The 62,000-nt window shown below is 50.8% G+C and overlaps 1 protein-coding gene, 1 long non-coding RNA gene and 1 pseudogene across 2 annotated transcripts; 1 reads left to right on the top strand and 2 right to left on the bottom strand.

The window, feature by feature from the left end:
- Positions 1-9,212: 9,212 nt before the first annotated feature.
- Positions 9,213-12,320, bottom strand: LOC135978666 (butyrophilin-like protein 9). The gene is made up of 6 exons (XM_065579528.1): positions 12,185-12,320; positions 11,395-11,427; positions 11,260-11,292; positions 10,461-10,481; positions 10,327-10,353; positions 9,213-9,381 (listed from the first exon to the last, which is right to left on the bottom strand). Exons 1-6 carry the CDS (start codon positions 12,318-12,320, stop codon positions 9,281-9,283), a joined length of 351 nt encoding a protein of 116 aa, XP_065435600.1. The 3' UTR covers positions 9,213-9,280.
- Positions 12,321-27,256: 14,936 nt separating this feature from the next.
- Positions 27,257-61,158, bottom strand: LOC135978665 (class I histocompatibility antigen, F10 alpha chain-like; annotated as a pseudogene).
- Positions 46,007-59,995, top strand: LOC135978667 (uncharacterized). Its single transcript, XR_010596045.1, has 2 exons — positions 46,007-47,189; positions 59,501-59,995. It is a non-coding gene; the product is annotated as an uncharacterized LOC135978667 (long non-coding RNA).
- Positions 61,159-62,000: the final 842 nt, after the last annotated feature.

Genomic DNA, 62,000 nt, shown 5'->3' with positions numbered 1-62,000 from the left:
ACGTGGCTGGCACTTCTCGCTCCTGCCGTACGAGGGGCAGGTGCTGCTACCGACTGCTCCCCCTAACCCCGCCCTGCTGCGCTCTGGGGATGCTGCCCTGCTGTGGAGCTCTCAGGTGTCTTGAACTGGAATTTGTTTGGAGAGAAACTGCTAAGGAGCCTTATCAGCCCCGAGCAGAGAGTACCTGGGAGCCTGCCTGGGTCGGGCGGGTCTGGTACAGCCTCCCCCCAGATAAGGCTCTTCCCTGGACCTGCCACCCATTGGAATCTGGAACGATTCCCTCCGAGGTAACACCCGGGCAGCCAGGGCAGGGCAGGGCACGGCCTGCTCCCCGGGAGCGTTAGGGCTTTCAGGAGTCAGAGGTGTCAGCGGAGCAGGTTGTACGTTAAAGCAGTGAAGGCAGTTGGGGGGCAGAGGAATTGGGTGCTTTGCCATTGCACTTGATCAGCTCAATTTGAAAATTCTTTCAAAGGAAATCCAGATGTATACATCTGACTGGGGTATATGTACACACATACACACGCACACTCATGTGCACATACACGTACACACATGTACCATGTACACATACACATATATACAGACGTACACATACACGCACATACGCTGTCCCTGGAGCGCCCCAGGATGCGACTGACGGGGTGGCTGGCTATTATGGAGGCAGAAGGGGGTTGGGAGAAAATAATCAAGAAGAACTTTTGCTGAAAATGCAAACCTAAGCTGGAAATCTGTGCAGGGCTGGGCTCAGCGAAAATGATCTTTTGAGCTGCTCTTATTAACCGTGGTCCTGTACTTCCCGGTTTGCGTCGGACCCAGGCAGGAGACTGGGCTGCTCTCAGCTGTTGAAGCCATTGGAATGAGCCAGGCCCTCAGAGCCTTCTGCCACCAATCGCCCCAGCAGTCACTGATCCACACCAAACCACGTCCTTCCAGCCAGGCAGTTTCATATGCATACGTCAAACCCTTGGTTTGCCACTCAGACACCACGGTGATGGGCACAGTAAGGACCGAGAGACGCTAAACAGGCAGACAGACAAGGAAATAGTGGCCCTGCCTACAGGTGTGTGTATGGTGCCAACGGATGAACACCAGTTGCTGGCTGAAGGCACAACCTTAATTCCCGCATCTCCTGTCTGTCAGCTATCGTTCGCTTGGCAGCCTGAGCTCCGATTTCTAACGCAGCGTTTTGCTCTGGCCTATTGTGGTTCTCATGTCCGGGGGCGCCTTGGCCCCTGGTATCAGGAGCGGTGCTAAGGAGGCTGCTTTTCAAAGGTCCTTAGGTAGGGTTGTCAACTTTCTACTTGCACAAAACCAAATGCCTTTGACCCAACCCCTTTCATGCCCTTCCCCAAGGCCCCACTCCCACTCACTCCAGCCCAGCCCACCTCCCTCAGTCGCTCGCTCTCACACCCTCACTCACTTTCACTGGGCTGGGGCTGGGGGTTGGAGTGCAGGGAGGGGTGAGGGCTCCGGTGGGGATGCGGGCTCTGGGATTGGGCTGGAGATTAGGGGTTTAGGGTGCCAGAGGGGGATCCAGGCTGGGGCAGAGGGTTGGGGTGCGGACTCTGGGAGGGAGTTTGGGTGCGGGAGGGGGCTCAGGGCTGGGGTAGGGGATTGGGGTGCGGGTGTGGGGTCTGGGAGGGATTAGGGTACAGGAGGGGGTTCAGACCTGGGGCAGGGGATTGGGGTGCCGGGTGTGAGGTCTGGGAGGGAATTTGGGTGTGGGAGGGGGTTCCGACCTGGGGCAGGGTTTCTGGGTGCGAGCTCCGGCCAGGCGGCGCTTACCTCAGCCGGCTCCTGGTCAACGGCACACCGGTGCTAATAGAGGCTCCTGACCCCTGGTCTCCCTCCGCTGGCAGGCTCTGAGCAAGGCCTGCCCAGAGAACATGGATGACGAGCTCTCGATCCTGCTGACAGCACCCCCCAGCACAGACAAACTCCAGCACATCTTGGAGGTGAGCAGAATGGGGAGGGGCCGCAGGGGTTTTACCTTAGCCCTGGGGACTTCTAGAAAGAAGAGACTGGAAAATCCATGTTTCTATTGGATCCTTCCGACTATGTATTTGTGATATAAACTCACTGGGTGACCTTGGGGTAACTCACTTCCCCCTTACGGCATCAGTCTTCTCCACTATCAAATCTACACTGGGGAAGAAGGACAGAAGTCCCGACAATCACCTTCACCTCTGGGTGTCTGGTCCTGGGAGCCGAAACCAACTGGACTATCTGCCCCATCTCCTAAACTGCCCTGTCTTTCCCTCCTAGGGCCTGGTCCTTAGTGCTCAGCCTGGCCCCTTCCCAGCTTGTCCCTGACCTTTAAAGGACGCTCCAAGCCCCTCCCATGCTTCCCTTGGGGTCGTTTATAATGTAAATAAACAAGTTACAATAAGAAAATAGCCAGACTATGTCACTGATTTCTGCTCCAATGGGAAGCCAACCTGCAAGGCCCTGGAATCTGTCAATGCCCAGTAAAGGGGTGACATTGGTGTCGGAAAGGGGACACTGGTTCAGAGGCAGGACCATATGTGGTTCAACCGCATTACACTAATTCCAATTTCTTTTTACTCTCCACCTTTTTTCTAATACCTGTTTCAGCTTGTTTGAATAATACCCCGCCTACCAAAGTTTACATTAGTCTTCAAAAAGAAGAACAGGAATACTTGTGGCACCTTAGAGACTAACAAATTTATTAGAGCATATGCTTTCGTGGACTACAGCCCACTTCTTCGGATAAAGCATATGCTCTAATAAATTTGTTAGTCTCTAAGGTGCCACAAGTATTCCTGTTCTTCTTTTTGCGGATACAGACTAACACGGCTGTTACTCTGAAACCTGTCATTAGTCTTCAAGTTCCCCTAGAGTATTTCCAAGTGGAGGCACCTGATGCTAGTTTAAAATCAAATCCAGGGATCAATTTCCCTGAGGTGACAGTTTTAGCTCCTGGAACGTGCCATCCTTAGTGTACAGTGTGTTGGTATTTTGTCCTATACGTTACCTGAGAATGGAAACGCTCACACCCCCATGTACTGATCCAAGCAAATGATGATAAAATGGAGCTAAGGCTGGGAGAACAGATCAGTGATTCAGGGTAAACGACATTGCCGGGCTGTTGCAATAATTCTCAAAACTGAGCCTTCTAAACCCAGGAAATTCAGTTAGGGTTAAATGACTGTGACAAAGTTCCTCCTCTATCTTGGTGGGTCCTGCGCTTATTGGAGGATTTTCTTGCCTCAGAGATTCACCATGTGGATTGAGGAACAGTCCAGAGACCTTCCCCTCTGGGAGAACCCACAGTCCAGGTCAATTGGGAGGTTTGGGGGGAACCCGGGCCCGCCCTCTACTTCGGGTTCCAGCCCAGGGCCCTGTGGACTGCAGCTGTCTATAGTGCCTCCTGTAACAGCTGCATGACAGCTACAACTCCCTGGGCTACTTCCCCATGGCCTCCTCCAAACACCCTTCCTTATTCTCACCACAGGACCTTCCTCCTGGTGTCTGATAATGCTTGTGCTCCTCAGTTCCTCCAGCAGCACACCCTCTCACTCTCAGCTCCTTGCGCCTCTTGCTCCTAGCTCCTCACACTCGCACCACAAACTGAAGTGAGCTCCTTTTAAAACCCAGGTGCCCTGATTAGCCTGCCTTAATTGATTCTAGCAGCTTCTTCTTAATTGGTTCTAGGTGTCCTAATTAGCCTGCCTGCCTTAACCGGTTTCTAGCAGGTTCCTGATTACTCTAGTGCAGCCCCTGCTCTGGTCACTCAGGGAACAGAAAACTACTCATCCAGTGACCAGTATATTTGCCTTCTACCAGACTCCTGTACCCCACTGGTCTGGGTCTGTCACACCACATTAAATTTCATTTGCCATTTTGTTGCCCAATCATTTAGTTTTGTGAGATCTTTTTGAAGTTCTTCACAGTCTGCTTTGGTCTTAACTATCTTTAGCAACTTAGTATCATCTGCAAATTTTGCCACCTCACTGCTTACCCCTTCTTCCAAATCATTTATGAATAAATTGAATAGGATTGGTCCTAGGACTGACCCTCGGAGAACACCACTAGTTACCCCTCTCCATTCTGAAAATTTACCATTTATTCCTACCCTTTGTTCCCTGTCTTTTAACCAGATCTCAATCCATGAAATCTCAATCTGGAGCAACCATTTAGGGTCTAGTTCCCTGCAGACTTGGCATTCCAGGGCCTTTCCCCACTGTGATGGGTTAAGTCACAGAAACCCCTTTGGGACTTGCCACATGATGTGCTGGGACTACCTCTGAGCCCATTTTCCCTGCCAGCTTGGGACTTTCAGTACCCTGACTTGTTTGAGCTAGACATGCTAGCCTGCTGCAAACACAGACCCAGGTCTGAACCATGTCCCCCACAAGCTGCAGGCTTAACTGAAAAGAGCTTAAGAAGTGCTCCTGTCTCCAGCACTCAGATGCCCAGCTCCCAATGGGGTCCAAACCCCAAATAAATCCGTTTTACCTTGTATAAAGCTTATCCGGGGTAAACTCATAAATTGTTCCCCCTTGATAACACTGACAGAGAGATATACACAGCTGTTTGCTCCCCCAGGTATTAATACATACTCTGGGTTAATAAGTAAAAAGTGATTTTATTAATTATAAAAAATAGGATTTAAGTGGTTCCAAGTAATAACAGACAGAACAAAGTAAATTACCAAGCAAAATAAAACAAAAACATGCAAGTCTAAGCCTAATACAGTAGGAAGCTAAATGCAAGTAAATCTCACCCTCAGAGATGTTCCAATAAGCTTCTTTGACAGACTAGACACCTTCTAGTTTAGGCCCAATCCTTTCACCTGGTACAGTCCTTGTTCCAGCTCCGGTGGTAGCTAGGGGATTTCTCATGACTGCAGCACCCTTTGTTCTATTCCACCCCTTATATAGCTTTAGGACCCATCCCTCCTTCTAAATGGACCAGCACCAGGTTAAAGATGGATTCCAGTTCAGGTGACATGATCACATGTCACTGCAAGACTTCATTACCCACTTGCCAGCACACACGTATACAAGAGGACGTACAAGTAAACTGAGCCCTTTACAAACAATCGTCCTGGTAAATGGGACCATTAATAGCCCACACTTTGCATAATTACAATACAATAGGACCTCAGAGTTATATTTCATATTTCTAGTTTCAGATACAAGAATGATACATTCATACAAATAGTATGACCACCCTCAGCGGATTATGAACTTTGTAACGATACCTTAAAAGAGACCTTTTGCATGAAGCATATTCTAGTTACATTAGATTCACACTCATTAGCATATTTCCATAACATCATATGGAGTGCAATGTCACACCCACTTTCCCCTCTGTGGGTCCTCTTGCCCCCCCACTTCTCTATCTGTAGTTCATGCTTTTGCTGCTTCTCCTGGTTCTTCCACTGTTCTGCCTAATGATTTTCCTGCTTCTCATGCTCTGCTAGCTCCCTCGCCTTCAGCTGCAGCTCCCACTGCTTCTAATCTATCAAAGAGGACCTGGATCATGAGGGCACCCTGCTGGATGGGGAACTGCCTCTTGGGACATCCTGCTGCCACCTCTGTTGCTCTCAGACTTCATTAGAAAACCAACCTGAGTCTGGAACCTGTTACTTGGTCCTTCCATCTGTCTCCAGCTGTCTCCAGAGGGCTTAGCCTCGTCCCTGCACAGGGTTTGTGATGCCCTTCTTAGGGAGGTGGCCTAACCAAGACCCATGTTATATGCCATGTTCTTGTTGTTTCCGTTGACGACCCTCGTTTTACTACTGCAAGTCACTTATTGCAAACAGTCCTCTGTGTCCCACTGGTATCAATGCAACATTTAGGGGTCATGTAAATAATACAGAACATTCCCACTTCGTGATACACCTGTCTGGTCAGGACTGAGCGCTCCATGGGTAGGGACCGGTCTGTGCTCTTTCTCTGAAGAGATCCTAGCGCCACAGGGCCCTGATCCTGACAAAGCCTCTTGGCACTGCTGTACTGTAAACAAATAATACCAGTAATGGACTGACAATATACAAGGACTTGCACCAAAGCTGTCCAACCTTTACCGAGACCCTTTCCACAGCATTCACCGTGGGGAGGGATACAAGGGTAGGAATATCTCTCTCACACACACACACACACACACACACACACCCTCCAGAGTTTTGTCCAGCTTTACATGGAGATGGGTTGGAGTGGCTGCACTGGGCTGGTGCCCAGGAGAGGCTACACCAGGGCCTGGGGGTAGCGGCTGCTTGTGGCCAGGTGGTATTAGCGCACATGGCCAGGGTAAAGGGGCAGACCTGGGAGGGAACCGGTCATGGATACAGGGTTATCTGCACCTCTGGGCCCCTCTCTGGGCTCTCTGAGTGAAACTTTCCAGTGTCAGGGCAGTGTCATGGTAAACTATATGTTACTGTGCAGCCACTAGGTGGTGCTATGTGCATCAGACCTTATATAAGCTAACCTCCGCCTGGCCGGGCAGAGCGTTAAAGGATCTTGTGGCAGCCACATCTGTGGTGTTTCTCTGAGCCAGAGGCTCTGTAGCCAGGCCAGATCTGGTACTGGAGCCAGACCTGCTTAGGTGACCAGATCACCCAAGTCAAATATCGGGACGCAGGGGGGGGAGGGGGGGAGGGTGACGCGGGGGGCGGGGGGGGGCGGGGGGGGCGGTGGCCAAAAACAAAAAAAAACAAAAAAAAACCCTTCCTCCGCAAGCGCTGGAGGGAGTCCCGGGAGACGCAGGGGGGACGCGGGGCCGGGGGTGAGTTAGAGTCCGGCCTGGCCCCGCGCAGGCAGGCAGGACTCAGTCGGGTGGTAGGGAGAGGAGGGGGGCGGCCCGCGGGTGCCAGGCGGCGGCTGTTCTCACCCCCGGGCAGCGGGACTCGGGAGCAGCCGCTGCTGCAGCTCCCACTGCGCGCGGGGGCAGGAAGCGGCCATGGCGCTCCGCGGCTGTGGCTCTGGCGCCCCCAAACTCCCCAAGCCCGGGCCTGCTGCGGGGACCCAGCAGCGTGCACGCTGGGCCCAGCCCCTGGCCAGTCGCGTCTGGGCTGCTGCTGCCCAGGTGGTGCTATCCCGCGGCGGCCCCAGAGCGGGGGGCAGCCAGTCCCCAGCTCCCCCGTTCCCGCTCGGGTCCCGCAGGTTCCAGCCCACGAAAGCTTATGCCCAAATAAATTTGTTAGTCTTTAAGGTGCCACAGGACTCCTCGTTGTTTTTGCTGAAACAGACTAACACTGCTACCCCTCTCAAACTTGTTTAATAGTGAGGGTAATTAACTATTGGAACCATTTACCCAGGGGTCGTGGTGGATTTTCCATCACTGACAAATTTTCAAATCAAGAGTGGATGATTTTAAAAAAAAAAATCTGCTCTAGTTCGAGCAGGAATTATTGTGGGGCAGGTCTCTGGCCTGTGTTCCAGGAGTCCAGACAAGCTGATCACAACAGTCCCTTCTGGCCTTGGAACCTGTGAAAACAATGATCAAATCCAGGTCACAACTGAGACTGACTCCATAAATCGGTGAGTTAACAATGATGTTGGTTTGGGTCATCAACTCATTAAATCCTCCAGTTAATACAGGGGATGATCAGATCCTGCGGCTAACGTAAGGAAGCACTGTTTTCCTTTCATCCTGCAGCAGGAGATGGGAGAAGTGGCTGTTGTGATTTAAGGAAATCCTGTTTAGACCACCAGAGACACTGGAACCGGGGTGGGTGGGGGTGGCGGAGGCTAGCACCCCCTCAAGAGCAGTATTATGAGACTGGGGAAGTATTACGAGACTGATCTAGTTTTTGCCCCCATGCTTTGTTCCGCTCAGGCTGGGTGAGGCTCCGTGGCTGTGGCACGTGATAGTCTAGTCTCCTGTGGGCTGCAATAGTTTGGTTTAATTTTTGGTGGTGGGCTTGATGTGAGGGTGCTGGGTGTGTTGGTGGCCTGTGATATAGAGGAGGTCTGGACTGGATGATCTCATGGTCCCTTCTGGCCTAAAACTCTAAATTTAGCTGGTGTAGGACATACCTGTCATTTTGGGTTTAGGATAAGCCTTCCTGATGCTGTGAACCGCATGATCAACACTCATCCAGAGAACCGAGCTCCCGCCATTCCTCTGACTCCGTTTCTTTCACCAATAATGTCACAGAACATGGTTAGTGGTTAGGAATCGGCTTTCTTGGAGGCCTTTTATCCAGTTGGGACAATGTGATGTTTTGGGACTAGGGTGACCAGAAGTCCCAATATTATAGGGACAGTCCCGATATTTGGGGCTTTTTCTCATATAGGTGCCCATTACCCCCCACCCACTGTCCCGACTTTTCACCCTTGCTATCTGGTCACCCTATTTGGGACAGGGTTTGACTCATGTTCTTACCCCTTCCATTCATCAATGGTGGTCAGTTCATAATTACAGGACTAAGAACCAGGAAACATTCATTGATTATATGCAATTACAGGTGTTAATCAGAGCTGAACAAAAGTTTTCATTCAAAAATATCTTGAGGGAAATTTGGCCAATTTACAAAAAGAGATTTTGTGTGTGAAAACATTTGGATTTTCTTGAGATTTTTTTTTTTGCATTATTACAAAATTTTCAACTAAACCTTTTATTTGGGGGGGAGGGGTCCTATGATGTATTGTGTATTGAGTTCTGTTCTAGTCTATGTAGGTAGCGTCTTACACAACACATCACTCAGGATTTCTTCTGCTTTGCCAATTTTGAGCCCTCAGCTTAGTCAAATCGAAGGATTTTCAAAATTGAAAATATTCATTTTGGAAAATTCCAAGTTTTGAAAAGAACAAAAAAATGGAAAATATTTAAAAAATGAAAAAATTAGTCCATTTCAGAAAAAACAACAGAACAAAAAAAGTCTGACCAGTGAGAGATGCCATATCTCAGGAACATAGTGTGATTGGGGAGTAGACCCCAGAAGAAAGGGTGGAGCTGCCCAGTGAAAGAGGAGGTGAAAGTGAAGATCGGGGCCTCAGTACCAGGCTGATAAAATGACACTAGGCCCTGCTCATAGTCTAGATACACCCCGATCTTCCCGGGGGCTCCAAGTCAGGGGCAGGAGGGTATCCGGGGAAGTGCAAGCCCGGTAATGGCTCCCACACTGATCCATGGCCCAGATCCTCTCCTCAGGAGCCAAGCTGATCCAGCCCTTCCTCCTGACAGACTCTCCAGCCACCCCCACAGCCCAGCCCTCCCACCCCCGACGTCTACCTCCCAGGAGTGTCTCCCCGAGGTGAACCCTTCCAAGCCCAGCATGCAGGTTTCACTGTCAAATCTCTCGGGGTTGTCAGTCACGTCCCTGCTGCAGGCCCCTCCATTTCACAGATCGCCCATTCTCAGAGACCACGAGGCTGGGATGAGCCGTATCCGGATCCAGAATCACGTTCACTGCAGAGATGGGGCAGAGCATCAGGGGCAGAGCCCAGCCCATCGGGGCTGTTTCCCATCCCCCACCCAGCTCTGTCTTGGCTAGGACACTCTCTGATTTCCATCCTCTATCGCCCGGGATCCTGCTTCTCTGCCTGTCACTGCAGCTCTCCTCCCAGGCACTAGAGGCAAATAGCTCCCCTGAAAGAGCTGGAGATGCCTCTAGCTCCCATTGGGCCTGTCTGTAACCTCTACAGAGGCCCCTGTGAGGAGCGAGCTCAGGTGTTACACACACGGACGTCATTTCAAACCATTACAAGAATTCAGTAGTCACCTACCACAAAATCTGTGCTGTGGGGCCGCTACCACGTCTCCACAGCTAAGACCGCAACTGAGTCTCCAATCTACGCCTGAGCTGGGAGCCCTCTATTCTAACACCCACAGAGTCATATCACACTCAAATTTGGTAGATTTGGTCTGGGTCTGAGGTAGAATTTTTCTACCAAATTTGAACTGAATTGGCCAAAGGGCTACTGATTGACAACTCCATAAAAACAGATTTCACCAGAGTCCAAAAAGCATTAAGACAATTACCCGCAGCCAGTTAAGGTAATTTACACAATTTCCTAGATCCCTTCTAGTTCATGAAGTCAATTAACAACAACACAACACATGAGAATTCACCACACGTGTCCAGCAAAACCCCAACTCTGACCCACAATTACAAACTCCTGTAAGCGCCTACCCCCGTGAACTGACAGCGGGTAAGTTCCCGGCCTTAGGAGCACTCTGAGTTATCGCAGTTACACTGGAGCGCTTGTGACTCCATAGTTAAGTGTGAGCATTGTGACGAATCTGGCATTTTCATTGACCACACTGCTTTCCCTGTGACTTCTGGCATGTGTGCATCTGCTGGGCAGCAGAGTGGTGCAGGGGGTCTGACATTAACATACCAGCTTCACTTACCTGCATTTTTTCTGACTTTACTCCAGCCTGAAATCAAACACACCAAGAGGTGAGCACTCCCCGGAGCACGGACTGCTGGCATAGGACAGTGTCATATGGGGGGGAAGGGTGGGAAGGGGACACATGGCACTTACCAAGTTCAGCCAGGGATTTCCCTGCAAACAGAGAGACATGGGTGTGCAGTCAGTTCTACAACAGCTCCTGGGTTAGGGAATGTGCCTTTAAAGGACCACTTTGCCCCCTCCACTGTGCTCTCTGCTGGCTTCTTTCTGCCCAGGTCGCCTGGCCTGAGCTCCATCCTCATAGATCTCTCCATGGATCACACCCCCCTTCTTGACATCTGACCCTCGCTGGGTTCCCATGCCCTGCCCTAGCTGGGCTCACCTGTGGTGTAGTGTCCACACTCCCCCGTGTGCCTAGAAGCTTGGTGAGGGGCTAGGCCCTGATAACGTGGAAGTGAGGGTTTAATGCACTAAACCTTGGCTCTGGATGCTGGATCTCAACTCAGGGATCAGCAACATTAGCTGGCTCCTTCTCATTGACTTTGTGCCTCAAAGAGTCAGAGAGTGCTTGGATACTTTAGGACTCTGCTGAGCCTCTTTTTCCAGGGCATCAGGATCTCCCCACCCCGCCATTCCTTCAAATTCAGTAGCAAAAAGGTACATTGGCCCAGGCAGACCCACCAGTTTGGGATATGGACACTCCCCTGTGTGTGTAGTTTAGAGGAAGGGCTAAAATCAGGCTTACGATGGAAACTGAGCAGCAACTTTATCTATGGAGCAGTTACCCAGCTCCATGATTAGTCAGAGCTCCCCGGCCGTTTGGTTCCCAGAGCCTCTCCTAACAGACAGTGCAGAGACAGAGGCCAAAGTCTGTCTGACTATGTACAGTGAGAGAAAATCATTCAAGCCTCCTGAGAGCCCAGACATTTACCTCTCTCGTTCTCCAGCTCAGAGCGCAGAATCTCTGGAAGAGAAAAGGAAGAAAGAGGTGAGGTTTCATGCTGTCGCATTAACGAGGTTATTCATTTCCTACTGTTAGTTTGGTGAACTTGTCCCAGGAACTTACCTCTCTCTTTCTCCAGATTAGATTGCAGATCGTCTAAAGAAAGAAGAGATTGAGAGAGGTGAGATTCCAGTGGGTGATGGTCTCTTCTAATACTAGCAAAGAGCTGCTATTTTGCAGAAAATCATAGCTTCATAGAGTTTAAGGCCGGACGGGTCGTAGTCTGACCTCCAGTACATCACAGACCTTAGACCCTCACTCAATCACCCCTGTACCATGCCCAAGGCTACGATTTAGTTACGGGTATTTTTAGAGAAAGTTGTGGACAGGTCACGGGCAATAAACAATAAAATTCACCGCTTGTGACCAGTTCAGGACTTATACGAGAAGTACCCCTAAGTAAATCTTGGGGGGGGCCCTGCTGGAGAGGGGGCAGGGCCAGTGGCACCAGCTGCCAGGGGCCACTGAGCAGCAGCTGCTGTGGCCGCCCGAGGGACCACTGCTCAGGCAGTCTCTGGGCCAGCCCCACCGGCTGCTGCTCAGATGGTCCTGGGGGCCAGCTGCCCTGGGCCACTCCAGCCGTGGCTGGCAGCCGGTGCAGCTGGCTGTGGGGCTGCCTGAACAACTGGTTGACCTCATTTGAAAAAAGACGTTGAAACACTGGAAAGGATGCAGAAAAGAGCCACGAAAATGATTTGAGGGCTGGAAAAAATGCCTGACAGCGAGAGTCTGACTTATAATAATGGGATTATTCACACACTTAAAGTTACACCTGTATCTAGCTGAACTGGGGCCCTGATCGCTCTGGGCCTCAGTTCCCTGAGTGGAAAATGGGATAAGAAGGGTTACTCACCTTGTGCAGTAACTGCAGTGCTTCGAGACGTGTGTTGCTCCACTCTCTGTGTATTCACACCCCTGCGCCTCTCATCGGAGATTTTAGGCAGCCGTTTCTGTTCGGCCCACACATACGCTCTCCCCCTCCCAGGCATTAGGTCACTACAGCGCTGTGCAGACAAACTGCCCCCAGTTCCTTCTCTACACAGAGCTCATAGGTAAGAGCTCCAAAACAGAGGGGAAGGAGGGCAAGTAGTGGAGCACCCACAGGGGGACACATCTCAAAGAACCACAGTTACGGCACAAGGTGAGTAACCCTTTCTTCTTCTTTCAGTGGGTCTCTATGGGTGCTCCACTCTCGGCAACGCTGCAGCAGTGCCCTGAATGGAGGGGTGGACTTTCAGAGTCGAGTCTAGTACTGAGCATCAGACACTGGAATAAAATATAGCAGCGGATGCAGGGGTGCCGGAACAGGGGGGATCAAGGGGTCAGGCCCTCCCCCCACTTTTTGCCATCTGTACGATCAAGTGACGGGAAGGGGGAGAGGCATGAGCAGCAGGTGGGGTCTTGCGGGGAAGGAGGGACAATGCTGGGTTTGGGGGAAGGGTTGGTGTGAGGTCAGGGGTTTGGGGAGAAGAGGTGGCATGAGCACAGGGAGAAGGGGCAGGGGTGGGGCCTCAGGGGGCGGCATGGCACATGGGGTGCAGCCACAATGGGTCAGACCAAAAGTCCATCCAGCCCAGTAGCCTGTCCTCTGACAGTGGCCAATGGTAGGTGCCCCAAAGGGAATGAACAGACAGGTTATCATCAAGTGATCCATCCCCTGTCACCCAATCCCAGCTTCGGGCAAATAGAGGCTAGGGACACCATCCCTGCCCGTCCTGGCTAATAGTCATTGATGGACCTATCCTCCATGAATCTATCTAGCTCCCTTTTGAACCCCGTTATAATATTGGCCTTCACAACACCCTCTGGCAAGGAGTTCCACAGTTTGACAGTGCCTTGCATGAAAAAATACTTTCTTGTGTTTGTTTTAAACCTGCTGCCTGTTAATTTCATTTGGTGGCCCCTTGTTCTTGTGTTATGAGAAGGAGTAAATAACACTTCCTTATTTACTTTCTCCACACCACTCATGATTTTATAGACCTCTATCATATCCCCCCTTAGTCGTATCTTTCCCAAGCTGAAAAGTCTCAGTCTTATTAATCTCTCCTCATACGAAAGCCATTCTATGTGGTGGTGAGTGCACCAGTTCCAGAGTTTCACTGCCTTGGTACAAAGGGAAGGTGAGCTTGCTCTTCTCTAGTGATTTATGTAAAACATACATGCAATGTTGCCTATAATCTTTATATGCTTGCCCCGATCAGTGGTAAGAAATGTGAACAAGCTTTCCTGACTGCTCTGAGTTCCAGTAAGTAGATATACAATGTGGATTCGAAGGGGAACCATTTGCCTTTGAATAGCATGGGTGTCCAGTTGGGCTCCCCATCCCAATAGGTATGCGTCTGTTGTCATTATTAACACTGGGGGTGGTTGAGTGAAGGGCACTCCTGAGCAGACGTTGTGAGACTCTTTCCACAAGTCAAGGGAGTTTTTGAATGTTGAGGGCATCAATAGAAGTTTGTTTAAGCTGTGTGTGCTTGGTACGTATCCTGTACTGAACCACCACTGAAGGCAGTACATGTGGAGTCTCACATGATTTATTACAAAGGTGCCTGCCACCAAGCGTCCCAGTAGTTGAAGACCATTTCTGACCAAGGTCTGAGGGTTGGCCTGTCCTTTAGAGATCAAGTTATCTAAGGTGTTGAACCTGCATAACTGGAGGAAGGCTTTGGCCTCTGCTCCATCTAGGTAGGCCTCTATGAATTCCAGACGTTATACTGGAGTTAATATGGTCTTTTGGATGTCTACTTATAGAGCCAGTTGGAGGAATAGGTCCATAGTCTTTTGTGGGGGAGTCAAAGCATCATCAAAGGAGCATGCCTTGAGCAGGCAATCATCTAGATACAGGAATATTATCACTCTTTGTTTACGAAGGAGCACCACAACCATAGAAAGGACCTTTGAGAACACTCTGGGTGCAGACAATGAAAGTGGTCTTGTCCCAGAGTGAATACTAGAAACCTTCTGTGGATCGCGATATGGAAGTAAGCATCTTGTAGGCCAAGGGTCGAGAACCAGTTTCCATGGTCCAGAGAGGGGATTATTGCTGCCAAAGTAACCTTCTTGAAGCGCTGTAGCTTTACAAATCTGTCGAGTGATCTTAGATCCAGAATGTGTCTCCAATTACTATTGTTTTTCAGTATCAGTGTTTTTATTTTTTAATTTATTTTATTTTATCTGGAAGTACTTGGAGTTGAAGCCCTTCCCTCTGTGTTGAGTAGGAACTATAGCACCTCGGTTCAGAAGATAGCTTGTTTCCTGATGTAAAAGCTACTCATGAGAAGGGTTCCTGAGGAGGGTCGGGGGGAGGGGTAGGCAGGAGTGAGGGCGGTAAAATGGATCAAATATCCTGTGGAGATGATCTCCAAAACCCACTTGATCCCAGTTTTGATTAAAAAGAGTAAGGCCATTGCCAAAGTAGTGGTGATGTTTGGGTTTTTGCAGCAAATTAAAATGGGGGTGGTAACTCGGGGCCTCAAATAACACATCAAAATTCATGCATAGATGCAGATGGCTGTGATGTTGATGATTGTGGAGCAGTTGATCTTCGCTTTTGTAGTCATTGTGTCTTCTGTTGGGGTTCATGATGCCTCTGGGGGGGGAGAAAATTGATCAGGCCGGGATCTCTGTGTCATCTGTGATTTATTATATCTTCTTTTTTGTGCCGGTGCATAAATTCTCAGTGAATGCAAAGTGGCTCTAGAGTCTTTTGGTATGTGGAAAAAAGAACAAAGAACAGGAGTACTTGTGGCACCTTAGAGACTAACAAATTTATTAGAGCATAAGCTTTCGTGGATTACAGCCCGAAGAAGTGGGGTCACCTAAGAATATGATTTTCAAGTTGTTTTAAGTTCTTGTCATTGGGTGTTGATTTAGCACGGTGCTGTCTGCCACGTTCATTTACAGCATCGATGACAAGGGAGTTTGGGAATGGGTGGGAAATAAAAAATCCGAGTCTTTAGCGGGAACATAATATTTTTAAAAAGAACAGGAGTACTTGTGGCACCTTAGAGACTAACAAATTTATTAGAGCATAAGCTTTCGTGGACTACAGCCCACTTCTTCGGATGCATACCATCCAAAGAAGTGGGCTGTAGTCCACGAAAGCTTATGCTCTAATAAATGTGTTAGTCTCTAAGGTGCCACAAGTACTCCTGTTCTTTTTGCGGATACAGACTAACACGGCTGCTACTCTGAAACCTGTCATAATATTTTTATCCGCTCTCTTGCATGTGGGATGTACCGTGCCACATAGTCTTTGCTGGGTCTGTCAATGTCTCGTTAATAGTGAGTGCAATACAGGCTGATGATGAAGTGTGTAGGATGTCAAGCAGCTTGTGTTGCAACACCTTGACTAGAGAATCCACTTCTCTCTTGATGAAGTCTTGAAATGGTTTGAAGTCATTTGCCAAAGTTGGTGGGGGAGGCATAACAGCTTCATCAGGAGAGGATGAAGAGATGTTAGTCACTGGAGTAATCCCTTTGTCTAATCTCACTGCCTGTTCCTGAAAGTTCTTCTCCCGTGGATCAGGAGATCCAGACAGAGAAGCAGTAAGAAATTGCCTTTTCCTAAGGGCAACAGTAGTGGGAGTCTTTTGCACTCTGATAAATGGCCAGTGGTGTTGTTCTGGTCTTCTGCAGAGCTGAAGTACTCGGTATCGAGGGTCTAGAGCACTCTATCGGAGATGAGCTAGAGGAGCTGTTACTCTCTCTATCACCCCTTTCCCCGCATGGTACCGAACTCCCATAGCCTGTGCCCTTTGGGTTTTTAGGCTTACTGGTGGTACCAGTACCCGAGGAGCCAGTCATCTCGTGGGTATCCAGTTGTAGATCAGTCAGTACCAAGGTGGTTGATCTTGTTGGGGATCATGTCTTTGGGGTAGATTCTCTACCCAATGACGTGTAGCCTGCTTTTTTGTGGCTTTTTGAGAGGAATCCAAAAGTTTCCTCTTCAAAGCTGCCATAGAGTGTTGAGCCGAGGAAGTAGATGGATTCAGCCACTTTGCGGACTGTTGTATGGGGGGGGTCCCCAGGGCCGGCTTTAGGAAGTGCGGGGCCCGATTCCAACAGTTTCGACGGGGCCCCGACAGGGATGACTTAAAAAAAAAAAAAACACGTTAAAAAAAACACGTGGGGCTTGTACTCACCGGGCCGCGCTCCTAGTCTTTGGCGGCGGGTCCTTCACTCGCTCCAGGTCTTCGGCGGCACTGAAGGACCCGCCACCAAAGACCCGGAGCGAGTGAAGGACCCGCTGCCAAAGACCTGGAGCGCCGCCGGGTGAGTAAAAATTAAAAAGGTGCCTCTAGCCAGGGAAAGGATTCTCTGCCACTTGCCCCCCACTCTGGGCGACCCTGCCACTGGGCGCGGGGCCCTCTTAAGCACGGGGCCCGATTCGGGGGAATTGGTGGAATTGGCCTAAAGCCGGCCCTGGGGGTCCCAGGGCCAGGGTCAGAGGCTGATCCGAGTGAACTTTCCATCATTAGTAGTCATAGTTTTAGTTCAAGGTTATTCCTAGCCCTTGATTTTAATGTCAGGCAGAAAGTACACTTTTAAGGCATGTTTCAGAGTAACAGCCGGCATGTGTGACTCTCCAGGACAGCGAATGCAGTGGGAATGTACATCACTGCCTGGAATCACTTCTCCTGCCGAGAAGCAACACTTAAATCTGGAAGAGCCAGGCGTACCTTGTCCAGGTTTCACTTCCCCAGAGGGAGGAGACAAGAAAGAACTAAGGACAGGGAGTTCGCTAGTCTTATAACAAAATAAAGAGGGGGGATTATTTTATTGTTCTTTCTTTTTTTTAAAGGAAGCAGAAGGGGAGTATTAACACTAACTGACTGAAACGCAATGAATGAACACTAATAACTCGAAACAGAAAATAAAATACAGATGAGGTATTCTCAAATCGGAGGCTGCTGAGGCTCCGTCTCAGGTCAAGGCGGTTGAGAAGGAGCTGAGGGCAGTTTGTCCGTGCAACGCTCTATAGCCCTACTGCAGGGCATGAGACACGAGACAGGGACAGCGTCTGTGGGGGCTGAACGGACACGGCTCCTAAAATCTCTGATCAGAGGTGTAGGGGACACGAATACACCTGCAGTGGAGCATGCACAGGGACACTACTCCAAGATGAATGATACTTCCTTCCTTCTACCCTTTGTCTTATCCAGGGCCGGCTCTAGCTTTTTTGCTGCCCCAAGCAGCAAAAAAAGGTGCTGCCCCCCGAGGCCCCCCGCCGGGCCGCGCCGCCGCCCCCCCCAGCCGAGCTCCGCGCCGCCCCCCCGCCGAGCGCCACCGGAACCCCCCCCCAGAGCACCGCCCTCCCGCACCGCCCCCCCGCTGAGCGCCGGAACCCCCCTCCCGAGCGCCGAGCCCTGTGCTGCCCCCCCGCCGAGCTCCGCGCCACCGGAACCCCCCCCAGCGCTGAACCCCGTGCTGCCCGCCCCCCCCGCCGAGCTCCTCGCTGCCGGACCCCCCCGAGCACCGAGCCCTGTGCTGCCCCCCCACCCGCCGAGCTCCGTGCCGCCAGAACTCTCCCCCGAGCGCCGAGCCCCGTGTTGCCCCCCCACTCGCCGAGCTCCGCGCCGCCGGAGCCCGCCGAGTGCCGCCAGAACCGCCGCCCCCCCCGCCGAGCGCCGGGCTGCGCCGCCGGAGCGCCCCCCACCCGGAATGCCGCGCTGCGCTCCCCCTGCTGCCCCTTACCAGGTGCCACCCCAAGCATGTGCTTGGGTGCCTGATGCCTGGAGCCGGCCCTGGTCTTATCTATTTAGCCCTTCAGGCCTTGTGCCATGTGTCTCTGCACCGTCGAGCTCAACAGGGCCTTCAGTTCTATTGTAACATCACCCATAATAATAATAATAATGTAACTCTGCTCACCTCATGAAAGGGCAAGCCAGAGAGATTAGAAAATGAGGAGAGGTGCAGAGATCTTCCTTCCTGCTGACAGTAAATCAGAGTCAAGAACGTGTTGAACTAGATTTGGTTCTTTGCAACTAGCTGTGTAACCCACTGGCGATGTTAGTTAAAGTCCCCTGTGGGTCAATCCACAGAGAATACAAGTTGTTACAGCCCCTAGCAGTGGTGAACTGCACCTTTCACAGGATCTGGCCTGAGCCAGTTGGAACCCGTTGTCATTACGCACAGGCTCACATCAGGCAGTCCTGACTGTGGGGTGCTGGAGACTGTGTTAAGATGACGAGCTATCGTCTTAAGTGTGAGGGGCTCCTGGTCCTGCTTGAAGGCTGGGGGGGCTCTGTAGGGAAGTGTCAGTGGGTGATCTGGGGCTTAAGAGCATAGGAACAACCAGACCAGTGGGTCAGCTAGTCCAGTGTCCTGTCTTCCAACAGGGGTCAGTGCCAGAGGCTTTAGTGGGAATGAACAGAACAGGTCAAGTATCCAGTGACCCATCCCCGTCCAGTCCCAGCTTCTGTCAGTCAGAGGTTTAGGGACTCCCAGAGCACGGGGTTGAATCCCTGACTACCTTGGCCACTGATGGACCTGTCCTCCAGGAGCTTATCTAGCTCTTTTGTGACCCCAGTTATATTTTTGGCCTTCACAACATCCCATGGCAACAAGTTCCACAGGTTGACTCTGTATTGGTCGAAGAAGTACTTCCTTTTGTTTGGGTTAAACCTGCTGTCTAATCATTTACCTGGTAACCCCTGGTTCCTGTGTTTTGGGAAAGGGTAAATAACACTTCCCTAATCACTGTCTCTAAACCACTTTTATAGAATTCTATCATATGCCCCCTTACTCGTCTCTTTTCTAAACTGAACAGACCCAGTTTTTTTAATCTCTCCTCATATGAAAGCTGTTCTATACCCTTAATAATTTTTGTTGTCTTTTTCTGTACTTTTTCCAATCTAATTTTTTTGAGCTGGGATGACCGGAACTGCACGCAGTATTCAAGATGTGGGCGTACCAGCGATTTATGTAGTGGCATTGTAATATTTTCTGTCTTATTACCTATCCCTTTCCTAATTGTTCCTAACATTGTTCACTTTTTTGAGTGCATCTGCACATTAAGTGGATGTTTTCAGAGAACTATTCACAATGACTCCAAGATCTCTTTCTTGAGTGGTAACAGCTAATACAAACTCCATCATTTTGTATGTAGTTAGGATTATACTTTCCAATGTCATTACTTTGCATTTATCAATACTGAATTTCATCTGTGAATTTCAGCCCATTTTGTGAGATCTCTTTGTAACTCTTTGCAGGGAGCTTTGGATTTAACTCTCTTGAGTAATTTTGTATAATCTGCAAACTTTGTCACTTCACTGTTTACCACATCTCCAGCAGCCAGTGTGCAAAGAACCAGCCTAGACAAGGAGGGGAAGAGTTGTGCTCCTCTGCCTTAAACTCACAGACTTTAAGGCCAGAAGGGACCATCATGATCATGTAGTCTGACCTCCTGCACAATGCAGGCCACAGAACCTCACCCACCCACTCCTGTAATAGACCCAGAACCTCGGGCTGAGTTACTGACCTCCTCAAATCACGATTTTAAAGATTTCAGGTCATATTATATTATAATTATATATAATATAATATAATTATAATAAAAAGGAGGAATTCCCAAGTGCTCCTTCCTGGGTTCAAAGGGGTGTTGTTGTTTTTTTGCATTTGGGTGGTGGCAGCGTTTACCAACCCAAGGTCAGAGAGAAGCTGTAACCTTGGGAGTTTAATACAAGCCTGGAGTGGCCAATATTAATTTTTAAAATCCTTGCGGGCCTCCACTTCCTGCACTGGGAGTGACAGAGTGGGGATTCAGCCTTGACATCTCTCATCTTCATTTTTTTTAAATAGCTCATTTTCTTTTTTTATGAATTGAGCTGAGGAAAAGGTCACAACCCTGGCTGCTGTCTGGGTTTGCAGGTGGTTGGTGGTGTGCTGGGTTCAATAGGGGTGCTAGGGGTGCCAGAACGAGGGGTGCTAGGCCCGCCGCACCCCCTGGCTTGAAGTGGTTTCCATAGGGCGACTATGCCAGGTTGGGGAAGACGCTTAAGGAAATGGAGGCTCAGGTGATCTTCAGTGGGATTTTGCCTGTGCCTAGAGAAGGGCAGCAAAGGTGTGACAGGATTATGATGCTCAACAGATGGCTCAGGCAGTGGTGCTATGAGGAGGGCTTTGGGATGTATGGCCACTGGGAGGCATTCATGGACAGAGGACTGTTCTCTCGGGATGGACTTCACCTGAGCAGGGAGGGAAATAGACTTCTAGGCATAGACGGTGAGTTATATCTCCATGTGGTGCCCAGGCACCAGCAATATTCAGAGCCCAGGGGCCCAGCTCCACCAATATTTGGGGCCGGGTGTTCTCCCCCTCCCCCACCCCCCGGCCCCACCTCCCGCCCCCTCACGCCGGCCTCTCTAGCTGCCTCCCTGGAGCAGAGCATCCCTGGCTGCCTCTTCTGCCAGCTCCATGCTGCCTCCCTGCAGCAACTGCTCCCGTGGGGTCCTAGTGCGCCCCCATCTCGACTGCCAGGGCAGACTGACTGAGCCTGCCCTTCCACCCTCCGACCCTTCCCTTTTCCGGCGGGACCCTCCACCAGCACAGCCCCCCCCCGCCGCCCGCAGTCACCGCTCCTGCCCCATGCTGGGCAAGGGGCAGGAGGGAACATGGGGAGGAAGGGGGGTGATGTGGGTAATTATATGCTGTCAGCCTGACATCCATCCCAGGCAAGATGATGGAATATCTGCTATGGGATTATGTAAAACAAGTGGAAAACAGACGTGTCATAAGTGCGCTGAACTGAGTGTCGTCAGAGCACCTGTTTGTTTTCTTTCCCCCTCCCTAGCTCCCAGCCACAAGGGCGCAGAGTAGAATGCCCTGGGTACTGCTCATCCCGTGCAACTCCATTGGTAATCGGACTCTCCCTCGCCCAGAGTTCAAATCAGGGTAGCTTGTCCGTGATGCAGTGGGAGGTGTGGTCAAATGTTCGGCTGCATGGCTGTGTTCTTTCTGCAGGCTGTATTGACTCTGGCCGGACACCCCAGCAGGCTCCAATCAAACCAATAAATCCCAGACTTGGTTTGTAGCAAAGGCACTTGGTCAGGTTTCTTGTCAGCGGAGAGAGAGCAGCCATTGGACTATACGCTGAGTAGCTGCAGATTGACAGCTGTGTGCCAGGTGCTTTGGGGAGATCCGCGCTGATGCGTGAGTGGCGGACGGGGAGAGATTTTTCTGGAATGTGTGAAACTGACAGACAAGATGCCACAGTAAAGGAAATGGGGGCATGAAGGTGCGGTGATCCTAGCAAAGTGGAAGAGCGGAAAATGAAGGTGCTTTAAGCAAAGAAATGACTGAACTATGTTGCAGTTTTGATTTTATTAGGAATTGCTCCTGGGAATGTTATGTATTGGTGGGAATATTCTGGATTGATGGGTTTTTTTTGTTTGTTTGTTTTGTTTTTTTGTTTTTTTTTTAAGTAGAATTGGACATTTAAAAAAATAAAGTAACTCCAATTGATTAAAACAAGTTAACCAATAACATGGTGCAAAAGTAGGAGCAATGGAGCGGAGGCTCCGCATAGCCCAAGTGCTCAATGCAGTGCTGCTGGGTTCCGACACTCATGAAAGTTGGGTGCTCGGAGCTGGTCCTAGAGGGACCATCAGCTCACCCTTTGCTTTTCCTGGGGGTGGAATAGCGGGGGCAAAGCCCTGCTACTTGTGTGTGTGTGGGGGGGTATCAATGGAGATTGCACTACCCTGTGTTCTCCCCTGGGGGCAGTGGGCTCTGTGTTGGGGAAAGGGGCCAGACTGCTGGGGGAGGGGGGACTCTGTCCCTACCAGGCACTGCTGCCAGAGGCACCAGATGTCCTAATGTTATAGGGACAGTCCCAATAGTTGGCGCTTTGTCTAATATTGGCACCTGTTACCCCCCCCTCCCCCGCCCCGATCCGATCCGATTTTTTCACACTTCCCGGCTGGTCGCCAGCTGCTGCTGGGAAGCTGCTGGGAGCCTTAGAGGCTGTTGGTGCTTCCCTGGGGTCCGAGCAGAGACTGTTGCTGCTGCCTATAAATCTGCAGAGGGATTTATCACCCTATCCCCGTGTGCGTCACTCGGGCAGCACTGAGCCCAGTCAGCCACATTCCTAACAGCTGCACAGATCTTGTGGTCACAGGTCACGAAGGGCCCCTACAAAGTACATGTACCAACAAGACACTAATTTTACATTTGCTATATCAGGTCACGTGCCTGGGGAAATTCAGGTGTATTATCAGCATGGGCACCAATGACCCTGAGAATAGTGTTTTAACCAGTTACATTATATTTACCTCTTGGTTAATATAATTACTGTGTTGAATTGTGTGTGTTATTTCTTGGGAGCCTCCAAATATCTGGCAGGTAAGTGGGGGTTACACTGGTGTTAGAATTTCCCTCCTAAGCTGCCCTGATGATCCTGCCAGGAAGGGGCACAGGGGATGGAGGCACCGCCAAATAAACTCATACGGGAAGAAAATAAGGAAGTTAAACCCCACTGAGCTGAGGGCAGGATCCAGAAGAACCCAGGCCTGTCCATCAAAACCTGTAAGGAGATCACCTCCTTTAGAGCTAACCGGGTGGATGGGGGGCACTGTGATGCTGTGGAATGTGGGAGACACTTTATCATATTGTTGATACCAGTATTATACAATTGCGATGAATTGTGCTAGATATGCCATGTGAGGTATTTGTGAAAATGTTATGATTTGCCAAGTATGATAATCTTATTTATATGTTTGTATCACCTTTGTAGTGCGAGTTATAGATACGTAGGGTATATCTGTGTTTCCAGACTTGTGCTGTGTTTCTGAGTGACACCGACACACAGACTGGCATCAGCACTGCCTGGCCTGTTCAATGGCCCATCAAGGGTCATCAGCTGTACAATGAACCCATTGAAAGGCCAGGGACTACGCCTTATGACTCAGCAGGACTTGTATGGGCATGTCTATAGACAGGGGACTCTAAGGCTTTGTCTACACTCCCCAGCTTTTAGCAACACAACCCCGCCGCTAAAACTTTGGCAGTGTGAACTTTTTTTGTTGGCACTTTTGCCGACAAAAAATGTCCACCCCCTATGAGTGGGGTTATTGTTGTTGACAGGACCGGGCTCCTGCTGACAACGTGGCATTCATGCTGCTGACTGGCAAAATGTTCGTCTTTTACAAAGGTTTTTTTTAAGCACCGGTGAACACCAAAACTTTTGTCGTTCACTTGGCAGTGTAGACAAGCCCTAAGGCTTTTCCAGGCCCAGGTGCTGTTAGTTTGTAGTTGGGACACAGGAAGTACAAGCCACCTGGAAAAGGAATATAAAGGGCAGCTGCATCATCTCCATTTTGTCATTCCTGCTCCTTATCTCTGGAGTGACTTTTCTACAAGCCGAAGCTCTGAACAAAGGATTGAATGACCCATCCGAGCTGTGGATGTGATCCAGAGGGACTTTCAAGCCAGTGAATTCCCCAGTACTGTTAAGAACTTGATATATGGACCTTGAAGTCGCTGTATATATCTGAGTGCTTTATCATTTAACCCTCTTGTCTTTCTTTTTTCCTTACAATAAACCTATCATTTTAGACACTAAAGAATTGCCTGGCAGCGTGGTATTTTGGGTAAGATCCAACTTAATATTGACCTGGCACTGTGGATGACCCTTTGGGGTTACCAGAATATTTTGTATAACGAGCAGAGTTTTTAAATAACTTTCACTGTACTGGACCTAGGTGCTGATTGGGAGCCAGAAAACTGAAACACAATGTGATTTCTTTTTTCAGCTTCTCGATAACCAGTATGGGGGATGAGAAGCAGAGTTTATGACAGGTTGGTGAGTTTAACCTCAGTGTTAACCACCAGTTTTGCTCTCCCTTTTGCAGCCTGCCCTAACCTTGGCAACTGCAATACAATAATCCCTAGCACTTCTAGAGCATTGTTGGCTCCATTTTATTGATGGGGATAAAGGCACAAAGAGAGGAAAATGACTGATTTTCTGTGGAAGCAGCAGAAATGGGAACAGAATCCAGGAATCCTGGCTCCCGGCCCCCTGTTCTAATCAATAACAATTCTTTCCTAAAACTCTTTGTGGGTTACGCTGGCAAAACCCAGCAAATGATCCCCCTGCACTGGGTAAAGTCACTGAAGGAGTGGGGAACAGGTGGGGTAAAGTTGGGGTGAGGGGTGCCGTGTTTGTAGAACAGCCTCTAGTCCCAACCTGGCTCTGGGAGGACAGGCTTGTTTCTCTGCAGCTATAGCCAGCAGGGGGAGTGCCTAGCATTGTTTTTGTGCAGATCCTACACAAGCATTGGCTCATCTTGCACCTCCAAAGCACCGACTCCGGGACCACTCTCCTTCTCAGTTGGGGCAAGTGGAACCGAATCTGTTCCACTGAGCGGGGTGAGGAAGGGGAATTGGGGCAGCCCCACAGGGACCACACACACACCCAGGGGATGCTACAGGAGGGAAGGGGTTATTCTGCTTAGCCAGAGTAAAGGTACAAACTCCCCTCCTGTACTGGATACCCGGGTCACAGACAGCAGCAGAAGGAATGGGAACCCACAGCTGCATCTATATCTCCCATAGGTTGGTCTACATTGTTTATGGCTCAGGTCTAGATGAAATGACTGTAAAGACTCTCAGTAGTTATCAATGATTCACTCTCACGCTGGGAAAACATTGCTAGTGGGGTCCTACAAGAGTCGGTCCTGGCTCTGACAGTTTTCACCCTTTCATTCATGATTTAGATGCTCTAGTGGAGAGTGTACTTAGAAATGCTGCAGGCCCAAACAAGCTGGGAAGGGGGGCCAGCAGTTGTGAGGACAGGATTAGAATTCAAAACAATCTTGACGAATTGGAGAATTGGTCTGAAACCATCTTTGTTGAATTTATCTTGATTAGTGCAAATATTTCAGCCAGGAGGACAAAATGAAATACATTAAACAGCCTAGGTACCAATATTACAGAACAGGAGCTGGGGTTCCAGTGGACCACAAGCTGAGTATGTGTAAACAATGTGAGGCTATTGTGAAAAAGGCAAATATCATTCTGCAGTGTATTAACAAAGGTGTCGTATGCAAGACAGGAGGTTAAAAAAGTGAACATCTTTATTCTTGAGAAAGGAAGACTGTGAGGGGACCTGATAAGTTTTCCTATAAGTTAAGGGCTGTTAGGGAGAGGACTGAGATCAACTCTTCTCTAGCTGCACTGAAAATAGAAGAGGGGGGAAATCAGCATGCTTTGCAGTGATGGAGATTTAGGTGAGACCAGGGGTGGGAAAACTACGGCCTGCGGGACCGTCCTGCCTGGCCTCTGAGCTCCCAGCCAGGGAGGCTGCCCCTGGCCCCTCCCCTGCTCTCCCCCACAACCATGCCGCCGCCCAGGCAGTGCTCGGGGCGGGGGGGGAGCGGGGCTGCGCAGTCCAGCAGGGCAGCGCGCCTAGTTCCATCCGGGCTGCTGCCCTGAGAAGCATGGTAAGGGTGCAGGGCTGTGAGCTTCTGCGGGGCAGTGTGTCTAGCTCCAGCGGGGCTGCAAGCTCCTGCTGCTCTGAGCGGCATGGTAAGGGGGCCAGGGCGTTGGATAAGGGGCAGGAGGTCCCAGGGGGCAGTCACGGGACAGAGAGCAGGGGGCGGTTGGATGGGGTGGAGGTTCTGGGGGGGGAGGTCAGGGGACGGGGGGGTTGGATAAGCGTGGAGTCTCGGGGGTCTGTCCGGGGGCAGGGGTGTGGATAAGGGGCGGGGCGGCCAGGGAGGGTTGGGTAGGGGGTGGGGTTCTGGGGGGGTGGTTAGGGGCAGGGAGGGTCTCTGGAGATCAGGGGACAAGGGGGAGGGGGTTGGATCGGTTGGGGATTCTGAGGGGGGCAGCCAGGCTGATTGGGGAGGCACAGCCTTCCCTACCCGGCCCTCCATACAATTTTGCAACCTCGATGTGGCCCTCGGGACAAAAAGGTTGCCCACCCCTGGGTTAGACATTAAGAAAAACTTTCTATGAGGATAGCTAATCTGTGGAACAGGTTGCCGCAGACCCATAGGCAAATGCGCTCTCAGCTTCCACAACCCATGGGAGGAACCGCTCTTTAATGTATTGACCATACTTGCTGCTTGGGGTTTAAGCCGTAGGCTCCTCCACCTCCCAGTACCACACCTCTGAGCCTTCAGCATGCCTTCCTCGCTGTGACCGCACCGCAGTGAGTCTACTTGGACTGGACCCCTGGAGAAGGCTTCACACCCAAAAGAAGCAATGCAGCCCCCCCGTCTCTGGACTGCATCGACTCCCAGCTGGTGCAAAACAGAAGGGCTTCTTGTACGTCTGAACCTAACACAGGAAGTTCTCAGGGGCCTTGAGCAAGAAATTCTCAGCACCCTCCTGCTGGGCTTGTCCCCACCCAGGTGGGCTCAGGTGGCTCCTTGTTCCCAGCCCAGAAGTGACTCCTCCTTCCTGTGGTCCCTCCTATATCCCCTCCAAGGCCCCGCCGCCATCCTCTGTCTTCTTTCCCAGGCAAACAGATCTCCAGGTGACTCTCTCTCTTCAGCTCTCTGTTCTCTCTGCTGCCCATAACTGGCTGGCTCCAAGTTGGGATGGGCCTTCAGGTCATCAGTTGCTAAGTTACAAAGTGTCCAGGCTATGGTCTGGGGTCCAGGCTGCTAGACTGGGTCACACCTGGTCCTCTGCAACAATAGACACCCCTCCTCCCACCTTGGTTAGACATGCAGCACATGGGGGAAACTGAGGCACACACAGTATACATACGCAACATTAGGAAAATATCCCACTTAGTTACATAGGTTACCTAGAGAGGATGTGGAATCCCCATCATTGGAGGTTTTTAAGAACAGGCTGGACAAACATCTGTCAGGGTGTGACAGATTTATGTTACCAAGCTGCCAGAGACCTTAGGTGATCAGTCTAAGGCAGCAGGATTTTTAGGGGTGGAGATGAAGAGAGCACACCAAGTAACTAAGTTTAAAGTTTTATTAAGAAAATAACAGCGGAGAGTGCTGCGTGTTTCCCACGTCACTCTGAGGAAGGAAGGAAACGTTAGTGCCTGAGCCCTAACCCATACTCTCACACGCACAACCCAAGTCTGGGTGTAATGTAAGAAGAAGGCGGGGGGAAGGGTGGACGGGAGTTCTTCCCTGGGCACAGGTCGTCCGGGGTCCGCTGTAAATCTCCAACTTGCTTCCGCTCTCGGGAGGGTTTTTACCCTAGGTGTTCCTGAGGGCTTTTGCTCTCTGCCCCAGTCTGAACCAGTTTTCTGTGGCTTCCTCAGCTTTCCCAAAACACTCCGGCTTCAGGGGATGGGAGACGGCTGTTCTCCCATTCGCTGATCTTCACAGTCTCCCTCGTTTTCACAGCCCCTCCAGTTTCTGTTCTGCGAGTCTCCTTTCTTATGGCAGGGCAGGGTTGGAAGCTCGGTCCCCTCTTTCTTGGCAGGTAGCAGAGAATCTGTTGTGTGCAGTGACCTTGGGCTGGAGTCAACCTCTTATCTTCACGCCTAGCTGGAGTGTCAAGTTAACTTGTTCCCTTGTCTCTCTCTCCCTCCTTTGGCCTCCTGAAACCTGCAAAGGAACCTTCCATTCCCCACTCACTCACACCTTTAACCCTTCCCAGAATACTGCACCAGCGTTAGCAACATACAATACTGATCTGCCTTCCCAGGGGACTTGAGGGAGAGGGCCATTGGGGTGTGACAAGGGATGGTCTTGGTTTACTTGGTCTTGCCAGTGACCTCTTGAGGTCCCTTCTAGCCCAGCATTTCTATGGCTCTACAAATGGTGAACAGGCCATTAGAGGCACTTATAAACTAAATGCAGACACTTATTCCTGTCCAGCAGACTTCCTCCGCTGATGATAGCAACAGTGCTACCAGCTGTGAGTAGACCAGGCCATTTACTATGTTACAATCAGGAAATTCTACAGAAAAAAAATAGGTCCCCCACCATATACACACAAGCAGTTACTGCTCACATATCTAGCATACCGTACAGAGTGTGCAAACAGCACTGCGCAGCGTAGAGCATTGAGTGCACACACTAAATGCTAGCAAATACTAAACTCTTACTAAAGGAGTTTTTATCCATTAACATTTTGGAAATTATTTTGTGCAAATAAAACATTATTACAGAAAACTATTACATCTAAAAGGTAAAAAGTGGTTCAGTGAGCAGATAAATGAGGCCAGAAATCCCACATGGGATACTCCAAGTGCCAGAGAAAAGCTGGGAGAGGTTGATTGGTTCTTGTAGGGAGACAGAGCAGAGCTCATCCATCTTCCTCTCTGGGGTCCCCTCAGGTTGTGGCACAGACTCCAACAGGCTCTGTTAAGCTGCAGAAGTTAAACACAGGCAACGTCTATTAAAGGGAACCTGCCATAATGGATGGTCACCCTAGTGGCTCCATGTTTAGTGGACAAAATCTCTAACCCCGCCGACAAAGCTCCAGTGTCAGAGATCTGTGTTCCTGGAGCCTCAGGTGCTGGGCTCTGTCCCTCCTGCAGGTTCACTGGAGACTGTTCTCTGAAGCAGCTGGATTTATCATTACAAATCTCACCCAATGCTCTATCAGCAGCCACAGAGAAACCCCTCTCACTAGAGTCTTTCACACCTAAATTCATCGCAGAGAAAACAAGGGGGATTTGGCTGCAAACCTGTGTGAATAAAAGGGAAATAAGAGATCCAGAACTCCCCTGTTCTGCTCCGTGGGGCTGGTTTGCTAGAGGGGACGGGCCAGTGAGACTCAGGGTCCAATGACTTGGACTAGGTGTCTCTCTCCAGAGGCCTCAGTGAGAGCAGTGAACCCCCAGGCTAGAGCCCCCCTCACTTACCCTTGGCAGATCTGTCAGAGCCACTAGATCCTTGGTCACTTGCTGTGCAGAGGAGGAGGAGAAGAGAGAGTATATTAGCATCTCTCACAAGGCAGGGCTTCAGCGTAGTTAGTAGATACGGGGGACTCTTATCCAAAGGGAACAGTCATCACCTTACTCTTCCCTAGCAGTGAGGTGGTTGGTGCACAGATCAGTCTACAATGCAGTTGCCCTGGATTTCCACTATTCACATGCAAAAAACGTTACCATTGTACGAGGTCAGCACTGACTTGTGCTTTTCATGTCTCTTCAGAATGGAAGCACTGAACACTCAACAGTCAAAGGCTAGCAAACTAAGAAATGCTGAGCTATGGATACTCAGGCCAAACAACCTCAACTCTGCCCCCTTCGGTCTGTGCCCAAATGGGTCCCTCAAGCAGACCACAGACTTCACCCTCACACCCTGCCAATCGACAGCAATTCCCGCCTTAATCAATGGCGCTGCACAGAACAGTGTGGATGGCATGAAGAGGAATGCTGATTTGGGTTGGTGCTGGGCACACAGACAAGGGTGAGTTTGGTTTGGCCTGGTGCTGTTCTACTTCCTGTTCCTATTCCCAGACCCACTGGGGCAGAGTTCGAGTTGCGTGGGAAGCATCATTCTACCTCGGCATATCCTGGTTTGCCAACCTTTGACTTCTGGGAATTCAACACTCTCATTCTGAAAGGACACAGGGAGCCCAGGGCAGGGTTGAGCACCTGCAACCTTAACTCCACGTTAGCAAAGTTCTTGCATGTGAATTTCCGTTGTTCTGGAGTAACGAGGAGGAGCGAAGGAGGCACGACTCAGGGCCAACTGTAGGAGGAAGGGGGGTGCTCCGAGGAGGTTGTGTTGGCACTTCTCAAACCCCCTCAGGTACCCGCTGGAGACACCCCTGAGAGGGTAAAGAGAGAGCTGGACGGCTACACCCTAGCAGGGCCCGGCAGATCTACGCATTTTATACTGACTCTTGGTGCCAGGCATTAGATGGCCTCTGAGACAGTCCATCATTTATGTAAATATTTCCCATAGTTTTAGTTCCTAAAGCTAATTGCAGGAGACAACTGAGGAGGGGATTTGAACTCGTGGTCCTCGAGGTGACAGCTTGGTGCTGACCTGACGTCAATGGAAAGACGCCCATTGGCTTCAACAGGCTTTGGATCAGGCCCAGACTTCACAAGCACCAAACCAACTTTCAGGTAAGTCAAAAGAAGTGTAACATTAAAAGCAGGTCAGACACCTTCAGGGTCACACTCAGCCACACACAGCACAGCTCTAGGGGGATAATAATTCTGCCCAACACCACCGTATACATTCCTGACCACCGCCTTCTCTGCACTAGAAAAATTGGGACCCATCCCCGCAAGCAATGCAATTCCACCAGTGATAGCAAAGGTGGAGCAATTGAGGAGATGGGGTTCAGGTGTTTTTAACCACTGCATCATCTAGACTTCCCCTGAGCAAGGTTACAGAACATGTGTCTACAGCCACTCTACACTACTGAAGACGACCTCTGCTGGGAAAATAACAAAGCAGGGCAGATTATCCAACGAGTTCTTGGAATGTATTGGAGACATTTTTTCTTTCAGAAGGTGGAGAAAGCTACTAGGGGAGAGGCTGTTCTAGATTTAACTTTGACAAATAGGGAGGAACTGGTTGAGAATTTGAAAGTGGAAGGCAGCTTGGGTGAAAGTGATCATGAAATGACAGAATTCATGATTCTAAAGAATGGTAGGAGGGAAAACAACACAATAAAATAATGGGGATTTCAAGAAGACAGACTTTAGCAAACTCAGGGAGTTGCTAGGTAAGATCCCATGGGAAGCAAGTCTAAGGGGAAAAACAGTTCAGAAGAGTTGGAAAGTTCTCAAAGAGACATTATCTAGCACACAGGTGCAAACTATCCCACTGCACAGGAAAGCAATGAAGGATGGCAAGAGACCACACTGGCTTAAACCAGGAGATCTTCAATGATCTAAAAATCAAAAGAGAGTCCTACACAAAGTGGAAACTAGGTCAAATTACAAAGGATAACTGTAAACAAATAATGCAAGTATGTAGAGGCAAAATCAGAAAGGTCAAGGTACAAAACGAGATCAAACTAGCTAGAGACATAAAGGGTAACAACAAAACATTCTACAAATACGTTAGCAGCAAGAGGAAGACCAAGGATAGGGTAGGCCCATTAGTCAATGAGGAAAGAAAGACAATAACAGAACATGGGAGGAGAGGTTGATACGCTGGAGGGTAGGGATAGGATACAGAGGGACCTAGACAAATTAGAGGATTGGGCCAAAAGAAATATGATGAGGTTCAACAAGGACAAGTGCAGAGTCCTGCACTTAGGAAGGAAGAATCCCATGCACTGCTACAGACTAGGGACCGAATGGCTGGGCAGCAGTTCTGCAGAAAAGGACCTAGGGGTTACAGTGGACGAAAAGCCGAATATGAGTCAACAGTGTGCAATATGAGTCAACAGTGTGCCCTTGTTTCCAAGAAGGCTAATGGCATCTTGGGTTGTATCAGTAGGGGCATTTCCCGCAGACCGAGGGACGTGATCATTCCCTTCTATTCGGCACTGGTGAGGCCACATTTAGAGTACTGTGTCCAGTTTTGGGCCCCACACTACAAGAAGGATGTAGATAAATTGGAAAGAGTCCAGCGGAGGGCAACAAAAATGATTAGGGGGCTGGAGCACATGACTTATGAGGAGAGGCTGAGGGAACTGGGATTGTTTAGCCTGCAGAAGAGAAGAATGAGGGGGGATTTGATAGCTGCTTTCAACTACCTGAAAGGGGGTTCCAAAGAGGATGGATCTACACGGTTCTCAGTGGTAGAAGATGACAGAACAAGGAGTAATGGTCTCAAGTTGCAGAGGGGGAGGTTTAGGTTGGATATTAGGAACAACTTTTTCACTAGGAGGGTGGTGAAGAACTGGAATGGGTTACCTAGGGAGGTGGTGGAATCTCCTTCCTTAGAGGTTTTTAAGGTCAGGCTTGACAAAGCCCTGGCTGGGATGATTTAGTTGGGGTTGGTCCTGCTTTGAGCAGGGGGTTAGACTAGATGACCTCCTGAGGTCCCTTCCAACCCTGAGATTCTATGACTCTATGTGAAAATGGGGAAAGGGCTAAATGACTTTTTTGTTTCAGTTTTCACCATAAGGTTTTATAGCTATTGGACGTCGAGCATAGTGAACACCAGTGAAACTGAGGTAGAATCTGAGGCTAACGTAGGGAAAGAACAAGTTAAAAATGATTTAGACAAGTTAGATATCTTCAAGTCACCAAGGCCTGATGAAAGGCATCCTAGAATACTCAAGGAAGTGACAGAGCAGATATCTGAACCAATATCTTTGAAAAGTCATGGAAGATGGCAGAGAGGACTGGAAGAGGGGAAACATAGTGCCAATCTATAAAAAGGGGATTAGGGACAACCCGAAGAATTACAGACCAGTCAGTTTAACTTCAGTACCCAGAAAGATAATGGGGCAAATAATGAAGCAATCAATTTGCAAACACCTAGAAGATAATAAGGTGATAGTAACAGTCAGCCTGGATTTGTCAAGAACAAATTGTGTAAAACCAACCTGATAGCTTTCTTTGATAGGGTAACAAGCCTTGTGTATGGGAGGAAATGGTAGATGTGGTATAACTTGACTTTAGTAAGGCTTTTGATACTGTCTCATAGGACCTTCTCATTAACAAACTAGGGAAATATAGCCTAGATGGTGCTACTATAAAGTGGGTGCAGAACTGGTTGGAAAACTGTTCCCAGAGAATAGTTATCAATAGTTCACAGTCATGTTGGAAGGGCATAACAAGTGGGGTCCCTCAGGCCTGGTCTACACTAGGAGGTTATGTCGAATTTAGCAGCGTTAACTCGAATTATCCCTGCACCTGTCCACACAACGAAGCTATTTATTTCGACATAGAGGTCTCTTTAAATCGATTTCTGTACTCCTCCCCGACGAGGGGAGTAGCACTAAATTGGACATGGCCATGTCGAATTAGGATAGGTGTGGATGTAATTCGACGCTAATAGCTCTGGGAGCTATCCCACAGTGCACCATTCTGTTGACGCTCTGGACAGCAGTCCGAGCTCGGATGCTCTGACCAGCCACATAGGAAAAGCCCCAGGAAAATTTGAATTCCTTTTCCTGTCTGGCCAGTTTAAATCTCATTTCCTGTTTGGACATCGTGGCGAGCTCAGCAGCACTGGCAACGATGCAGAGCTCTCCAGCAGAGGTGACCATGCAATCGCAGAATAGAAAGAGGGCCCCAGCATGGACTGATCGGGAAGTCTTGGATCTGATCGCTGTGTGGGGCGATGAGTCCGTGCTTTCGGAGCTGTGATCGAAAAAACGGAATGCGAAGATCTACGAGAAGATCTCCAAAGCCATGACGGAGAGAGGATACAGCCGGGATGCAACACAGTGCCACATGAAAATTAAGGAGCTGAGACAAGGGTACCAGAAGACCAAAGAGTCAAACGGACACTCTGGATCCCAGCCCCACACATGCCGTTTCTACGAGGCACTGCATTCCATTCTAGGTGTGGCCGCCACCACTACCCCACCATTGTCCGTGGACTCTGACGATGGGGTATTGTCGACGGCCGTTTCCTCGGAGATGTTCGCGGATGGGGAAGATGAGAAAGGAGATGAGGAGGACGAGGCAGTCGACAGCGCTTTCAACGCTGATTTCCCCAACAGCCAGGGGAAATCACCCTCACGGAGATTCCCTACCAACCCTCCCAAGGCGGTAACCCAGACCGTGAATCAGGGGAAACATCAGTAGGTAAGTGTTTTAAACATTTATTTTGAACAGAATAGGAATGGTATCTTAACAATGGGTTTTTCATGATTAGTTTGCCCTAGGCGCTTTAGTTTCTAGTCCTTGCCAGTGCAGCTACTGGAAAATTCTGTCAATATGTCCGGGAATAGAGCAGAAATCCTCCTGGGACATCTCCACGAAGGTCTCCTGGAGGTATTGTGAAAGCCTTTGCATCAGGTTCCTGGGGAGAGCGGCCTTATTGCGTCCTCCATGGTAGGAAACTTTTCCGCGCCAGGCTAGCAGCAAGTACTCCGGGATCATTGCCTCGCAAAGCATGGCGGCATACGGCCCTGGTGCTTGCTGGCATTCACGCAGCATGCGGTCTTTCTCTGTCTCTGAAATCCTCATCAGAGTGATATCACTCATGGTGACCTGCTTTGAATTAGGGGAATGTTAGTATTGGGACTGATTGTCTGTTCCTTTACATAACTGTAACCGGCGGTTTACAGCCACGCGGTGGAGGCGTGACAGGGGCAGCATGGAGGGATCTTTCCCGGGGACAGCCGCGAGGGGGGTGGGACAGGGGCAGAGTTCATGCTGGCCGGATTGCCAGCAGCAGGAACTGGCCAACGCTAGGAGCATTGCTTGGAACGTGAAAGGAGGGCACTGCTGTAAATTAAGCTTTAAGCAGCCAAAAGTCTACGGCTTACCATGTCCGCCTGCTAGCCGAATTCTGTTGTCCGGCCCCGCTTGTGTGATCTGTACAGCAAGACCCCAGGCACTCAATTGGAAGGCCGAAAATTCGACCTTGTACTGAGTGTGCATGTGATAGGTGCTGTGCATGGTCTTGTTCACAGAGAAAGACTATATTCATTGTTCGCAAAACTGTATCTTTCTGAGGAATTCACTCCCTTTTTCCCATCCCACAGCTGCGAGTGTCTCCCGAGCTACCCCGGCATCCCCCTCCCAGAGGCTGGCGCAGATCAGGCAACGAAAGAGAAGGACATGGGACGAGATGTTCTCAGAACTTATGGGCTGCTCCCGAGCCGAGGCGGCACAGCAGACCCAGTGGAGGGAGAACATGTCGCAATACCAGCGATCACACAGCGAACGGGAGGACAGGTGGCGGCAGGAAGACCAGCAGGCGACTCAAACGCTGCTTGGACTAATGAGGGAGCAAACGCTCCGGCGCCTTGTAGATGTTCTGCAGGGCCGGAGGCAGGAGGACAGAGCCCCGCTGCATTCTCTCTCTAACCGCCCTCCCCCGCCACAAAGTCCCATCCCCCCCTCACCCAAAGTCCCAAGAAGGAGGGGCGGCAGGGGCCGTGAAAACAGTCACTCCACCCCTGCAGACTGCTCAAATTGCAGAAGGCTCTCATTCCCAAAGATTTGATACGTCCTTTCCCTCCCTCCAAATGCACCTCACCCAAGCCCCCGTCCCAGTTTCATCTCCTAACTGTGTAGTTCTTAATAAAAAATACGTTTCTGTTAATTACTGTTTCCATCATGTTCTTTTAGAGGAGAGTGTGTTTGAAGGGGGGGGAGGGGGTTGGTAATTGGAGAGGACAGTCACCTTTACCAGGGTACAGACACGGGGGCAGGTTCAGCAGAAGGTCACACACACATTGCAGTCACTAGGCACCCTGGTCAGTCTGGGAGGTGGTTTTCATGTTCTGGGGGTGGGGTGGGGGGGGGCTATGTGAGTTTGTGGCGGGGGAGGGCGGTTACAGATCTTATGCAGCGGTCCTTAGCCTGGATGACAGAGCCACGCAGCAGGGGATCTGTAACTGCCCCCCCCCGCCACAAAGTCACATAGCCCCCACACACAGAGTCCCGAAAAGGAGGGGTGGCAGGCTCCATTGAAACAACCAGTCCACCACTGCGGACCTCTCTAGGAGCAGGAGCCTGTCATTCCTCGAGTTTAGAAGCATTCTTTCCATCACTACACCCGCTCCCCACCACAGTCTGCGTCCCAGTTTCAACCCTTTACCACAAAATCCTTAATAAAGAAAATAGTGTTAACGAACAAAGTTCCATTTATTTTATTTTTAAAGGTGTGTTTGAAGGGGGGGAAGGGGGTTGGTAACTGGAGAGGATAGTCAACATTAAGTGGGTAAAGAAACGGGGGCAGGTTCAGCTTCTGTTTAAACAAACTTAAATAGTCACAGGTTACCCTGCTCACTGTGGAACCTAGCTTTCAAAGCTTCCCGGATGCACAGCGCGTCCCGCTGGGCTCTTCTAATCGCCCGGCTGTCTGGCTGGGTGTAATCAGCAGCCAGGCGATGTGCCTCAACCTCCCACCCCGCCATAAATGTCTCCCCCTTGCTCTCACAGAGATTGTGGAGCACACAGCAAGCCGCAATAACAATGGAGATATTGGTTTCGCTGAGATCAGAGCGAGTCAGTAAGCTTCTCCATCTCCCCCCTTCAGACGTCCAAAAGCACACTCCACCACCATTCTGCACTTGCTCAGCCGGTAGTTGAAGAGTTCTTTTTCACTGTCCAGGGCGCCTGTATAGGGCTTCATGAGCCAGGGCATTAGCGGGTAGGCTGGGTCCCCGAGGATCACTATAGGCATCTCCACATCCCCAACAGTTATTTTGTGGTCAGGGAAGTAAATACCTTCCTGCAGCCGTCTAAACAAAACAGAGTTCCTGAAAACGCGAGCATCATGAACCTTGCCCGGCCATCCGACATTGATGTTGGTAAAACGTCCCCTATGGTCCACCAGTGCTTGCAGCACCATTGAAAAGTAGCCCTTTCGGTAATGTACTGGCTGGCCTGGTGGTCCGGTCCCAGGATAGGGATGTGAGTTCCATCTATAGCCCCACTGCAGTTTGGGAATCCCATTGCAGCGAAGACATCTATGATCACCTGCACGTTTCCCAGGGTCACTACCTTTGAGAGCAGTAGCTCAACGATTGCGTTGGCTACTTGCATCACAGCAACCCCCACGGTAGATTTGCCCACTCCAAAGTGATTCACGACTGACCGGTAGCTATCTGGCGTTGCAAGCTTCCAGAGGGTTTTGGCCACTCGCTTCTGGACAGTCAGGGCTGCTCGCATCCGGGTGTCCTTGCGCTTCAGGGCAGGGGACAGCAACTCACAAAGTTCCAGGAAAGTTCCCTTACGCATCCGAAAGTTTCGCAGCCACTGTGATTCATCCCAGACCTGCAGCACTATGCGGTCCCACCAGTTCGTGCTTGTTTCCCGGGCCCAGAATCGCCGTTCCACACCATCAACATGACCCATTGCCACCATGATGTCCACGGCGCGGGGTCCCGTGCTTTGCGAGAGGTCTGTGCCCCTCTCAGACTTAATGTCCTCACTGCGCTGCCGTAGCCTCCTCGCCCGATTTCTCAGCATCTGCTTTTGAAAAAGGTGGATGATAAGGTGCGAGGTGTTGACAACGGCCATAACTGCAGCGATGATCGCAGCGGGCTCCATGCTCGCAGTGCTGTGGCGTCCGCGCTGTCAATCACCAGAAAACTGCGCGAACTGATCGCCCGCCGGCGCTTTCAGGGAGGGAGGGCGGGAGTGAGGGTTGAATGACGACAGTTACCCAAAACCACCCTTGACGCATTTTTTGCCCCAGCAGGCATTGGGGGCTCGACCCAGAATTCCAATGGGCAGCGGGGACTGCGGGAACTGTGGGATAGCTGCCCACAGTGCACCGCTTCCAATGACGCTTGCCCCGTTACTGTGGACTCACAAAGTCGAATTACTGTCCTTAGTGTGGATACACACGTTTGACTTTGTAATATCAGTTCCACAAATTCGCTTTAAGTAAAATCGAACTACTCTCGTAGTGTAGACATACCCTCAGGGATCAGTTCTGGGTCTGGTTCTGTTCAATGGCTTCATCAAGGGTTTAGATAATGGCATAGAGAGTACACTTATTAAGATTGTGGCGATACTAAGCAGGAAGGGGTTGCAAATGCTTTGGAGGACAGGATTAAAATTCAAAATGATCTGGACAAACTGGAGAAACAATCTGAAGTAAACAGGATGAAATTCAATATGGACAAATGTAAATTACCCCACTTAGGAAGAAACCATCAATTGCACACATCAAAATTGGGAAATGACGCCTAGGAAGAAGTACCACAGAAAGGAAAGTGGGGTCATAGTGGATCACAAGCTAAATATGAGTCAACCGTGTAACACGGTTGCAAAAAAAGGCAACATCATTCTGGGATGATTAGCCCGAGTGTTGTAAGCAAGACACAAGGAGTAATTCTTCCTCTCTACTCTGTGCTGATTAGGCCTGAACTGGAGTATTGTGCCCAGGAAGGATGTGGACAAATTGGAGAAAGTCCACGGGAGAGCAACACGAATGATTAAAGATCTAGAAAACATGACCTATGAGGAAAGATCGAAAGAATTCGGTTTGTTTAGTCACAGAAGAGAAGACAGAGAGGGGACATGATAACAGTTTTCAAGTACATAAAAGGTTGTTACAAGGAGGAGGGGAAAAATTGTATTCATCAACTTCTGAGGACAGGACAAGAAGCAATGGGCTTAAATTGCAACAAGGGAGGTCTAGGTTGGACATTAGGGAAAAAAATCTTGTGAGGATGGTTAAGCACTGGAATAAATTGCCTAGAGAGGTTGTAGAATCTCTCTCATTGGAGGTTTTAAGAACAGGTTAGTCAGGGATGGTCTATATCAGAGGTCTTAAAACATGCGGCCTGTGGGGCTAGTTCCTGCAGCCTGCAAAGCTCCCCGTGGCCCACTCCCCACCCCCTCCAGGCCAGGGGTGGGCAAACTATAGCCCCCGTGGCACCGCAAGCCCTGCGCCGCTCCCTGAAGCGGCCGGCACCACGTCCCTGTGGCGGCGGGGAGTGGGGGTGGGGGCAGAGGGCTCTGTGCGTTGCCCTCCCTTCCAGGCACCGCCCCTCCGCAGCGCCCATTGGCCAGGAACGGGGAACCGCGGCCAATGGGAGCTTCGGGGGAGGTATCTGGAGGAGCAGCAAGGCCAGTGCACGGAGCCCTGTGGCCCCTTCCCCAGGGGCCGCAGGCATGTGGTTCCGGCTGCTTCCCGGAGTGGCGCTGGGCCAGGGCAGGCAGGCAGGGAGCCTGTCCTGGCCCCGGAGCTGCTCTAGGTAAGTGGCGCTGGGCCGGAGCCCGCACCCCAACCCTCCTGCACCCCAACTCCCTTCCCTGAGCCCCCTGCCGCACCCTGCACCCATCCTGCACCCCAACTCCCTGCCCTGAGCCCTGGCCACACCCCGCACCCCTCCTGCACCCCCTGGGAGCAGGGAGGGGGTGGAGTTAGGGTGGGGACTTCAAGGAAAGGGGTTGGAATGGGGGCAGGGAAGGGGTGGGAAAGGCAGGGAAGGGGCGGGGCCTAATAGAAGGGGCAGAGTTGGGGCAGGGCTGGGGGCAACAGGGGAGGGGTGTCAGTGATGTGGCCCTCGGGCCAATGAACTAGTCCTCATGTGGCCCTCGTGGCCATTTGAGTTTGAGATCCCTGGTCTAGATAATATCTAGTCCTGCCTTGAGTGCAGGGGACTGGACTAGATGTCCTCTCGAGGTCCCTTCCTGTTCTAGGATTCTATGGTACTAGAGCAATAGTTGGAGATTTCCCGAAAAGCCTCACTGTAGACAAGGTCTATGAGTGGGAGCGAGGATCTCCTGTCAGTGGCTCCAGGCTAAAATCCACAAGCAAATACTGATGGCTGTTCAGAGATGGTCACTTGAAAAGAGGCGATGGGTCTCTTGTCACTTACCCTGAGCTACAGCGTAGCCGTCTCCTGTCCTCCCTGCAGAGAGAAGGCAAATTTCAGTGAATGCCGCTCCCGAGATAGGAACCGACTCCGATCTGTGTCCACAGCTCAGAAACAGGACCCCTGGCGCCAGTAATGGACTCAAGGTCCCAGGCGCTCACGATCGGCGGGAGAGAAAGACACAAGACAGTTTCCAAAGATCTCAGCCCACTGGCTGCTGGGCTCGCTGGAAAACCAAGCCTCATATAAACTGTAACCCGCACCAAGGTTCTGGGTCTGGCCCTCCAGCAGCTCCCATCGGGGTCATTAGCTCAGTCCCACAGTGGGACAGTCACACAGTAGTGACACTGGCTCCTGTATTGCTGTTGGCCTTAGGTAGGTGTGCAGGGCCCGGCAAGTCCAGGAAATGCCCCCAACCCAGCCACTTTACCTGGGCATTGCTTTTTCCAGAAGAATACTCCGATTATAACACCAATCAGGACAGCTGCAGTGATAACTCCAGCCACAATGGGAATCAGACTATTATTTGGTTCTGAAATGGAATGGAGAGAATGAGCAATGGGGAAAAATCCCCCACTAAAACCCCCCTTTCGTCCCAGTGCAGGGATCAGTCAGTCAGCTCCCCAGATAAGGGCTGAATCCTGCAACCATCCACCCCTTCCAATGCAGCCACCATGCACCTACCAGGCATTATACCCCACCACAGAAAGTCCTGGACACTAGACCCAGCCTCTACCACTTCAATTCATAATAAATATTTAGCACTTAAAATAGAAGACTTTTATAACATTAATCAACCTTCATAAACCGAACTATGGGAGAGCACGAATGTCAGTCTCGTCCCTAAACGGGAAAGGGGGAGACTTGCTGAAGATCACACAGTGAGTCAGTGAAAGAGCCAGGAATAGACCCCAGGAATCCTGACTTCCAGCCCCTCCTCCCCTAACCCACCTGCCCCCACTCCCCTTCCAGAAACAGAACCCAGGAGTCCTGGCTCCCAGCCCCTAACTCCCCCTTGACCACCCTGACTTTCATGACTAATGGAACACAGTCCCATTGTGTGATTCTGGTGACAAACTGGAAACTGACCTCAAAGCTCTGGATTTCCCTGCCATGAATATAGTTAGACACTATGCGTGTTTTTTGAGGGGGCAGGAAGTGAAGAGGGGACGACAGAGATATTTTAATACTGTTCTTGGTTTATATGAACCTGTTAAACCCCAAGTTCTGTATACACTTTAAGTTTCATTAATCAGCTTCTCCTGTTGTCTGAAAGATCCACATAATAATACAGCAAAAAGAAAAATATTTCTAAGAGAATAAGGAAATGTGGTTTATGACACAAAAATTGGCAGGGGACGTAGTAGCAGGATTATGATGTGAAACCATCTGTTGACTAGATTTCCAGTGCAGGCTGCCCTTTTAGAAATTGTTTGCACTTCCAAATGCTGCATTTTTCCACTTCCCAATTAACCAAGCAAAAAGATGGGTAATAAATTCTTTCTCGACTTCCTTGTGCTGGGGCATAGGAGACACTCCCCCGATGCAGGGCTCTAATCTGCCTCCTCGCTCCATTCCAAGGCCAGACCCTCTCTTCCAGCATCACTGCACACAGAAACAAGCTGCTCCCAACATTAAACCTCTAACTCTGGCCACATGGGCCCATAGAGTCGTGTTTCTGAGAACCTGCTGAATCCTAGGACTAGAAGGGACCTCGAGAGCTTATCTAGTCCCGTCCCCTGCACTCATGGCAGGACCACGAGTGCATGAAGTTGAGAACGGGCTGGAAGCTGAAGCAAGACCAACTCTGTCTGGAAATAAGGGGCAGATTTGAGCTTCTCCTGGGATGTGATAAATTCTCCATCCCTTGGAGACTACATCTGGAATGGAAATCTCTTTCTGAAGGATCAGCGCTAGTTTGCCCACAGATGACCAGACTGTGATTCCCCCCTGCCCTGGACTAGGCAGGAGCTCAGATCAGATGATTAGAATGGTCCCTTCAGGCCTTAATGTCTCATTGTTAATCTTCTCCCTTCAGAGACACTGTATTGCTGAGATGTATCCAACAGCCCCAGAGGCAGCAAACTGGAGAGCAAGACATGAGCCCCAGGCACTGTGGGTCCCAACTCTAGCACAAGAACTTGACTGCAGGGGGACAGAGCCAAAGAGGACAGGGCCTCACAGACCCTGAGAAAGTCCAGCTTCAGCCTATAAATCCAAATGAGAATTTTTCAGGGGTTGAGTTTAATGGATTCCCCCTCTCCCACTAGGAAAACAGGCAAACACACAAACTCCTTACCCCAGGAGACAGAGAGTGGCTCTAACAGGCTTTCGTGCTCCACTTGACATGAATAATGGGCTTTGATCTTGGGATCAATCTCCATTGTCACCCAGGTCTGGTAGGTCCCATCCCCATTGGGTAGGATGCCTTCAGAGTAGGTCTCCTGCTGTCTGCTCTCCCCATTTTTCAGCCAGGTCACGGTGATGTCCCGGGGGTAGAATCCACTGACCTTACAGGAGAGGGTGGTGAGGCCGTCACGAGATGACCTGTCGCTCACTCTAGCTGTTGGGCACACTGGGAAAAAGAAGAAACTCAAGTGAGGTGTTTTCAAGCTCTAATCCAGGCAGCATTTTCTAGAGCTTTGCAGCATGAAATTCTGAGACCCGAGCAGTGGGAGAGGATGAGAATCCATGAGACAGAATCCCTCTGATGAGAGAGAACCATCATGTTAGAGGATTTCTGTGCCGAATTCACAGTATCAGCAACGGTGAATCCTGAATCCAGGTCCCTGACCTGGCCTCTGCTCCAAACCACAGAGACACAAATACCTTGACAGGCTTCACTAAACTCCAGATACAGGTGTCAATCACACACTAGGTTTGTACCCATCTCCTCTCAGTCCCTGGATTTGAAAGAGAGGAGAATCTTGCCCTGGCCAGGGAGCAAAAACTGGACTGGATAAACTGACCAATTAGAGATGGAAAGGGCCCATTAAACAAAAAGTGACACACAGTGCTAAATTGCCCCTCAAACGAGCTAATATGAATTGGCTAATTTCTTGTAGGTTGTTACCAAATCTATTTACCCCAGTATTATGGATTTCAAAAGGAATTATGCTAATGTTGAAAAATCAGTTTCCCAGCCCCCTGGCACTGAAATACCCATTACAATGCTGTGTATGGATTTTTCTTGTTGGCATTTGTAAAGATGGCAAAGGACAAGATAATGTTCTGCTGAGGTTTGTGAGAGAAATAAGCAATTAGTATAATTGTTGCAAAAAACTGGGTAGAAATTTCAAGTAACCTTGAACAGCAAGCGCAAACTGTTTGGGAAGGGAAAGATCAGGGTGTGTAATGATGCTAACTAATCTGGGAAATGTGTGTATGTGGTAACAGACAAGGTACATAAACAGGTAATAGTGAGTTAACATTTTGAAGCAGACTGTCCTCCTGAGTTGGAGTGTTAAAGCATTTAACCTCTTCCCTTCTATGTTTGTGATTAATCTTTAACTAAAAAGCTTTGGTAATAAATTTGAGTGTGATTATCTGGTGTCTTATTGATAAAAGAATCAAAAAGTAAGTATGAAAGTGTTGCAGCAAAGGTAGGTCTTGAGGGGGAAAACTTTAAGGACAAGGGGAGCCTTCTTCCAGGTTAGTATGGGGAGGGCAATTCCACATGTAGGGAATGGCATGGAAGGAAGCACATAAATGACTGTAGGAGAAGTTTGGCAACAAGGACAAAGCTACCATCATTGATGGAACACGGGCTGGGGGCAAAACAAGAAATATGATGGTACAGACAGTGAATAGGGAAGAATTACATGGTGAATGAAGCTGGTGTCCATAGAAGTGGCACTTCCATAATTAAGCAAAGTGCTCGAACATGCACAAGCACAGGCAGATTGCCTTGATAACGGCTGTGTCACATCAGAGGAAGAGGTAGAATTTGTGATGTGAAGTTGCGCTCATTTGGTCAAGTGGCTCTGGAGATGCAGCTTCTCTACAGTGAACTGCTTTTAACATTTTCAATTTCTTATCTTTTTTTCCAGCAGAACTGATGGGGAAGGGGTTGTTTCCCCACCTATCCCTGGTGCAAGGTTCGCTGAATATCCCCCTACCCACCTGCTCCAGTTTGGAACTGGGGCTGGGGAATGGAGATGTAGCCAGTAGTGTCCCCCTAGGTGGGGCTTGTCCCCCGCCTTACCTTTCCTCTGTAGAGTCTCCTTCCCGTACACTAGAGCACTCCTTAGCCAGGAAATACAGTCCCCCTCCAGGTAGTGATTCCATCCCTGGTTATCATCTATTTCAGCATCCCATCTCCTCTTGGTGATCTGAGCCCCAATATCTGCTGCTATCCAAGTCATGGTCTCCTTATCGAAGGTAAGAAAGTCTCGTCCGTCATATGAATCCTGGTAAAACCCCTGAATGCTGTTGTCTTCCCGGAGATCACAGCTGAATATTGTCTGGATAATGTGAAACCCTGAAACACAGCTGAGGGTCAGAAGCAGTCTCTCTCTGAAAATCTCACCAAGACCCCACTGCAGGTAGCCCAGTGGTTCTTCTTCTTGATACTGGGCCCTCCCTCCCCTGAGAAATGGGGTTCCCACTTATGCTGTTGGGTCCTACACCCTCCCAGCTCCTTTCAGGAGGGAACCCAAACCCGCAGGGGGCGCCCTCTCCATCTGTTGGGTCTTGTACACTAAAGAGCCCCCACTGCAGAGAGCTCACAACCTTCAAGGAGTACCTCACTGCTGCTTGTTCTTGTATGTTCCCTGCAGGGGGAGCAGGGTGGCACAACCCCAAATGGAGTACTCCGGATATTGCAGGGATCTATCCCCTCCAGCTCTCTTCTGCTCTCTGAGGATCCCCCCAGTTCTCATAGTCAGGGTCATTCTGGAGAAGCGAGGGAGTTCAGGGTGTCTGTACCCCACTCTCTCCTGCTCTGGTTGTATTAACTTTGCAGGGTCCTCAGGGTCACTTGGTCCCCCACCTCCATCATTGACAGTACCCCCATGCCCCTGTGAGGAGGGGGTACAGGTCTGTCCCCCCCTCTGCTCAGGTTTAATGATCTCACAGAATGCCCATGGTCACTCTGTTTCCCTGCCCCATCTCCACCGTGCCCCCAACTCAGTCTAGGAATGGCAAAGAACCAACTTGACCTCTTTTTCACATGGCCACTGTCTCAAGGTGATTCCCTGTGAGGATCAGGCCACTGACGGCCCTTAGTTCAGCTAGCCACCATTTTCCTACAGCCAGGCTAATCTTCACAACAATGGCCCCCATCTCGCACACAACCAAGAGCAGACTCAGTTAATGGAGCCACCCCTGGGCTGATAGGAGGCAGGGAGGGAGACTGGGGGGGAGGGAAGGGGGATGGGGACAGGAAGGAGATTTAGGGGAGCAGGAGAGAGGCTGTGGTAAACAGAGAACACTGTGGGGATCACGAGGAACACTGAAACGTGGGGAACGGAACAGACCCCTAGCTTGGCAAACTGGGTAGAATGTCGGGGCACAAAAATAACTCACACAGGTTCCCAAATATTTTCACCCCTCCCCCACCCTGCATTAGATACATCGAGGTAAATGCCAAGATTTTCAGCAATGACTAGTGATTTTGGGTGCCTAACTGAGACCCTTTAAAGGGGCCTGATCAGAAAGTGGGAGCACCCGGCCTCTGAACATCAGACACCCAAAAATCACTAATCACTTGTGGAAAACATTACAAGTAACAACAGCTACAGAAAGGTTAGTAACCATTTTTTCTTCTTCAACTGTTTGCACATGTCCCTTCCATGTTCGGGGACTCCCAAGCAATACCATAAGAGGTGGGCTCGGAGTTCATGGACACATGGATTACAACACTGCCCAGCCAAACCCAGTGTCATCTCTCACTTGGTGGGTAATGGCGTAGTTGGAAGAAAAAGTATGTACTGACGCCCAGGTCGCTGCTCTGCAAATGTCCTGGATCAGGACTGGGCCATGAACGCCACTGAGGAAGCTTGTGCTCTCACAGAATGGGCCACAAGGAAGGCAGGTGGTGGGACACCTGCCTGCTCGTAGCACATGTGAATGCACAATGTAATCCACAATGAAATTCTCTGAGCCAAAAGGGGTAGGGTTTTCATCCTATCAGAGCGGTGTGGATTTATGGATCAGCTTAGGACACCTGCCTAACATCCAGAGGGTGGAGATGTCATTCCTCCCTATTCTTGTGCGGCTTGAGGAAGGGAATGGGCAGGAAAATACCCTGATTACTATGAAACTCCAAGATTACCTTTGGGAGGAACACGGGGTGGGGGCAACGTTGTACCTTGTCGCAGTAGCGTAGCCGGGGGGGGGGGGGAGCAGGGGGAGCGGCCGCTCCCCCACTGAGCAGAAGCTGTGCCTTTTTTGTGCTCCGACGCCTTTTGCTCCTGCGCTACTGACTGAGTGGAGCATTTTTTTTGCTCCCAGTGCCTTTTTTTCTCCCGACACTTTTTGCTCCCGGTGCCTTTTTTTAGCTCCGCTCCCCGTGCTCTTAACCTGGCTACGCCACTGCCTTGTCATTAAAGAACACTGTATATGGAGGTTTTGACATAAGAGCTCTAATCTCCGAGACCCTCCTGACTGAGGTAATTGCTACCAGAAAGGCGACCTTCTAGGAAAGGTCCAACAGAGGGCACAATGCTAGAGCCTCAAAGGGAGGCCCCGTGAGCTCTGACATGACCAGGTTTAAGTCCCCCAGAGGGATGTTGTCAAGGCTGAATCCCCACTCTGGCATTTCGAGTGCAGAAGGTGGGAGCCTGCAAGGATTAGAAAAATTAATACTGGCCACTCCAGCCTGGTAATGCTGCCACCACCCAAGAGAAAATCTGCCTTTTGCCAATCCAGAAGAACTCTCTTGGGAAGTTTTTCTGGGGCCCCTCGGCTTTTCCACCCCTTCTTCGGGAAAGCCAAGAAAGGAAACAAAAGAAAAGGAGAACCCAGCGGTTGTACTGGCTGATTAATATATGCACAACCTCTTTACCTCATAAGACACAGAAATCCAGTCATGTTCTTACAAAAAGGAAATTTTATTTAAAAAAAGAAAGAAAACACCCTTGGAAAACTTAGGTTATTGCTAGATCTTAAAAGAGCAACTGCAAGGATTAATCACCAAGAGTAGCTTTCTTGGGATCCAGTTTAAAGGTTACAACAAAACAAAAGCACGTGGGGTTAGCACACAGGAATCCACAAGCCATAAAAAGAGATCGGCCTAATCGTGTCTACCTGAACATTTCTTGTTCTACTTCTGTCATAAATATAAAGGGACGGGGGAGAGGGTCTGATGCAGTGCTATACAATCCTCTTACCAGTAAAGGGTTAAGAAATTCAGGTAGCCAGACTGACACCTGACCTGGCTGGCATCTGACCAACAAGGGGACAAGATACTTTCAAATCTTGGGAGGGGGGAAGACTTTGTGTGTGGCTCTTTGTCTGAGTCAGAGTGATCTTGGGAGACAAGCAGTCCCTGCAGAAAATCAATCTCCTCAACCAGTCATCTTCTCACCAAACCTCACTTTTCTAAAGTAAGTTTAGTCAGCATTGCGAGTAGGTTTCTGTTTGTTTTGCTTGGTGAGCTTTCCCTGTGTTAGAGGGAGGGGTTATTCCTGTTTTTTCTGTAACTTTAAGGTTTTGTCCAGAGGGGGAATCCCTCTGAGTTTGGAAATTGAGTACCCTGTAAAATAGTTACCATCCTGATTTTACCTTCTTTGTTTTAATAAAATCTTTCTTTTAAGAACCTGACTGTTTTCTATGGTTTTAAAACCCCGGGAGTGGGTTTTTAGATCACTGTGTAACCAATTGGTTAGATTATTCTCAAGCTTCCCAGGAAAGGGGGTGTACGGGCTTGAGAGGGTATTTTGGGGGGGAAGGGGAACTTCAAATGGTTCCTTTCCTGGATTCCTGTTTAAAACACTTGATGGTGGCAGTGAGAGAAGCATTTCTCAGGGTGCAGGGAATTTTGTACCTTGGGGGTTTTAACCTAAGCTGGTAGAAAAAGCTTAGGAGCTCTTCATGCGGGTCCCCACGTCTTTACCCTAGAGTTTAGAGTGGGGAGGGAACCCTGACAACTTCCATATCGGTGGTTCCAAATGAGTAGTTTCTAGGTATGATCCTGATGATTTTTCATACCTGGCCCAGAGCTTTTTACGGCATAAGTACTGCCCTGTCCCTCTGCAGCCAAGAGAACAAAAGACCCACACACCCAGCACTTTTTCCCAATTTGAGAGGGTACAGCTTCCTTACTGGTTCCCCTGGTCAGGTGCCAACTCATTTCAAGCTTACTTCTTAACTCTTTACAGGTAAGGCAGTTAGGGTACAGCTGCTAAGGATTCTATAGCTACTGAATGGTTGGGGTGCTACCCCCTCTCATTTATCACAGATGGGTTCCCAGATTTGTGGGTACAGCCTTTCAAAGCCCTCGAGGAAGGGAATGGACATTTCATGTGAAAAACCTGACTGACCACCCAGCAGGGGTAGAATGCGGAGATCGCTCCTAGGTGTACCTTAACGGATGAAATCGCTAGACCTGGCTGTTCCCAGACGGTTCTGGAGTATCTGCTTCATCTGAAAGATGACTCAGTGGGTGAGAGGCAGGGGTGCCGGAACAGGGGGACCAAGGGGCCATGGCCCTGCCACTTTAGCAGAAGGTGAGAGCGGGGGGAGGGGAAGGGGAGGAGTGGGCAGAGCCTGAGGAGAAGAGGTGAAGCGGGGGTGTGTGGGGGGAAAATTGGGGAAGAGGCGGAGTCACAGTTTCAGCACCGGTGGCCCCCACACTCATAGGGAGATTCTGGCACCCCGCTGAGAGGCCTTGCAGGGTAGACCAAATGGAGAAACGCTTCCACTTGGCAAGGTAAGTAGCTCTGGTAATTGGATTCCTACTGCCTAGCAAGACCTAGCAGACCTGCTCCGAACAGGCCAGTTCTGCAGGTTTAAACATGGACCTGTCAGGCAGATGGAGCATTTGGCCGCGATCTTGCGAGATCAGGTCCAGAAGGGGAGGGAGCAGCATTGGAGTTGCTACTGACATGTCTAGAAATAAGCCAAACTAGTGCTGATGTGGCCAGGCTGAGGCTATGAGAATAACCTTCGCTCTTGATCTTCAGCAAGATCTTGTGCACAAAAGGAATTGGGGGGAGAGGGGGAAGGGGAAAGGCGCAGAACAGGTGATTTCTCCAAGGGAGTAAGACAACATCTGTGAGTGAGCCCGGGTTGCAGTCACACAGACAGCAGAACGGCTGACATTTCCTGTTCTGTCTGGTCATGAACAGGTCTACGAGGGGAGTACCCACCACTGGAAAATGGTCCTTGCTATGTTGGGGCATAGGGACCATTCATGGTGAGAAGATCTGAGTTGCCAGCTTGTTCTGGGCTCCCAAAAGGGGAGAAGCTTTGAGGTGTATTGAGTGCTTTATGAAGAACTCCCACAAGCAAATGGCCTCCTGACACAGTGGGGAGAAGAGCGGGCCGCTCTCTGCCTGTTGATGTAAAACATGGCTGCCATATTGTCTGTAAGAACTTGCACCACCTTGCTTGCGATGGTGGGTAACAACACCTGACATGCTAGGCCAACCACTCTGAGCTCTCTGACATTTATCCATAGCAAGCGTTGCTGCCGGGACCACTGACCTTGTGTCGTGAGGTGCCGAAGATGGGCAGGCACTGTGAGCACCGAGTCCAAATGATGGCTGTTTGGCCGGTACACTGAGGCCAGCCAAGCCTGTAGGGGTCTGAGGTGCAACCTCGCATACCACACCTCGTATAGGCACGCGACCATGCGACCCAACAGCCTGAGTGGGCCTTGACCTGTGACACTAACTGGAAGTGGGCTCCTGGGAGGAAGGCCCTGGCCTGGGTAGAATTGAGCAACGCTCCGATAAACACTATCCTCTGAGCCAGGAGGAGTGTTGGCTTCTGCTCGTTTATCAGCAGGCCCAGTGCTCGAAAGGTTGTTTGGACGAGGTGGATGCTGGCTTTCACCTGGGATTGGACTGGTCATTGACCAGCCAGTCACTGAGGTACAGATACACATGCACCCCTCACCTTCTCAGGAAGGCTGCCACTATTACCCGCATTTCATAAAGACCCATTAGGTTGCTGACAGGCTGAACGGGAGGATGGTAAACTGGCAATGAGTCTGGTTCACAACGATCCCGAGAAACCTTCTGTGGCCTCGGAAAATAGAGGTGTGGAAATAGGCATCTTTCAAATCCAGGGTGGCGTCCCAGTCCCCTACATCCAGGGAAGGAATGATGGAGACAATGCACAACTTCAGCCTTTGAAATGTTGCAGGTCTAGAATGGGTCAGAGACCCACTTTGGCACTCAGGATTAAGGATTGTGACATTGCACTCCACATACTTTATGGAAATATGATTATGAATGTGAATATGATGTAACTGGAATATGCTTTATGCAAAACGTCTCTTGTATGATGTCATTAGAAAGCTTGTAATCTACTGAGTGTGTTCATCCTATTTGTTTGCATGTATTATTTCTATGTCTGGAATTGGGGAAATAAGACAAACTTCTATCACGGTTGTAGTCACACCAGGTGAGGGCCATCAATGGGGCATTGGGAACTCGATGGCTCCCATTGATTAGGGCAATTGATGGTAAATGATTTATTTACCTGAAAGCCTTCCTGTGTACATGGGGGCCAACCAAGGAGGAATGGAGACTTGACCGTGTCACCTGGTAGTGAAATCCATCTTAAATCTGGTACTTTTCCATTTAGCAAGAGGGGCAGGGACCCAGAAAGAGAAAAGATTCCCACCTTGTGCCAAAGTTATAAAAGGGGGTGCCAGTCATGAGAAAACCCCTGCTTATCAAATGAGATGTCTGCTGGATCTAACAAAGACTGTACCAGGGGAAAGGATTGGGCCCAGACTAGGAAAGAGTCCAGTCTGTGAAGTAAACTTATTGGAACATCTTTGAGGACGAGATATTTCCTGTAATCAGTTTCTTAATGTATTAGGCTTAGATTTGAGTGTTTTGTTTCAATTTGCTCTGTTGCTTACTTTGTTCTATTACTTGAAATCACTTAAATCCTATTTTCTATACTTAATAAAATCACTTTTGTTTATTAATAAATCCAGAGTAAGTGATTAATACCTGGGGGAGCAAACAGTTGTGCATATCTCTCTATCAGTGTTATAGAGGGTGGACAATTTAGGAATTTATCCTGTATAAGCTTTATACAGAGTAAAAGGGATTTATTTGGGGATTGGGCTCCCAAAAAGGTTGAATACTGAGTGCTGGGAAAGTCCCTGTTAACTGAGAAGCCCCTGGGCTGAGGGAATCTGTTTCTGTGGCCCAACCTCTGTGTCTGTGCTGGAGGTGACTGGTGTGTCTAACTCAGCAAGACGGGAGTGGAGGGAAACCTGTTCTGGTAGGAGGGTTGTTCTCAGTGGTATCCCAGGACATGGAGTGACAGTCTCAAGGGGAGTCTCTGTGACCAAACCCATCACAACTTCAGCCTGGCCTCCCTGTCCTTTTTCAGATGTGGACTGAACTGGTGGAAGAGCTGACAGCGATCCGCAATAGGAGTCTCATCCAAGCACTTTAGACAGCTGGAGTGCAGGTCGCTCAAAGGCATGGGCTTGCCACAGGAGGCACCGGGTCTGAAGCCCGGAGACTGAGACATGCCCAGTTTCAGGAGCAGAAGAAACTCTGCTAGAAGAGTCCAACTAACTATTTATATCAGTGGTGTCCAATACGTTCGCCACTAGCCACAGGTGGCTAATAGGCTATTGAATTGTGGCTAATGCATGTGGCTTTTTTGTAATGTGGCTAATAAGAAAAATTCAAAACCACAAGTGTGGCTAGCATCGAATTTCTATTGGACACTGCTGATTTATACCAATCAACTAAAGTCAAAAAGTGAGAAAACAACTGAGGTGAAAAGGGATGGAGTAACGAGAGAACCACTGAGAATCTGGAGAGATGCAGGGCGGCTGGTCACAGACACGCAGAGATCCCAAGCCAGGTGCCCAAGAGGAGTGGGGTGGGTCAGTCCTCCCCACCCACCCCTCTTCTCCTCCGTGCTGCACTCCACAGGGATAAGCAGGGTGGGGCACCGATGAGGTCTCAGAGGGACCAGACCCCGAATTCCCCCATGTGCGTGATGGGGGCAGAGACAGCTAGAGAGAACACTTGGTGGTCAAGATGCAGGACTCAGGACAGTCTCTGGCGATCTGGCAGCCCCAGGATGGGGGGAGGAAGAGGGGTAAATGGGGGGAGGAGGGCAGAAGGGACAGTGGTTTGGGGAGGGGGCAGTGGGAACAGAACAGCAGCTCCCCAGCGCAGGCAAGCGGAGCCCCTCTCTCAGCACTGGGGAGGCCGGTGTCCGTGTGAACAGGTCAGGCTGGACAGGCTCAGCAGCAGGGGACCAATGGGTGAGACTAGTCAGAAGAGGGTTAAACTAGCTACAGAGGGGGCGGGCTGGGGGGCAGACACTTGGCAACCCTCCACCCTGTCGCTTAGTCCTGGGGCAGGGCCACCAGAAACCCAGGTATCCAGGGCAGGACAGGAATTAGTTCTCATTGCTGCTGTCAGTGCTGGGAGCCAGGAGGGACAGGAGGTGCTACAACAAGGGGCTGGGGACACTCCTGGGTGAGCACCAATGCGACAGGCCAGTACCACTGACACGGGGGAAACAGGGATTGTCACTCGCGAGTCCCCTGTCAGGAAGGGAGGAGCAATTACATCAGAGAGACCCTCACCTGCCAGGGACAGTTCAGCAGCGCCAGGCACTGAACGCTTATGGATCATTCCCGTGCTAAGTGAGACAGCACAATCGGGGGCCTGGCCAGGTGACTACAGCCCCCCACATCAGGGACTGAGCAGGAAGAACGGTTCTGTACACGTCTATCGATAGTGTGCAGGGGAACCTGCCTGACCCCGGGGGCTCCGTGCTGGGTTTGTGCTGCCAGGAGTAAGGCAGCCCGGGAGTCTCTGCACGTTGCAGGGGCTGATTCTCTCACTAACTCTCCAGCCCAAGTTGATGACACTCTGAGGAGTCTGACCTGAGATAAACTCACTCTGGAAATAAGACAAAGTGAACAATGAAGGAGGCTCACTGGTGAGCAGCTTCTCACCAAGGCTGGGGTGAATGCAGCACTGCCTGCTCTTGTGACTTTACTGTGCGTTTCATGATAGTGGGTGGTTTTAATAAATCCCCAGTTCCTGGACTCATGGGATTAGGGGGAAGTCTCAGCTCTCTTTTCTTACAGCAGTAACTTCTAGTCCTTCGAGCAGCAGGGAAAACGCCAGAAACGTGTCCCCTAAGGGCTCAAACCAGAGGGCAAATAAAAATAAGCTCCGGTATTATTCCCAAAATACTTACAACGCTTAAGCCAAACTCAGGATTTTGGGGGTCTGACTCGTGATGTCTGAACACTTGGGGCTGTCGATATTGGGGCTCCCCATCACTCGATATCTGGGAATTGAGACAAGACGTCTCAGAACCCTGTTCTAGCTCTAGGGTCTGACAGAGTCACTGTTGTAGCCAGAGGAACAAACCCCCCTGTCCAGAAATCGCTGGGTGCGATTCTCTGGCCTGCGTCACCAGGAGGTCGGACTAGCTGGGTCTGCTGGGAACTTCTGGCTTTTACACCTTTGCCACTCTGTCTGGGAAATATATGTCTGGAAAAGGGCGGGGGTGGGAAGGGGCCCCCCGAAGGGCAGCAGAGGCAGCTGCAAGTGGGACTGGTAGTAGAAGTCTGGGCTGTTTGGGGAGGGGACAATCTGAGAGTCCCACTTTGGAGGGTGTCAAAAAATCTCCTTCGAATGGACCCTCCATCCTGCAGGCTCTCCCCCCATCCCATATCCCTTTGTCCCCCACATTCACACTGACTCCAGCGAGAAAATGCGCCTTCGGGCTCTGTCCCCTCCCCCCATCCCCAACACACATCCCGGTGTCCCTTCACCCTGTTTACATCAACCACACTCCCAACCCCCACCCCATTTCCCTGCATCCCTAGGTCGTGTTGTGTCCTTCACTCACCCTCGGTCCGGTTGTAGAGCTGACTCAGGGTGTTCAGACTCGCATTGTACCATTTCTGGAAGTGCTGTCCCCATCAGGTCACCTCGTCCCAGAACTCCGAACCCTCGTTCTGCGCCATCCACAGTGTGTAGGGCTCCGCCCTCTTCGTCCCACTGGTGTAGACATAGGTGAGCTGATCGTCCACATACACAACACGGCTGTACCAGGGCAGCCCTGGGGCAGGCTCCGACACCACAGTGTCCAAAATGCGCCTGGAGTGCAGGCCTGAGGGGGGAGATTGGGGGAGGGGAGAGTCAGACCAAACCAGACCCTGCCAGGAGCCCCTGGCAATATGCGAGAGGCAGCGCCATCCCTTAGGAGGGCTCCTGTGGGAGGGAGATCTGGGGAAGGGCTCACAGAACGGCCTGACCGGGGAGAAAGAGACAGTGGGGTAGAAGGAGAAAGGGAGGCAGGGCTGGAGGGGGAGTGAGGAGAGGAAGGGGTAGGGAGGTACAGGGGGGCTGGAGCATGTGAGGAGTACGGGAGCATATGGGGACAGTGTACTGGGGGTACAGGGGGTGTGAGGCAGGAGAGGGGGCCCAGGAGGAGGGGCAGGGCTGGAGTGCGGTGTGGGGAAAAGGAAGGGGGTGTTACGGGAGAGGGTGGGGCAGGAGGACTGGGGGAGAGGAGATGCAGGAGCTGAAGCTGGGGAAGGCAAGGTGGGCAGGGGAATGTGTCCAAGCTACAGGTGGGAGCCAGGACACCGGCTGTGCACAGAATTTACTGTAATTTATTCAGAACATAAGAACGGCCAGACTGGGTCGGACCAAAGGCGCATCTAGCCCAGTCTCCTGTCTTCTGACAGTGGCCAATGCCTGGTGCCCCAGAGGGAATGAACAGAACAGGGAATCATCAAGTGATCCCTCCCCTGTCGCCCATTCCCAGCTTCTGGCAAACAGAGGCTAGGGACAGCATCCCTGCCCATCCTGACCAATAGCCATTGGTGGACCTATCCTCCATAAACTTAGCTAGATCTTTTTTGAATCGTGTTATAGACTTGACCTTCACAACGTCCTCTGGAAAGGAGTTCCACTGGTTGACTGTGTGTTGTGTGAAGAAATACTTCCTTTTGTTTGTTTTAGACCTGCTGCCTATTAATTTATTTGGGTGACCCCTAGTTCTTGTGTTATGTGAAGGGGTAAATAACACTTCGGTATTCACTTTCTCCAAACCAGTCTTGATTAAAACTATGATTTTATCATGGATATTTGTAGTATAAGACCTGGACAGGTCCTGGGCAATGAAGAAAAGCTCACGGAAGCCCGTGACCCATCCGTGACTTTTACTAAAACTATCCATGGCAAAATGGAGAGCTCAGCTGCGTGACCCACACACCACCCACAGGGGCTAGGCAACTGCAGACCACTCAGAGCTCCGGGTCCCCCTGCCACCCACAGCAACTGGGAGCAGTTGGTTCCCCCACAACCCACGGAGGCCGCCCCACCTCTCCTGGCTGCTACAGGTGGCAGGGGGACCGCACAGCTTCCGGCCGCCGTGTTCTGAAGTCATGGAGTTTGCTGGAAGTCACAGATCCCATGACTTCCGCAACCTCTGTGGAAAAAAAACAAAGCCTTAGTCTTGATTTTATAGACTTTCATTATATCCCCCCCCAGTCATGTCTTTTCCAAGCTGAAAAGTTCCAGTCTTATTAATCTCTCCTCATGTAGCAGCCATTCCATACCCCTAATCATTTTTGTTCCCCTTTTCTGTACTTTTTCCAATTCCAATATTTCTTTTTTCTGATGGAATGACTACATCTGCATGCAGTATTCAAGATGTGGGCATACCATGGATTTATATAGAGGCAATATGATATTTTCTGTCTTACTATCAGTCACTTTCCTAATGATACTCAACATTCTGTTAGCTTATTTGATTGCCACTGCGCATTGAAAAAACGAGGAGTCCTGTGGTACCTTAAGACTAAGCTTTCGTGTATGCATCTGACAAAGTGGGTTCCAGCCCACGAAAACTTATGCCCAAATAAATTTGTTAGTCTTTAAGGTGCCATGGGACTCCCCCCTGTTTTTGCAGAAACAAACTAACATGGCTACCCCCTGAAACTCCACATTGAGTGCATGTTTTTAGAGAACTATCCACAATAACTCCAAGATCTCTCGAGTGGTAACAGCTAATTTAGATCCCACCACTTTATATGTATAAACTGGGATTATGTTTTCAAATGTGCATTACTTTGCATTTATCCACACAGAATTTCACCTACCATTTTATTGCCCAGTCACCCAGTTTTGTAAGATCATAGAATCATAGAAGGTTAGGGTTTGAGGAGACCTGGGAGGTCATCTAGTCCAATGCCCTGCTCAAAGAAGGACCGACACCAACTAAATCATCCCAGCCAGGGATTTGTCAAGAACAGCCTTAAAAACCTTCTAAGGATGGAGATTCCACCAGCTCCCCAGGTAACCCATTCCAGTGCTTTACCACCCTACTAGTGAAAAAGTTTTTCCTAATATCCAAACAAGACCTCCCCCACTGCAACTTGAGACCATTGCTCCTTGTTTGGTCATCTGCTACCACTGAGAACAGTCTAGATCGATCCTCTTTGGAACCCCCTTTCAGGTAGTTGAAAGCAGCTATCAAATCCCCCCCATTCTTCTCTTCTGCAGACTAAATAAGCCCAGTTCCCTTAGCCTCTCCTCATAAGTCATGTACTCCAGCCCCCTTATCATTTTTGTTGGCCTCCGTTGGACTCTCTCCAATTTTTCCACATTCTTCTTGTAGTGTGGGGCCCCAAAATGGACACAGTACTCCAGATGAGGCCTCACCAATGCCGAATAGAGAGGAATGATCATGTCCCACGATCTGCTGGCAATGCTCCTACTTATACAACCCAAAAGGATGTTGCCAAAAAAGCTAACAAGGGCACACTGTTGACTCATATCCAGCTTCTCATCCACTGTAACCCCTAGGTCCTTTTCCCAGAACTGCTGCGTAGGAAATCGGTCCCTAGTCTGTAGCAGTGCATGGGATTCTTCCGTCCTAAGTGCAGGACTCTGCACTTGTCTTTGCTGAACCTCATTAGATTTCCTTTGGCCCAATCCTCTAATTTGTCAAGGTCCCTCTGTATCCTATTCCTACCTCCAGCGTATCTACCACTCCTCCCAGTTTAGTGTCATCTGCAAACTTGCTGAGGGTGCAATCCATGCCATCCTCCAGATCATTAATGAAGATGTTGAACAAGACCAGCTCCAGGACCGACCCTTGGGGCACTCCGCTTGATACTGGCCGCTAACTAGACATGGAGCCATTGATCACTGTTGAGCCCGATGATCTAGCCAGCTTTCTATTCACCTTACAGTCCATTCATCCAGCCCATACTTCTTTAACTTGCTGGCAAGAATACTGTGGGAGACTGTATGAAAAGCTTTCCTAAAGTCAAAGAATAACATGTCCACTGCTTTCCCCTCATCCACAGAGCCAGTTAACTCATCATAGAAGGCAATTAGGTTAGTCAGGCATGACTTGCCCTTGGCGAATCCATGCTACTGTTCCTGATCACTTTCCTCTCCTCCAAGTGCTTCAGAATTGACTCCTTGAGGGACCTGCTCCATGATTTTTCCAGGGACTGAGGTGAGGCTGACTGGCCTGTAGTTCCCTGGATCCTCCATCTTGCCTTTTTTAAAGATGGGCACTACATTAGCCTTTTTCCAATCATCCGGGACCTCCCCTGATTGCCATGATTTTTCAAAGATCATGGCCAATGACTCTGCAATCACATCAGCCAACTCATTTAACATCCTCGGAGGCGGTGAATCCGGCCCCATGGACTTGTGCTCGTCCAGCTTTTATAAATAGTCCTGAACCACTTCTTTCTCCACAGAGGGCTGATCACCTCCTCCCCATACCGTGCTGCCTGGTGCAGTAGTCTGGGAGCTGACCTTGTTCGTGAAAACAGAGGCAAAAAAAGTATTGAGTACATTAGCTTTTTCCACATCCTCTGTCACTTTCCTTGACCACCTTCTTGTTGCTAACATAGCTGTAAAAAACCCTTCTTGTTACTCTTAACATCCCTTGCTATCTGCAACTCCAAGTGTGATTTGGCCTTCCTGATTTCACTCCTGCATGCCTGAGCAATATTTTTATACTCCTCCCTGGTCATTTGTCCAATCTTCCACTTCTTGTAAGCTTCTTTTTTGTGTTTAAGATCAGCAAGGATTTCACTGTTAAGCCAAGTTGGTCGCCTGCCATATTTGCTATTCTTTCTGCACATCGGGATGGTTTGCTCCTGCAACCTCAATAAGGATTCTTTAAAATATAGCCAGCTCTCCTGGATTCCTTTCCCCTTCATGTTAGTCTCCCAGGGGACCTTGCCCATTAGTTCCCTGAAGGAGTCAAAGTCTGCTTTTCTGAAGTTCAGGGTCTGTATTCTGCTGCTCTCCTTTCTTCCTTGTGTCAGGATCCTGAACTCGACCATCTCATAGTCACTGCTCCCAGGTTCCCATCCACTTTTGCTTCCCCTACTAATTCTTCCCTGTTTGTGAGCAGCAGGTCAAGAAGAGCTCTGCCCCTAGTTGGTTCTTCCAGCAGTTGCACCAGGAAATTGTCCCCTACACTTTCCAAAACTTCCTGGATTGTCTGTGCACTGCTGTATTGCTCTCCCAGCAGATATCGGGGTGACTGAAGTCCAACATGAGAACCAGGGCCTGTGATCTAGTACCGTCTGGTAGTTGCCTGAAGAAAGCCTCATCCACCTCATCCCCCTGGTCTGGTGGTCTATAGCAGACTCCCACCATGACATTACCCTTGTTGCTCACACTTCTAAACTGAATCCAGAGACTCTCAGGTTTTTCTGCAGTTTCATACTGGAGCTCTGAGCAGTCATACTACTCTCTTACATACAACGCAACTCCCCCACCTTTTCTGCCCTGCCTGTCCTTCCTGAACAGTTTATATCCATCCATGACAGTGCTCCAATCATGTGAGTTATCCCACCAAGTCTCTGTTATTCCAATCACATCATAATTCCTTGACTGTGCCAGGACTTCCAGTTCTCCCTGCTTGTTTCCCAGGCTTCTTGCATTTGTGTATAGGCACTTAAGATAACTCGCTGATCGTCCTGCTTTCTCAGTGTGAACCACGAGTCCTCCTCTCTTGTGCTCTCCTGCTCGTGCTTCCTCCTGGTATCCCACTTCCCTCAGGGCTTTGGTCTCCTTACCCCACCCCGGGCCAACGAACCTAGTTTAAAGCCCTCCTCACTAGGTTAGCCAGCCTTCTTGCAAACCCCAAGTAAGTTGGGCAGTGTCCTTTTCCCCTCTTCCAACCCTTATCTTCTATGATTCTATGACCCAGTAGGGCCAGGCTGCACTGGGGCCTAACCCTGTTTAGGTCAAACCACACCTGTTACTGAGGTGTCACAAGGGCACCAATGTGCCTTAAGCCATTTTAAACAAACCCCAAATCCACCCCGCACCCTCACCCGGATCAATACGGGCTGCTGAGCTGCCCAGCGTCTGAGCTGCTGCCTCATGGAGAACAAGGGAAATTCAAGTCCATGCCAGGAAAAGCAGGATGTGCCTTCCCCTCTCCTCACCCCATCCTACTGGGATCCGGAAGCTCTTTATCCGGCAGCTACGGGAGATCCTAACAGTACAAACACAGCAGCTGTTCTGTGCTCTGCAACGGGAGCTCGCACCCAAACTAAGACCTGATTAATCACAGATCCAGGGTTCTAGACTCTCCCCTCGCCCTGGGGTGCTAAAACACCACCAGAGACAGAGGGGAGTTAACATCTCCTCTCTAGGATGACACCTCTAATGACCTGCTTCCACTACAGATACGACCCACTGCCATTGCTGACTGGGAGTACAACTGGACTGGTGCTGACACAACTTAGCCGTACGTAGCCAAGGACAAACCACACTCAGGAGTTCCAGGCACTGGGGTGGAACCCAGCGTGAAGAACCTTCTGGGAGCCATGAAAGGTCAGAGATCCAAGAAGCCTTTTCCCTTCATTTAACCCTGGTCTATGGGGGGGGCGGGGGGCTAATTTACTCCCTCTCCCTCAACCTGAGCTCTGCAAACAGGAAGAATCGTGTCTGAAAGCTCCGCCCTGCCCTGAGACGCGGGGAATGAAACACCCTGGGCAGTGCCTGGACCCGGGGATTTCCCAGTCTGAGCACCTCACGGGGCTGCGACGGGCTTGTCAGCGTGTGCAGCACCCATGGGTGCTCTGACCCCAACGAAGCCTCACCCCCTGGCTGGGTGAAGTTGCCATTAGATGAAGGGGTTACAGTTCAGTGGCTCTCAGCACCCCACTACACACAGTGTCCCAGCAGCGACCCTGGCAGCACCTGGTACAAGGGGGCCAGGACCCCCCCAGTCACTATAGCAACGTCACCGTTCCATGTCAGTGACCGCTCAGTGCTGGGGGGTGGGGGGAGCGGTGTGGTTATCCTGACACCTCTGAATGCAGAGCCCAGAACTGCCCCCCCGACACCCAGCTCCCCCCTCCCTGCGCCCCCCAGCCGGACTGCCCCCCGACACCCAGCTCCCCCCTCCCTGCACCCCGCAGCCCGACTGCCCCCCACACCCAGCTCCCCCTCCCTGCCCCCCCCACCCCGACTGCCCCCCCCACCCAGCTCCCCCCTCCCTGCACCCCCCAGCCCGACTGCCCCCCCACACCCAGCTCCCCCCTCCCTGCACCCCCCAGCCCGACTGCCCCCCCCACACCCAGCTCCCCCCTCCCTGCACCCCCCAGCCCGACTGCCCCCCCCACACCCAGCTCCCCCCTCCCTGCACCCCCCAGCCCGACTGCCCCCCCGACACCCAACTCCCTGCACTCCCCAGCCCGACTGCCCCCCACACCCAGCTCCTCCCTCCCTGCACCCCCCAGCCCGACTGCCCCCCCGACAACCAGCTCCCCCCTCCCTGCACCCCGACTGCCCCCCCACACCCAGCTCCCCCCTCCCTGCACCCCCCAGCCCAGCTGTCCCCCGACACCTAGCTCCCCCCTCCCTGCACCCCCCAGCCCGACTGCCCCCCCACACCCAGCTCCCCCCTCCCTGCACCTCCCAGCCCGAAAGCCCCCCCACACCCAGCTCCCCCTTCCCTGCATCCCCCAGCCCGACTGCCCCCCGACACCCAGGTCCCCCTCCCTGCGCCCCCCAGCCCGACTGCCCCCCCACACCCAGCTCCCCCCTCCCTGCGCCCCCCAGCCCGACTGCCCCCCCACACCCAGCTCCCCCCTCCCCGGGGTCTCCCCCCGATACTCACGGCAGTGGCCCCCCGGCAGGGCTACAGCCCCCAGCAGCAGCAGGCGCAGCGCCAGGGCCATGCCCGGTCTCGGCCCCACAACCCGAGAACCCCGCGGGGCGCTGAGACCGGACTCCAGCTCCCAGCTACTGGCCGTGTGAGCCTCCAGTCTGCAGGGATTGGCTGAGAGGGGACCATCCCGCCAATAGCGGCGCGCAGCCCCGCCTCCGTCACCGGTCGCTGGGCAGAACCCGCTGGGCCGGCTGGCGAAAGGGAACCGAATGTCTGAGCCGGGGGGGCGGGGGCGGGGGCGGGATGAGAGTTTGGCCCCGGGGCTGTAATGGGCGGAGCCGCCATTAGCTCGGCCGGGCTCTGGCCCCGCCTCTCTGGGGTCAGCTGGTCCGTGTGTTCCGAGGCTGGAACTCGGGGGGCCGCACCCCCGGGCTGGGGGCGGTGGCACTAGGGGAAGGGGTCACAGTTCGGGTCAGGGGCTCTCAGCCCCCCACTACACACAGTGTCCCAGCAGCGCCCTTAGCTCTAGTCGGACCTGCAGCCCCCAGGCCCGAGACCCCTTCCTGGAGCTCAGTGACTTGTCTGTCCGGCTGGGAACTTTAATCATTTTCTGGATTTCATGAATTAACCCCTTCCCGCCCCTCTCCCTTTGCGGGGAGTGACCCCACAACAACCCCTGGCACTCCTACAGCCTCACTGCCCCCAGTGATTTGCCCTGGAAGCAGCAAATCTAGGGCTAGAACCCAGGAGTCCTGGCTCCAGCCCCCTGATCTAAGCACAAGGAGATGGTGACCCAACTCCTGTATTTTCTTTGCTTTTGCAAGTCATGGGGCTGTTTACCTCATTTCGGGGAATTATTTTTCGTTAGTCTCCTCTTGGGGGCAGAGGAGGTACCAAGGCTCTGGGGCCTGAGACGTTTGCCCCGTGCTGCAGGACAGTCACTGTGGGCGTTAGTATCACTGGGCTTTGCACACTGCCCTGGGCCGGTCTCTCCTGGTCTGGGGAGCCAGGCTAATGGGAAACTTCCCCAGCTGGGATGCTGTCAAGGCTGATTCCCCACGCTGGCACTT

Source organism: Chrysemys picta, unplaced genomic scaffold (assembly GCF_011386835.1).
Source record: "Chrysemys picta bellii isolate R12L10 unplaced genomic scaffold, ASM1138683v2 scaf377, whole genome shotgun sequence".
NCBI classification, from domain to species: Eukaryota; Metazoa; Chordata; order Testudines; family Emydidae; genus Chrysemys; species Chrysemys picta.
The sequence above is the reverse complement of the archived record's forward strand: the minus strand, read 5'-3'. Positions and strand labels throughout refer to the sequence as shown.

Coding starts and splice junctions, on each gene's coding strand:
- LOC135978666 (XM_065579528.1), bottom strand. CDS start 12,320: ATGCCTGGGAGGGGGAGAGCGTATGTGTGGGCCGAACAGAAACGGCTG. Junction 11,293..11,394: donor TAATCTGGAGAAAGAGAGAG/GTAAGTTCCTGG, acceptor TTTCTCTTCCAG/AGATTCTGCGCTCTGAGCTG. Junction 10,354..10,460: donor GAAATCCCTGGCTGAACTTG/GTAAGTGCCATG, acceptor GTTTGATTTCAG/GCTGGAGTAAAGTCAGAAAA.